Below are 60,948 nucleotides of genomic sequence, written 5' to 3'. Positions count from 1 at the left end.
TATTGTTCTTTTGCGCATGCGGGTCAGTTCGAAACCGCAAACAGTTCATACTGGAATCTGATATAGGCCACATTTTAAAAGGTAATGTGAACAGCCAAACAAAAAAATCTGATCTGAGCAAAAAAATCAGAATTAAGCATTAAGACTTGCGGTGTGAACGTAGCCTTATACCACCAAGAAAATACACATATTGATATAAATGGATTACGTGAACATTGATTTTTCCTTTATCGTTATTGCTAAGTATTTACTGGTGCAAAAATACAGTCAAAACTTGTCTGATACAGTGTTTCACAGATCACATAGATCATATGTAATATCTGTTTTACACTATTTGACCAATGGAAGCCTTGAAGAGAAATGTAGCCTTTTGCGAACCAATTTGCTGGAAAGCTCCAATGCTTCATGAGGCTTCATCTCGCCATCACTAGTAAAATGGGGCTTAATGTGGCTAAAAATATTATGTAATAATACGATTAATCTTTTAGTTTGGTTGATAGGGCATGTGTGGGAAGAGATGTGAGGATCAGCACTAAGGAGGCGGGTCTGACTCGTTAGGTCAGTGATGCAACACACCTGGGAGATGCCGGGAGAGCAACAGTAAAGTTGTTGACCCCATTTACGCCAGGTATTAATATGCAATATGTATAGGTATATGTGTTATCAGGACAAGGAAAAAAAAATCATTTTTAATACCAGATGTAAATGTAAGTGTGGCTGTTGAGTTTCACCATGCAGAGACAGAGTGAATTGTTTTGGACTGTGTAACAATTTAGGAACTTTGACACACAACTTCTTACAGTCCCGCAACTACAGCTGAGTCAAAGCAATACCCCCCCCCCAAAAAAAAACTGAGCACACTCACCATCTTCACCTGTGTCCTTAGGTGGCAGGTGGCATGGCAGGCCATGTAACCACATGTAAGGTTGAAGGGTAACCATTAAAGTGGTCAATGTCTGCAGGGAACTATCTCTAACTACTAACTTACTATCTTATCAACCAAACATTCCCATCAGTCTACATTTTATCAGATTGAATTTGCCTCATAACACAGCAGGAAATAGCCACTGAACTACATTTTTTTTCGATTATCTCATGTTCCACCCTTACAACGTTGTTCTGCAACACCCTGTCACACTCTAGTACAGTATAATGAGGCACTTTTTTGGCAAGGGCTGCCATCTTTTGTGCCCATTCATAAATTCATCACCAGCACAATAATCAGAGCTTTGTTCCCTCGTACAATAGCTTTACTCGAGTGGGAAATGTACCAACTCCCCGTTACTGGGTGAAATTTTAATTGGAAGTAGAGACTCGACCGTGCAGCCGGAATGTCAATAGCTGGCCTCCATCCAACTCATACACACACACACACACACACACACATGCTTGCCTCAGGTGTCTTGCTGTATGACGTGTATGACCTGCTTATGACCCCATTTGCAAGCAAAATGGAATTAAAATTGAGTAAAAAATGCAGGAAATTGCTCACAAGGTCTGTACATTTCAAATACAAAGAATGGATATTATAAGCATAACCTAAAAAAGAAGCAGGTGTGTCATTAATGTTCAACTGTTATTGCATGACAGTGTTTGACAAAGCAAACATATAGGCTCCTTGATTTAGCTATCCTTAAGGATGGAAATATAAAGTTTGTTATGGCATCATTAAAATTGAAGGTTGTATCCTCTGGGGAGCGTGAATTTCTTCAGCTATCTGAGAACTAGATGAACTATTTTGTGTGCAAAGATGACAGATTGTAGTCCAAAAAAGCTTACAGTGTCAGAATCTGTAATGGTTCATCTTCTGAGGAGCGTGAATCTGCTCAGTGAATTTTATGGCCACTGGAGTTGAATATTTCTTGTTGGTCTGATGGAGGAGCAAGAAAAAAAGGTCAAACGGTCACCAAAAACAAAAATATTAAAACATTATAAAAACCCTAGGATCAATCATCTTGACACCAAACGACTAAGCTAAGTTAGAAAATGTATGTGTTTAATTTGGAGGGTTTTTTTCTTCTAAGTTCTAAAGGGAACTTTTTTTCATTTACAAAGTCACACTTTTCTTCTTTTTGTCCTGCTTATCCTGCTCGCTTTAAATGAAATAGCATTTTTTTTTTTTGTTGGGGGGGTGGATGCTGTTCCAACTGGACACAGCCACCATCAGAGAGTAAAGTAATGGGCTCTGTGGAGTCTGATTGGCTGTTGGGGAACTGCCTATGGTGGGCTGATACAAAGGAGTGATCTGGGCTACAAGAGGCTTAAAGCAAACTCCAATCTGAGGTAGGACCCCCACTAGTGCGCACACACACACACACACACACACACACACACACACACACACACACACACACACACACACAGCTCGTTGCTGTCTCCACTCACTGATGAAGGAGCCCATTCATGCCCCCTGACAAATTACTACTGAAGCATGAGACTAAAGAGACCCCCCACCCCTCTGTCTCTGTCTCTCTCTCTCTCTCTCTCTCCATTATAGACTGTGTGAGACTTGGGTGTGAGAGAATATCACACGGGACACCGGAGTTATGAAAAGAGCATTATGTTAACAGTTCTGAGCAACAACAGAACAATGGCTTCATATTTTTCTTTTACTGTAAAATGTATCGTCCTGCAGCAAAACAGACAAAGTACAGTAAAGTTTACTGTGAATAATAAAAACGTTACAAAGAGCTTTACAATAATTTATTAAACTGGTGAATTATATAGATCAGAGTGAAATAAAATACTGTTTTATTGCATGCGAAACATTTTTATCCTTAATAGTAACAAACCTAATGGCCCTAATTTCTCAGAACTTCTCGATCTACCCTTTACAATATAGCCTACAAAGAGAACAGAATAAGCCCTTTCTTTGTCTTACTTAGATCATTTAATGAGATCAGCTGCACAGTGATTAGCAGGTTTTGCCCACATGATGCAGGGTGGCGAGGGGAGCGTGGCAGAGAGATTAGTGTTAAATGCAACAAGAATAAGTCTCAGTACCTTCACCGAAAGTCAAATTGATATTGTAATTGAAAATGTTGCGTGATACCTGTAGGCAGACCTACAGTAACTAGTCATCCATTTCAATCATCCTGATGCCGTTATATACAGTAGCGCGGAGATCTTCAACAGGGGTCCGGGACCCCTATGGGGTCCTCAGAGTTACTGCAAGGGGGCCACCAAATTATTCTTTTTTTTTTTAACGTGTTTTTCAAAATTTAAAATGTCTTAACATTTACTATTTGTGAGGAAAAAAAACACTGATAGGCTTACTGACCTATAGGTAAGGTAGTCACTAAGGTAGTCATCCACAGATACAGGTAATCCTAAGGATTCACTGTGCCATATGTAACATTAAAACATGATTTATAAAATCATGCCAACAATTATTATTTTAGTAGGTTAGTATTCTATGCATTAAAAAGGTATGTATAAAGGCTTTAGGCCACCCTACACATTATTGTAGATCCAGTTTAATATGCAACTTCATTTTATACAATATATTTAGTAGGGGGTCCCTGCTCCATCTCTCTTTTAGTTAAGGAGTCCTTGGCTTAAAAACGTTGTAGACCCCTGCAGTAGCGGCAATCCAATGACAATTACCATCCTGTTTTTTAAGTGAAAAGACCTACCTATGCTTTAAAATAAGGAATGACACAACATAGTGAAAGGCTACTTAATTTTTTAAACGCTGTTGAAACAATGGTAATCTCACTAATGGAATTTCCCCCATTGAGGGTTTAACAAAATGCTTCTTTAACTTTAACGGTGAGTCAGCACCAAACCGCACTAATCACTTTTAGTCCAATCCAGACCAGACGAGGGCTGTTTTAAACAAAAGGATTAGGCAGAGTCCAGAAGGAGGAGATCAACTGAGGTCACAGGCCACTGCCGACCCTGTGTGTGAGGTGAAAAGATCCTCAAAACATCTTGGTGTCTGCATTAATGCAACAAGCCCCAAGGCTTCATGTGCAGGGGTCTAAACTGTAGGGGAAATCAAGGCAACAATTTAGGTGGTAGATCATATAAAAAGTAGCAACCCTCTCATCATTAAGCCATGCAGTGCCTACATTTGGGCCCCTAAAGACATTAAGATGTGTTAAATCTGATTAAAGAGTAATATTACTATCGTTTCGACAGCATTTAAAGAACAGTAGCCTTTCACTACATTGTGTCATTCCTTATATTAAAGCTGTGGTGGGCAGTTTTCTTTTGGCGTCATTGGGCAAAATTCCATAATAATTTTTCAGAATATTGGTCTGGGAGAAAAGTAGACTTCTGCACCACCTCGGCTCCATTTTCAGGCTTTAGAAAATCTAGCCTGTGAGGGGAGACTTTGGCCAATCACAGGATATTTCAGAGAGAGGACGTTCCCATTGGCTGTTCTACAAACATGTAAATGTCCCTTCAGAAGGTGAAAGCCGGATAAGGTTGCTCTTCCAGCATTGGCAACAGCTGCCTACACTGCAAAGCAACACAAAAAAAGCAAGACAGACTTCACAAAAAGAGAGTCTGAGATAAACACAATAAAGCATGTCAATATGGACAAAATGTTTTAGAGAAAGAGAGAAAATGTTGCTAATAATTTAGCCTTCTGCTAACCTAAGCTAGGTTTAGCCTAGACATCTAGACATGTTTTGACCTGCAAACCACTAATTAATGCTCACTGGATCTAAAGTAGTAGTCCCTCCATCTAATTGACAAAAGTTCATGAGAGGTCTTAATAAGCTAGATCCCTTAAGCTTTAAAAAGGTTTCAAGAGAATCAGCTTTAATTGCAACGTTTACTCAGGATCAAGACCTTTGTGGTGTCTACTTCCTTTGGAGTGACCACATTTTTTTTTTTTTCAAGTCAAGTCAAGCTTTATTTGTCAATTTCTTCACATATACTAGACATGCAGAGGAATCGAAAGTTTGTTTCTCACCATCCCACGGTGAAGAAGAAAAATGCACAACAGATAAGACAAGACATTTCTACCACAAGAGTAACTCAACAGATATTAGATATTTTTCCTAACACTAAAACAATAAACGGCAACAATATCACAAGACAAGATCACAAGACAAAAACACAAGAATGTCACAAGCAGCAACATTTTTTATATGATGATATATATGGTGTGGTAGTGCAGAAAGATGTGCAAATATGCAACAGCATTCATTTGAAGACAGGGAGACGTTTCATTATATATATATATATATATATATATATATATATATATATATATATATATATATATATATATATATATATATATACATATATACACATATATACACATATATATATATATATATATATATATATATATATATATATATATATATATACATATATATATATATGTATATACATATATATATATATATATATATATATATATACATATATATATATTCATATTCTATCTCTCCCTTATTCCTTCTAGTGTGAAGTCATATATGCCACAGCGGGTTAGGGCTAAAGTATGACTCTAAAACTGCAGGAATTAAACCAATTAGATGGGAGATCACTGGCTATTAAAACTTAAAGAGAGGGACAGTGCTTAAATCTTGAAGATGTTAAAAGGGATTAGGTGAGCTGGAAGGCTGAAGGGTAATGGTACACACACACACACACACACACACACACACACACACAAACACACACACACACACACACAGATTCCAGCTCCCCAGGAGAGGGCAGTTGGATGGCTATACTGTCCTGACAGTAATCCTCAGATTAACTGGTTGTGGGGCACCGCCAGTCAGCCACCAGTCAGTCACCAGTCAGACAGCCAGCCGGCCAACTGGAACAAAAGCAGAAATGTATGCAAACCTGAACATGTGGGTCAGTCAGCCAAACAGAGAGCTGGCCAGACAGACAGTCATTAAAGAAGACAGACAGTCAACCAGCTTATAATAATGTTTTTAAAGGATCTCCTCTCTTTGACCCTTTGGCAACCGTCTCCTCAGTTTTTCAGCCACAACTTTTCATTTTGTTCCTCTAAATATCATTTAGTGCCATTTATACTTCACTTTTTTTCAGTGGGAAATGTGTGTACCTTGCTGCTAATACTTCCAAATTGAGTGTTACTTTTAATGGACTATTTTAATTTTGATAGTAAAGCTCCAACTCCAGTGTAACCTTCTGAAAGATAAACTTCAAGCAGGTTTCGGGAACATGATGCATTTAGATTTAATTTCCACCCAGATCCTGACACACTCGCAAAACTGCATCAACAAAGACATGGATCTTTCTCCAGCACGTTAAAAACCATGTCTTGAATAAAGGCAGAAAGATAAGTTCATCTGGCCACTCAGTCTAAATGTATTGAATTTCTCTTACAATTAGTAAATAATGTATTTTAAATACATGCATAATCATGTCAATTTAACAATTTTGACCATTATGCCAACTGCATATGTTCTTTGTACCTTATACTTCATACTGTGTACTTTTGCACATTCCTGCACAAACTGTACAGCTCTTCCACTTTAAAAACATATATATATATATATATATATATATATATATATATATTTATTTTTTTTTTTCTGTTTTTTTCCATGTTCTCTCTATTGTAAATTTTGTCTATTTTATATTATGTCTCTTGACTTTTGCATTCACTATGCACCAAAACGGCAAGACAAATTCCTGTGCAAACCAACTGGGCAATCGAACTGTTTCTTGTTTGTCAATCAATTCTATTCTGTTTACATTCTTGTCTTTTCATAGTCATAGTTAATATTTAATAATAAGCTATTGCACTGTTCAATCCCTGCACTGTTCACTTTTGCACTACCACCACTGCACACACTCTACCATAGCACCTTATCATTGTCATTGCATCACATGGTCAGTCCATACCAGACCTTTATAATCACTTCACAAATTGGTATCTCTTTTAATTTCTGTGAGTGATTTTTATGTATGTGAGATATATGTGTGTTTGTTTTGTTATGGTTGTCTAAGCTACTGGATGCCTTAAATTTCCCTCGGGATGAATAAAGTATCTATCTATCTAAGATGCTACAATCTGACTTTCAACCAGTTAAAACAACTGACTTACCAAAAGTTGACCCTTCCAGATACAGGTGTTTTTATATTACAATGAATTGAAACCTCTTGTCTGCACACAGGTGATGTCCATTCAACTAATCATGTGACTTCTTCTTTTATGTGACTATTTTGCAGTGGTGGAAGAAGTACTCAGATCTTTTACTAAAGATAATAGTAGCACTACATACTGTAGCCAAGTAAAAGTCCTGCATTCAAAACTTTATTGGGTAGCTTTCAAATTTCGCCCAAGGATCAATAGTCTTACCATACCTTATCTTATCTTCATCAGAATTGATTTGCTCATTACATTTTGTATTGTCTGTTTACATGTGTGTATGTGGATACATACAGTAAGTATAAGTACCACATCATTGTAAATACAGTACAGTACTTGAGTAAATGTACTTAGTTACTTTCCACCACCACTCCCTTTCAAAAACTGCATGGTCATTCAATCACTGCCGTGACAGCGTGTATATAAAAGTGCTTGCAACTTGAATGGAGTTTGGTTGAAAAGCTTGAAATAACTTGTTTTCATTATATTGTTTTCGTTAAATAATAGCTAACGGTGACCTCAGAGAAGGATTCGGAGCTTTACTGCTGTTGCCGTGGCGATGGAGTCCAGTCCATCGTCATGCTCACCACCGACTCTGTCTCCACGGTTACGTTCTGTCAGGCACCGAGAGGAGGGAGGCCAGGCTCAGTCGGGAATAATAATGGCAGCGGGGGCACATGAGGGGAAAGATTTGAACACACACACACACACACACACACACACACACACACACACACACACACACACACACACACACACACACACACACACACACACACACACACACACACACACACACACACACACACACACACACACACACACACACACACACACACACACACACACACACACACACACACACACACACACGGGTTTATGTTTTCTTTGGATCGGGTCAGGTTGTGACCACTTTAACAAAACCTAATTCTTCCCTCAAAGTTTGGTTTATTTGATTAACTTTTGAGGGGTCTAACGAAATAAAATGATCCAGTAATTCACAACAAATGCAGTAAAGACGCATGGAAATAGACTATATTCTACGGAAATGTGTTTTTCCTGCTTGCCCGGCCACCTCACAAACCCTAACATTTATACTGCAACACCTTGGTGGCTCCCTACCCCCTTTGGCCAACAGCTTCTATATGCCAAAATCTAATAGGCACAAAATATGGCAAGTCTATTTCTGTTGCAGCCCAACTTTTGGTGATTTGGGTGGATTTTTACACCAAAAAAAGGCTTTACAGTGGAGCTTTAAGGGAGGTGTGATCAACATTTGGGAAGGGAGGCACAGGGACAAAAGAGCTGGGAGGGTGGAGGGGGAGAGGAGGGGAGCGAATGCTTGGAGTGGTGGCTGAGAAACAAGTGGAGTTACTGGAAAGTTTGAACAGGAGAAGAATAAGATCAGGGGGCTGACGGTGGGAGGGAGTGAAATTGAAGTGCGAGGGTCAGATGAGGTTAGTCGCTGTTCCTTTGCCTCCCTTGCAGAGACGAGCTAGCCTGCACACGTTCTACTGTGACTTTCAAATTAGCAACTCTTACAGCCCTGCACTCATATTCAGACTAGGTGTTAGGTTTAGGAAAATGGCAGACCCAGAAATGCAGAGACAGCAGGGCAGTGGTGAGCTTAAGGAGTTTGTCGGTACACGATCTGTGCTGCCTGCACGATCCGTCCAGCGCGAGATGTTCGCGCATGCGCAGATGATAATCATGTTTTACCAAGGATACGAAACTGCACGATCTGTTCCACGCTAGCCTCCACCGGGAAGCTAACGTTAGTTTAGCTAACAGCTAATTCGGCTAACCGCTAGCTGACAGCTTGATTCAGTCTAAAATAACGTTAACTCAAACCAAACACTGGGAAAAGCAGGCTACAGCTAAATTAAGACTTTACGTAATAACAATAAAGACAAGTATTGATTGATTGTATTTTAAATGAGCACAAGTAAAGTAGAACTGACGTAACAGCTGTTATATATTTTAACGGTTATTTTCAGGTTTTATTTTGAGGGTCTTTTAAAGTTATTACATGCTGTCTCAGCTAGCGGTTAGCCGAATTAGCTGTTAGCTAAACTAACGTTAGCTTCCCGGTGGAGGCTAGCGTGGAACAGATCGTGCAGTTTCGTATCCTCGGTAAAACATGATTATCATCTGCGCATGCGCGAACATCTTGCGCATATGCAGGCAGCACAGATCGTGTAACGACAGATTTAATAAAATAAAAAGCATTACAACAAAAGGAGTCCTGAAGACAGCAGGCGAAAATAGTTCCAAAACGTTGAGGAAGCCAAAAGACCAGGAATAACAAAAAAAGCTGGAACACCGAGACAAAGGGGGTAGACTTACACACACTCACAATACAATACAATGATCTGACCACAGACAAAGACAACACAGACACTAAATACACAAGATAACGAGTCGGTGGCCCAGCATAAAACATATACAACCATGACAGTTTAGACACATTCTTTGAATAAAGATCTTTTATTTAGTAGAAAAATAAACTGCAAAATTAAAATCGATACACTCTCACTGTGATATGTAACATGATGTTTTCCATTTGTTTATTCTTTAGGGAGGGAAAAACTGGCCGTTTTTAGGATGTACCTACCTCTGCACTAAAGAAAACACGTTTTTTTTTCTGGTTACTCAGTACTCACTGACTGTGGAGTCTGTAGTACTTTATTGTGTTGACTGCTGTAGCGTGTTCATGTTAAATAAAAAGTATGTTCATTTAACTGCTTTGGGGTCAATTCTTCATGTCAACATTACTATTTTTAATCTGATCTGATTTAAATCCATGTTGTAATTTAACCCGCCGCACATACTGAAATATGTTATATTACAGAAGTTAAAGACCCTCCCACCACCATTTTACTGTGACTGAATACAGTAAAATACTGTTCAGTACTTATGATTAATCAACACCATCCGCTAGGGTTGGGCATCGTTAAGATTTTTTACAATTCTGATTCCAATTTCGATTCTTCCTTTAGATTCCCGTTCTTATCGATTCTTGATTCCGATTCTTTGTGGGGTGGAGTTAAAATGGGTCACATGCTTATTTCACAGATGTATTTTTTTATTTCAATGGTGATTTACAGTTTTTCCGAGCTTTTTCAACATAAAATAAAGCCACACTTTAGAGCGCCGCTTACTGTGCTCCGTGGCTGCGACACAAAAAGCGCCTGGAAGTACGGTGGCCGCAACGGAAACCAAAACTTGCGTGTGCTAAATATGGAATGGATGATCGAATTCAAAACGATTCCTAACGATTTCAATAAAGAAACAATTAAGATTGGGATCGTAATTTTTGAAACGATTCCAAGGTGGAACCGGTTCTCGATGCCCAATCCTAGCATCCGCTCAAGTGATGGTCGACATATGGCAGCAATTAGGTCATTCCAGAGATTAGGTTTAAACCATTGGTGCTGGGAAAACAGAGAATAATGGACTCAACTCAATCTGTGAACGGACTACACCTTAATCTGTTTTATGAAGCACACTGAGGAAGCGTATCCAGCTAAAAGCCATCACGCCCAATGATTTCCTTAATAAAGTCGACACTCTCAAAACTAACAAGCAGATGAGTTGGAGAAGAATTCTTTTTAACGCTTTGTGTCAGTGCATTTTCTCTATTTTCAATTACTTATTCATTGCTATGTGTATTCATTGGATTGCATCTGGATAGGTTTCCATACCAAAATGTAATATTTTAGATGGAATATCCTGTAATAGTAACATACAAGTTATTGTATTGCCTTTCAACCCAGGATAAATGGGAGCACTGTGTGCCGTTTCCATTGTCATGACTCTTTGTATTACTGAATGTTCCTAAAGTTAAACTGCAAATTTACTCTGAAATTGTGCGATTTATAGTCTGGATTGCATATGGATGACTTTTAATACCAAAAAGTAATAAATCTCAGATTGAATATCACCCAATGAAGAACCATCTTGGAGGGAAAGAGTCAAAGTTTAATTTATAATTGGGGGCGGCAGAAAGAGTGCATTGTATTTCCCTTTTTATGATTCCAGTATTCAAGTAAAAAATTAATCATTTTAAAAATTTAAAAAAGCTCAATGTGACTCCTGAGAGAAATATATCGAGAACACTCGAAAGGTGAGAGGCAGATGAGTTAGAGGACTTTTTATACTTTAAATGCTGCTACTCAATATAATTAAGATATTTATAAGACTTCTGTCAAGTGTATTGACTCTTTATGAAATTACTAGAGATGTTCCGATACCAGGACGGGATCAAATCTGGGTGGGGAAAGTGAAAGAGCAGCGCTTATCCCTCCTTCATTACCACCACTGAGGTGCCCTTGAGCAGGGCCCTTAACCCCAACCGCTCCAGTGGAGCTGCTCAGTGGCCAGCAGATCAGACTGTGGTTGTACCGGGCAGCTTCCTGCGATGAATGTGTAACTGTGTGAATGTGATCAGGGCAAAGGAGAAGTTTCCTCTCAGTGAACCTTCCCTGAATAAATAAAGGTTAAAAAAAAAAAAAATTGCCTAAAATGCTGGTATCGGAAAGAACTGGAGTTTAAGCACAAATTCCGATACCATGTAATTTAGCTCCGAAGAAAATCTACTTTGAAGTAGTTTATGTATGTTCTTTTTCCGTTACGACTGACTGTCAAACTGGAAAAAAAGACGGTTATGTGGCATTCATTGCTTGTGTTTGTTCCAGTCCAGCCAGTCCGTACAGCAAAGACAGAAATCATATCACATCCATACAGGGATGGTAGTATACAGCTGTTAAAACATAAGAAAATATATGACACACTGGTATCGGATCAGTACTCGGTATCGGCCTATACGCAAGTTCAGGTATTGGAATCGGTAAGCAAAAAATGGTATCAGACCATCTCTAGAAATTACTGATTCGCTGTGAAATTGTGCAATTTGTAATCTGGACTGCATGCGGATAACTTTCAATACCAGAAAGTAATATACAAGTTGAAGTTAAAATCGTAAAAGCAAAAAGGTAGATTTGGGAGCAGCAGAATGAATGCATGTAATTCCCCTTTTCATAACTCAAGCAGAGTCAAAAAATAAAAATGATTCTAAACATCATATACTAAATGTGACTCCTGAGACAAATCCCTCATTTTTGGTCCCTATCCCTGCTACCATTCTGCCTTTGCGACACATTTGGAGTAGGACAGTCGGTCCAGGCAGAGCACAGCACACACCTGGCTGAGCTTACAGTCGCCTTCGCAGGTGATGCTGCTGTTGTAGCTGACCATGAAGTGGCTGAAATACATGTCGAAGGCTTTGGTCTGCGGCAGCCTGAAGCTCAGGCCCAGCTGGAGCAAGCTTTGTGGCTGCAGGTCAGTCAGTCCAAAAGCCTCGGTCATGATATATTCAAGCCTCCAGTCAGATCTTTGTTTCTCGTTGGCTTCCGTCAGATTCAAATAGTACTGCCAGATATCCTTCAGAGATAGAGAAAAGCCCCGACAGAGGGGGAGAGAGAGAAAAAGTCTTTAGAGTCTTTTTTTGAATGCCAGAAACTGTTTTTGTGTGCTGATTGACACCGTGATTAATCACCAAGAGGGACTTCTTTCTTCGGCCTTTGATAAAAGTTTAAAGTATTCAAAGTGCTGCACATTTTGAGTTTGGCCTTGAATTTTATCAGAATGCTTTCAAACTCAATCATCTGTCTTCTGTATTTTTTCAAACTTTTTTTTTTTTTATTTGTTAAGGTTTCACTGGACAACAGAAATCAGGCATCTCACTAGAAGTTTTATTAATATACTATATGTGAGATTTGAGAGAGGAATTTATGATCTACTGTCTTGCTATATGTTGGGCTGCTCTGGCCCCTTAGTTCCAATATAAAATGTTTTCATGTTAAAGTGAGCTGGTTGTGCTGCAGCAGAGCTCCTTACCAGCAGTGCGTAGTCCTTGGTGTTGTACAAGTACATGCGGAAAGCCGGGTTGTTAGAGTAGGGCTCCAAAACATGTTTGATTGGTGTGACAGCCGGTGACACGAAAAGAGAATTCACTGGTTTACCTACAGAACAAAACAAAAAACACAAATACCGCATCATTCGGTTGCACAGAATACTGAATGCGCTCAGGTTGTAAGCATGTGTGTGTCTGGGATCTCTTTTCTACCTTGCTTCTTTTACAAAGTCTGTCAGCAGATCTATCTGTGTTCTTATTCATTCCTCGTAGACTGGATGGGTGCTATAGTTTCTAGAAGCTGTAGTCGTACCGGACGTTCACATCAGTTTCCAGTTTCCAGCCCGCTGTTCTGCATAAGCTAATCTATGTGCATGTAACCGACTACTAGTACAAAAACAGCTTGTTTCAGTCTGGTTTTTAAAGGTGCCCTGCCACACAAAACTGTTTTTACTTGTATTTTTTAAAATATGTTAGGTCCATATGTGTGTGTGTTATGTCGTGAATGTGAAAATGAACTGCTACCTCCTCTGTCAGCTCTAGCCACTGAAAAGAAATAAGCGGAGAAATGCGGCCAATTACAAAAGCTGGTCAGTCTGACATCATGTTGCCTGAGCTCATTACTTTTGCGCTGGGTAAAGGATGCTGATAGCCAGGCTCTCATTGGCTAGCAGTTAGCCAATCAGAGTCAAGCAGCTTAGCTCGTTGAATATTAATGAGAACTGGCACAAATCGAGCTGAGTCTTCCTGCAGGCTTTCTATACCACGCTAGAATGGCTTGAAACAAGGTAACCAAGGCATTTTTTCCACAAAAAAAATGTTACAGAGTCCATGGAAGAACTTCAGACATTGCCACAAAGTAATGAAATACGTGTGGCAGGGCACCTTTAAGAAATATATTTTACTGAAAATACTCGGACTCAAACACAATGGAGGTTGTAAATGATCTCAGAATCCGTTAGTGTACTCAAAACCTTAAGCACAGCTTGTTTCTGTTTTGCCCATCAGAACTACAACTTCTCTTGACTCAATCAAAAAGCTTTTTACGCTTATTAAGCTCAGAGATTTATAGATGGAAGATAAGATGAAGATCTTCATTCAAAATAATGTTTAAATCTGCGTCATTTTTTTAGTTTTGTTGCTTTTTGGCTTACATGCACTAACTACCTCAGCAATGCAAACTGCTTCTGCTGATTGAGTGTCTGTGTAGCTTGAAGGCAGAGCTGTGCATTGTGTTTTATACATAATGATCCTACTATTATCTTTATTTAATCTGTGACTCCATATCAAAGGGTTGGTGCTTTAAAGAAAGAGGTTTTTCTTCTCTTTATCAGAATGATACCTTTGTCTTTCTAACTTTCTGTTTAGGATGTACATCTGTCTTCATTTTCTATCTATCTACTTTTGGAAGTGTTGTGTCCAATTTGTGGTGGTAGGTCAAGCGCACATGATCAAAGTTAACTTTATTAACAGGAAATAAGTTGTACCCTGTTGGTCCAACAGCACCATGATGCTGTCACGGTGGGTGTGGCCATAGAAGTGTCCCGCGATGACATGACTGAACTCCCTGAAGATGGCGACCAGCCGCTCGTTGTGGCTCTCTCTTACAGCAGTGGTGTTTCTGGCATAGGGCAGGTACCCCACTGGCACATGAGCTATGATGTACACCTGGAGTAGGAACAAAGACACATTCAAATCCCAGGTCAGTGCAAACTGAACTAAAAGTGTCAGGATTGCTGGCAAATAAGGCTCAGCGATACGGAGAAAATCAAATATCACGATATTTTTCGAACGATATTGCGACGATATTGTAGGGTTGACTATTGGTGCTTTCACAAAATATTTAGACAATGAGACTTGTGATTAATAATCATCAGTAATGTGGATATAATGACTAAATTAAAGAACTCCAAGAACAGTCTGGAAAGTTCAAAAAATGACATCACTTTAATGCAGCCTGTAAAACCAGGAAACGTGTGTCATAATACGATATCTAAAATCTAAGACAAGCCTCATATCACGATATCGATTTATATTGTTATATTGCCCAGTCCTACTGGCAAACATAGGTTTTTTTCCTATACCGTTTGTACGATTGTTTAACTTTTTGATTCATGTGCGAAGAATAAGCTTTGGTTTCAATCATCAGTCCCTCCAGGATTTCGTGGCCTTTTTTGAGATTGTTGCAGCCTAAAATGCCTGATTTTGCGGGAGCTTTTGTAAAAAATTGCGATAAAAGTTGCAATGTCTATTGTATTTTTGTTGCAATGAAGTTGTGAGAGACAGTCAAAATTGCTTATATTTCTTTAAAAATAAAATAAAACTTGTTTTGGGGAGAATAAAACTACTCTGAGCTGAGTTTTCCTGGTAACCTTACCAAAAAGGCTCAGGATGCTGCAAATGTTGGTGTAATGTAAAAAATAGCTGGTGGATTTATAACAAAAAATTATAATTTATTAAGATTATTGAATTAATCAAATTTGAACATATGTGTCAGTGGCTTGTTGATCTTTACATTGTTAGATAATTTCCTATCCTGGGCTGGGACACACATTCATACGGTTTGATAAAGTACTTATTGGATTGGTATTGGGATTGGGATTGGTTGAAGACGTGGGAAACTCCGGTTATTGGTCAAATTTGCGGAAAAGTTGCATTGATTGGTCAAAATTGCGAGTCGCACCGAATTCACGGTGAGTGGTTGAATTCGCGTGAATTGTTGCGATCGCGACATCCTGGCAGGACTGAATCATGTCAAATGTACCAAGCTATAATAATTAATTTGACAATGATACTGTACACCGACTTTAAGGCAAGTCAAAGGTCAGGCTTCAAGATACAAAATGTTAGACCTTCTCCAGACTCTGAGCAGCTTTCTCCAGAGTTTTCTCCAGCCACTCAAACTGTCCAGCAGGGTCCGTCACGTTTCTTGTGACTTTATTGGGGCCGTAGTAGAGGATAGTGTTGAGACTAAGCACCCGCAAACCAGGCTTTACCAGCTGGGAGTAGAAACCACCTGCAGGAACCGGACAAAGACACTTACTTGAATAGAGCGCAATGGTTTCAAAGAAAATTAAAAGAAATATGAAGAACTTGCATTATAACTTAAACCCAATGAACATATTCTGCAGGCTTGAAATGCAATAATGTGACAGAAACACCTTCGCAGTGGCTGACCCACTAACATGTTACCTTGTGAGAGTGTGAGCAGAGCTTCGGTCTGCAGCCAGGGTTTCCACAGCTGGGCAGCAGCTTTGTAGATGGCGTTAGTGGAGCTCGGCATCTGGTCCTGAAACAACCATGCAACAACACTTAGCCTGGGCATGAATACACATTGTTATGCAGCAGCGCTTTACGTAACAGCATGTCATTACAAACATGAAATAAAGTCTCACATACAATGACAGTTATGATCAAATAAATCCCTAAAATCATTATTCTAAAAGGAACACACTGCATTCTATATATATATATATATATATACTGTATATGGCAATCATTTCAATAATTAAACAATCTAGTGCCAGATATTAGGGTTTTACTACTATTATTGGCGTCTCTTGAATGTCAGTTGGTATCATGCACAGGTCATTGTTGAGGCTAGAGCTGCACAGATTCATCGATTTGTTTTCAACTGTTAATCGCCAACTATTCTGACAATCGATCAATCGGGTCGAGTCGTTTTTTTTTTAAGATTCTCTGATTCCAGCTTCTTAAATGTTTCTTCACTCCTCTATGACGGTAAACCGAATATTTTTGAGTTATGTTAGTGGACAAAAAACAAGACATTTGAGGACATCATCTTGGACATACTGATCGACGTGTTTAACCATTTTCTGACATTGTACAGGCCAAACAACTAATCCATTAGTTGAGAAAATAATCGACAGATTAAAGGTGCCGTAGGTAGGATTGTGAAGATCCAGGACTTAGCCAAAAAATTTGAACATCAACAACTTCTCAGTCCCTCCCCCCTTTCCGCTAAAGCCCAAAACGGTCTCCTAAGCCCCTCCCCCCACAAGGGAGAACGAATGCGTGTGCATGAGCAGTGATTGACACGCAGTTAGACACCCCCCCTGGCCCTGATTGGTGCATCTGAACAGGGAGCTGTGGATTTTTGCAAATCACACTACAGGCTGTAGGTGGTACCAGAGGAAGTGGATTTTTTTTTAAATGACCTGCTTCATGTATTTCTACTGGAACATAGGGTCAGTTTCAGCAAATATGACAGAAAGTCTTACCTACTGCACCTTTAATCGACAATGAAAATTAACTTGAGTTGCGGCCCTACTTGAGGCTCAACAGAAATATCCTAAATACTAGCCTCTTAAATAAATGCTCAAATTAAAATATATTCATGAACACTGAAACAAAATGTCACGCCGGCCACTAAATGAGTCAAACTGATTTAGAATAAAAAAAATAAAATAAAAAAAAGCTTCCCTCTACTTCTGTGAAAGAGTGGTGGTTCGGAGTGAGAAGTGATGAGAAGGTTACACTTTCAGTTCCACTCTGATATGCTACACCCTACAATCATTTGTCCTGTGATCTAAAGTTACCTGTGGCCAGTAGTCATGGTTACCCAGAGCAGGATAGACTGTCAGGTTCGGGAAGTGTTGTCTGATGGTCTGGGTCATGTTACTGATCACCTGGATCACGGTGTCCGTAGAGAGCTCACCCGCGGGGACGTGAGGTGGACTGTCACTGGTGGAGGGGGGGGGGAACAAGAGCCACGGTCATTCACCCAGAACTGCTCATTTATTTTACTTGTGAAGAGCGTTGTAGGGAACCATCCACATTTTGGTTGAAAGAATCCCACATTTCTGATATAGAAACTTTTTGAAAATGGGTCAAATTTGACCCGAGGACAACAGGAGGGTTAAACTCTTGAAGTAATAAAGAACTATAATTTACCAAAAACACCTGGGTTTATGTTGCTTCCCTTTACCGTAACGAGCTGGGTCGTAACAAAAGCCACAAAAACGGGAACTTTTTTTTGTTGCTTTCAAGGTTTTCCTGACTTGATTTGAATTCATGACTTTTCTCAACCACCAAAATCATTGAGTTGACAAGAAAATATAAGGACAAATGTGTACAATGAGGATAGCGACTACTGGGTCTTATCTTTGTACTTTCTATAATGTTGTCAGACACTTAGAATATTAATCTGAGCCTATCAGTGGCAAAACGAGCACTTTTGTGAAGGTAAATACAAGCTGGACAATTGCCCTTTTACATTGTAGCACCTCTCTAATACTGAACAAATGCCAAAGATTGTTGTTCCAATCAGTCACTTAGACACAAAAATATAGGAAAATAGGGTTGAAAAACGGTAGTTACCCTTTAAGCATGACTTTAAATGTGAAGTGGTTGCAGTAAGTGAAGCAGTCAGCATAACAATTAGTAATCAAGGAAAACCCTGATTTCTCAACACTGCTGTACATTGTCTAGCTGTACTCAACTGTACAATATTGCAGACATAGCGGGAATTCCACTGTACAATGGATTTCCCCTTTAAGTAAACTCGTGCTACAAAGCCCAATAACAATAGAATAAAGCAAAAATCTGCTTGCACAGTAACTTAAACTTGGAAAAGACTCCCTGAGGGTGGAGGATTAAGTGGCAAGGCGTTCTCTTAAGCATGTTTAATAAGTCTATGAATTTCTGGCTAAGCTGCTGATTAATGGAAGGCTGTGTTGAGGCAATGCTGCTGTGATTGATGTTTACAGTTTTTCCTACGGCATTATCACAGTGTAGTGAACATTAGTTTTCAGTTTCCTCAAGGGAACGCAGAGCTGTAAAGCTGGCGGTAGGCAGTTTTCGTTTGGCGTCATTGGATAAAAATCCCATTATAAACTTTCAGCGTATTGTAATGCAAGAGGTCCAAGATAAAACTAGACGCTAGACTTGAGATATTTTGTTATTATAGACATCAGATGAATGAGAGTTGAGAGTTTGATGGGAATGTGATTAGTTGTGCAGGTATTTGGTAACAAACCATGACATTGAATACATTCAAATTTTTAACTGATGAAGCCGCTGTCAGAAAAGTCAGAGGTTTATTAAAAAGTGATTACAATGCATCCTGTGGGAAACTATGTCTGAACCATCTTGTCTCTGTTTTAAGACATGGCTAAAAAGAATTAGAAATGGGAAGTGAGGGCCATCTAAAGTCACTTTACTTCACAGAAACTTCCTCATTCCTCAAGTCTAAAACCTCAAAGTGGTTTCACATAGAAGTACAGACCGCACACTCACTTAGTAGTGAGAGAATAGGATATGAAACTACTGTAAAGCCACTTTATTGGTTCTATGAGCTTTTCTATGAGATGGCACCAGTTTCCCATAAAGGCAGAACAACAAAACCGTTATGTCTCAAAGAAAAAGAAAGCAGTATAATGCCAACATCCGTCATTATCACTCTCCCTTCATCGGTGTACTGACCCGGTCCATATGATGAAGTCCTGTGGTTGTGTGAGCGGCGCCATGTGAGCGAAGGCTGACTGGATGAGGCGGTACGGAGAGTCACACAGGAAGTCCCCGAACAGGCCGGCGTGAGTGGCGGGGGCTCCTTTGGAGGAGTAGCAAACCTTGGTGGGGTCCGGGGCCAGGTGGTAGGTGGGGTCCAGGTGGAGGTCCGTGATGTGCCAGAACCTGCCTGGATAGATGGAGTGACAGTGAGCAAGAAGAAAGGGTGAAGGAGACAAAGACGAAAGCCTAAAATATACTTCTTTTTAGAAATGACAACACATGCAATAAATTAGGGTTAATTTTGACCACAGACATGGAACTAAGGGTTAAAATGTGTCTCAATTTCATAATATATCTCTCTTTGTAGGCTTTGTATTATTATGTATTATGGGGGTGCTAAATTCACGTCATTTTACTTGTTGTGTCGTGAGGTAATAGCCTATTATGAGTTCTCCTTGGTTTAGTTTTGTGACTATTTGAGTCTTATTTTATGCTAGGTTATGAAACAAACTGCTAACCTGTTTTGCAACTGAAGTTAAAAAAAAAAAAAAAACATCAGTAGCCCCATTAAAAGTAGCCTATGTGAGGAGTGTGCGTTTCTGACCAAACTCCGTTTAAAAATCTGCCAATTAATATGTTTCTGACTACCTGCTAACAAAATGTTACATTCACAGCCACATTGAACACTTAACATAAATCCACAATTTCTTAGGGTCAATTCGGCGAGCATGGCATCCACCAAGCAGCACTAAACATAACAAAACATCGACATTTATTAGCTGAATCACAGAACTCCCAACCGCACACGTTTCATAATTGTTCAATCCACAGATAAACCACAAGTGTTGACTCACGCTGTGCATTTTAGCCCGTGTAGTTATGTGAATTGTGACAAGAGGCGGACATAAATAAATAACAGAAATAAACTGGCAGACTTCCATCCTGAAGTCCACTCACCTGTGGCGGCCGAGAGGTAGCTGCTCCCAGCGGGGGCCGCCGCAAGAGGAGCCGCGCCGCACAGCAGCAACACGAAACACAAACGTTGTACCATGTTTATCGTGTTAAAACACGACAGTATGGTGAATCATATGGACTACATATAAACTAAAGTAGCCGACGATTGTAAACAGGAAGTGCAGTGGTCATGTGACTTCCTCTGTTTTGGAGCTCAGGGGGAGGAACTTGTGATAACAGAAATGCAGTTTGAGCTGGACAGTTGATACCAGTCATATATACACTTTTACTTGATTCACATTTCCATAGCAGGACTTTTACTTTATGGATGTTTTTACAGTGTGATATTGCTACTTTTAATGTAGTAAATTATCTGAATACAAACTAATAATAAGCTGATAGGGTACCCTTCTTCATGACTGAACACCCACCCAACCTTTTTGGATTATGACCCCTTGATATCTAGGGTCGACATGTGGCCCCACGTCACAGGTTATAGATTAGTGTGGACATGAGCAGTTCTACCAAAGGGGGATTTTTACTTATTGGATTCTTTCATTTTAACCCTTGTGTTGTCCTCAGGTCAAAATTGACCCGTTTTAAAAGTGTCTATATGAAAAATACGGGTTTCTTTCAACTAAATTGCCCAAAAATAACATGGATAGTCCCATACTCGAAACAGGCTGTAGTTATGCCTCAACATACGTTCCTCTGATCTTAACTATTAGCTAAAATAATTCATAATATCAGGAGTTTGCAACTAAAAAATTAGACATAATTTAACACAAATTAGGTTTATTTACCATATACTCTAAAAAATAAATGTAAAACTAGCGGTGATGAGTTGGAATGAAATTGGCCAAGAAGATGTAACACAGAATTGGGTGATAATTTATACTTTATGTTTTATAAAACAGGCAAAACAGACCGGGTCGGGCGGCTGGGTAGTAGATACCAGGGATTTTGTTTCAGATATTTAGATATTTCTCTCTTCCACCCTATACATTGAAGGTGAATAATGATAACAATTTATAGTGCTCACAAAAACACTTTTTAAAAATTCAGCAGGAGCATCCCTTTCCAAAATCAGTGCCCCTTTTGCCCTGCATAACCGAGACAACGCTGTCAGCAGATTTAATAGCGACTATTTCTTTGGTAGAAATTAGTTTCAATAAAAAAAAATAAAAAATCTTGACAGCGAGGTCTGTGGCTTATTCATTATTCAAACCTAGGCAGGTTAAACCAAAGGATGGATACAAATACGTAGATGTGAGTGATACGATATTCTTAGGTAAACAGATCCTTCATTTACAGTAATCAAATACATGTACTGTCAAAGTATAACTCTCTAGCGAGGATTGAAGAGCCATTTGAGGCCTTAAAATCAGATATAATCACATCAGTCAGTAAGCTGACTGGTGAGTCCCAGCTGCACCCCACATTCCTGTATGCTAAACAACTACAGCGGATAGCTATGGCCATCTTAGAAGATAGCCTACACCCTTACACCATTTGAATAGGGAATTCCAGTATCTCCCCTCTGGACGGAGGCTAATCGTCCCTGGTTGTAGAACTACAAGATTTAAAAACAGTTTTGTCCCAGAGGCAATGACTCTGTTAAACAAACTGTAGAACCACTTGCACATGAGCACCTTGGTCATGTACTAGCTGTAGAATTTCTGCACATAACTGCACATGTCAATGTGGTCATGTACTGTTTTTTTTATCCATGTTCTACTGTCTGTTTTATATGTTTTGATGTTTTGTGTGTTGCATGTTATGTTTTAAGGATGCCCTGCCTCTTAGACTGTAAACCTAGTTTACCTATGGGTACCAATAAAGTAACCTAAACCTGAACCTGAACCTGATCAGAGACCAACTGTTCACTCTGAGGGGAATATTTGGCATATTGATGTAATTCCTCCAACTTGGTCCCAGAAAATAGTCTCACTAAGCTACCAGGTTTGAAGCTGGGGTGGGAAATTGTGTGGGATTTGTTTCGTAAATTGACATATAATACAGTGACACTTTACGGCCTCATGCAGAGAAAGTTTTTCAGTTCCCCTCCTAAAAGATAGAGATTCAGTGTCAGAAGGGTTTATTAAATTCTTTTGACCGAGGAATATTTATTCTCTCGTCGACCACATTGAAAGATGGAACCACTGCGACATAATATCAAAACAAAAGAGAAGAGACCAATATTTACTCTGTGTTTTTTTTTTTTATTTCATGTTTCACACAGGGTACCAAAAGACGATCCATCCATCACGACAGAAATGTTTTCATATATAAAAAAAAAAAAAATCTTACAAAACATGTGCAGCCTGCAGGCTGTGGACATGCGGAGGAGGATGAAGTGCAAAGAGAGGCATACAGTCAATAATAATTATAAAATCAACACTTCTTGGCCGGAGTGGGATGATGTCAGTCGGAGCACTCATGCCTTCTCATAGCTACGCACCGCATGGACATCTTCAAAGGTCAAATTCTGCAGGGGGAGAGAGACCACAGTTACCATGACAGCGAATTACATCTTCCCTAATCTAACATTTAACCAGCGGAAAACAAAGCGGTGCTTGAGTGGGGAATCTGGCGAAGCAGCTTTTGGCAGCTGCCCCGTTGGTAATTTACTTTGTTTAATACAAACAAGCTAATTTGACTATTATCGTGTGAAAAGGCATGCTCATTCATCACAACAAAACAAAAGATAAACGGATTCTTTGCTGCACTTTTAGAGCTTCAGAAAGACAATAAAAACTGTCTATAATGTGTGTTTTAGTACAATTTTTTTAATATTTAAAGACTACCTGCAGACGTTTTCCATGCACAAATTATTCCTGAATAATACCAAACAATGTGCATTGCCCTCACAACTTGAAGAAAGCAAAGTTAATTGCCCACTACACTATATTTTTTAATTTCAACAGCTGTTATAGAACCATTGCTTCCAGTGAAAGGATATTGATATCTGAGCTTCTGAAAAATCATGAATACTTCATAAAAAATTATATATATTATATTCCAGTAATGCACAACAAAATTGTATCTTTACGTACAGCTAACCAACTGGCATTTATTGCCACATGGCTACACAATCAGACTTTCATAGTTTAAGTGTCCGTTTCTATTTTGATATTAAATGTAATCCCTTTAAGGCATGTATGTAAGTTATGTACTGTATATTGCTGTCAAACAAGACAAGGATATGTGTGATCTGGGTGCATTTTTCTTACCATGACCATCTTGCCATCCTTGATTTCTCTGACAAGCTTGTTCTCCTTGCCGTCCCACTTCTGGACGTGGACCAACTTGTCTCCCTCCATCGTCACTATGGACTGTAAGACAAAAAGAGAAGAATGTTTTTAACAAGTGAGGCGGACAATCAGTTCGTTAAGATCCTGCCAAATGTTTATCTATAGCCAGACATCTCCAGATGTCAAGTCTCGTCACTGACCCACAAATTTTTGAAAAAAAGTTTGATCAGAACTGCATTTTGAAAGAAAATCTTTTTAACGTACTTACTATTCTGCACATGGGGAGATGCGACAGTGGCACAAATGAAACCTTGGATTAAATAAGATTCATGACTTTTATAATTAGGATTTCCTTAATTAAAGCCCAATTAAAACCACTTCTAATATTGCAGGACACTTCTTGGACACCATTCAAGCTCTCCTGGTGTCTGAGGGTGAGTGGTTTTAATGGGTTGTTCAGCATGATCTGGTTTCAATTACTCATATGTGTTTGATTATTTATTTTTTTGAGCAAGAATTATTATATATCAGCTTACTTTGCAGTTCCTGTCGTCAGCGGTGGCTTCGTCGAACTCCTCTCCCAGCTTGAAGGAGATCTCTGTGTTTTTGAAGGTGCTCTGGGTGCGAACCACCACCTTGTCACCCTCCTGGCTGATGATTATAGTCGGTTTGGTCACATTACCGACCTGCCGGGTGGCAAAGCCCACACCTGATCAGGGCACGGGGAGGGGGTGGAAATGTGGCTGTTAGTGGTCTAAACCTCTGAATATTTCAGTTATCATATAGGCACACAAAAGAAATCGGACAAGATACACAGTTATTGTTCAAGCTTGATCTAAAGCATCCATAAAAAGGGAAAAGAAACAGGCTGTTACTCACCGAGTGCTTTCATGTACTCATCAAAATTCTCACTGTCGACCAGTTTCCAAGTGGCACAGAAGGCGTCGACCATGGTGAAGGTTTTCAGAGAGGCAAAGTAATCTCCAAAGCAAACTGAGCAAGCTGCAGCTTTTGCAAGTTTCCCCGCTGGTGTTATTATTCTGCTTCTTATTATTATGCATGCAGGTGGGTGGCGCCAAGCGTCCCATTGGCTCAGGAGATTTTCTCTGAGTTGGGATTGGATATTTAAATTGGGTCACGGTCTCACAGACCCTTAGACCAAAAAAAAAAAAAAAAAAAGAAAAAAGAGAAGAGAAGCTAAATTAGCCCATTTGTATGCTTAATGATGTAATTACTCTCATTCATGGGTGTCAGTCGGGTTTGGTGAGATTAAGTGTGGTGCTGATACATCTCAGAAAGACATTTTAAAAGTAAGAGAGAGTAAAGACCAAAAACCTAGATATTCATTTGCATTTCACCAAAATAAAAGTTTGAATTAAAGGGAAACATTCAACACCAAAGTTCCCTCTGAACTTATAGTTTTCTGTTCGAAAATGGACTTCAGAGAGTTGGTGGTAAAAGACACAGTTAGTGTGCTTCAGGAGCTAATCCATATTAATGTTGAAATTAATTTCCTAATCTTAATCCGCTGCTAGCTTTGTGTTAAAGACAGGCCTTCTTGTGCCTGGAATGTGTCATGTTCTGCAGCAGCGCGCCAGTGGAGCAGAATCAGTTTGTTTGACAGCCCTTTGTCCTGAACTGCATTAACAACCCCCCCCCCCGACAAAAAAAACTGCAATTTCTTCATGCTCAACTCACACACTAATTATTGTCCATAAACCTTCATATATATATATATATGTGTGTGTGTGTGTGTGTGTGTGTGTGTGTGCGCGCGTGTGCGTGCATGCGTGCGTGTGTGTAGGTTCTGCTTTCTCAAACAATGGAAATGTATGTTACAATCATATCTGCTTTAAAGTCCGAAGGAAGTTTGTTTTTCTCGTTGGAAGCATGCTGACTTCCATTAGACAAGTTACAACTACGCTTTAATTATACTCTCAGCAATATCATCATGTTAAGGTGTCTCAAACATTTAAAGACGCTGTCTGGTTTCCTTTCTCCCCTCAAAGCCATGTTTCTAGGACAAACATCAGATGGATGGGATGTTTAAGGGAAATCTATGATCTAAGAATTTTTTATTCAATTTTTTTTGTCATACTTTTTTTTTGCAGAGGTGGAAATTGAAGTATTCTCAAATACTTTACTTTGTTACAAATGTACTTGTACTAACTGTGTTTTTCCATAACAAAGACATATTGTACTACTACTCTTTACTCTTTTTATGTATAGTTTCAGTACAGAGGTACACCCTGTGGTACAATGGGATTTAGTTCATTTGCCCTTTATTCATTCCCTCTTACCTTCCTCACCTTTAGCTGATACAAGCGAAAATATTCTCACCCAAGAGCAGGGGGTACTCTATATTCTTCACAGTCAACATTTAGATTGCAGGACTTGATTCGATAATGATTTGAGTACTCTGAGTTTAGTCTGCCTGGGCAGTTTCAGCAGCATACAGTTTTACACCCACGGTGTTTGGAATAAGATTTTTCAGCAATCACATATGAGTGTATGCAAGGGCCTAACTTTGGGTTCAACATCGGGGGGGTTCAGATCTCCACTTTTGGGCAAAATGGAAATTTTGAGCATATCAAACACTTCATTTCCTGCATTCTGGTAAATTTTTCTGCAACAATTTGTGTCTTTTCTGCATCAAATTGCGGGGCAAATGTTTTTATTTATGTAAAGGAAATTGTAATTAGATATTTGGGGGGGGGGGGTTGTTTGATTACAACCCCCCCATCCCCCCTGTAAACTACACATACTGTATGAGTGTATGTTTGGGTGTCTGTGCTGTGCAGCGCGAGTGGACAGTTAGTGAAAGGTCTCTGCTGCCGCTCTCTGGTGAGAAATAGAACAGTGTTGCGTTTGAAATAAAAGAGAGCTAAGCAAGACACTGTCCAACAGAATTTGACTTGCTTGAGATCATTTTTCTGCTCATAGATGAACAACTCAAAATGTGTTAACTATACAAAGACATACATCTGCAATCTTGTGGGATTAATCATTTATTCAGTAAAGCCCATAATCAGATTTACAGAACAATCAGCAATATTCACTTAACCCTTGTCTTGTCTTCCCATCGACAGTGTACTTGTCCTCCTGGATCAATATTAAAAATGAACACTTTAATACTTTTTTTTTGTTTTTGATGCTTTTGTTATTGTTACCGGCACCAGACCTTGGGGGAATCTGGACCGGCAGCAATGGCTACACAGGCTAGGAAGCACTGCGCAGCTTAAGGAAAACTGTGAATCAACAGAGAGCACGTTAGCGTGTTGCTCACGGCAAAACTTGTTTATTTCTGAAACAATTGCATACAGTTCCCATACATTCACTTCACATTCACTGGACTCGGACACCTACAGTCTTTGACATATAACCAATGCTATCCTGCTAACACAAATTCAACCGTAGCATAATACACACCCATACATACAACATTCTGACACATTATGTTCTCTCATACACGTGCACTTAATATTAGCACTTGACAAGATGGCGTCGCCATGTTACTGAATGACCGGGAATGTAAAACTAGCTTGAAACAGTATTTCTCATCACCATTTTCTCACTGATGGCTGGCTAATACTCTGAACAAAAGATAGAACATATTTTCTTATGTTACAGGACGCTAATATCAGTAACTTACACTTACAAACTACTATGAAAAACTACATTGTAAAACCGAAGTTCATACGAACTACTCAGCCTGCCGACACTGGTCGGAACAACTAGCTTCAAAGTTACGCTTTCTACTCCTAAAACAAACACCTCAAAATCAGCTCACAACATCACACAACGATTTCTGTAACATTTAGATAATCTGCTGATACAAGCAGTATGAGGATACAATACCATATGAAAAAGTGAGTTTTTCAGTACCTGTGAATCAACAGAGAGCACGTTAGCGTGTTGCTCACGGCAAAACTTGTTTATTTCTGAGCTGCGCATGAGCAGAGCTAAGAGCTACGGTCTCTAATGGATCCACAGCAGCGCCATAGCGCCATCTACTGACGTGGAAGCGTAATAGCTTCAATACGTCTGTAAGGATTAGTTACAATGGTTCAAATATTAAACAAAAATTGGGGGGTTGTCTGTTTAAACAAAAACTAAACATACAGCCTTTTCAACCTACTACATTATCCAACCACCAAACTCACACCAAGTTATTACTACACTTATTTTTGGAATTCATGGACAATAATCCTCATTTGTAGGAAATTATACCTCATTTTTTTATTAGAAAAGCAGAAATTATGAAATATTTAGACTAATATTAGAGGGACGTATGTGGATGGATAATCAGAGACTTCAAAGAGTCAAAGTTTAGTCAGAATACAGTTTTGAAACCATTTCAATTTTTTTTTTAAATGCTAAAACTTGAATAAAACATCCAAAATTCAATAAAAGTAGTGATCATGAATTGTACGTGTGAAAAGCATTGTATGGAATCCATCTATTTTTTGAGTAATTTTTATTAAAAAAAAATATATATTAAAAATAAACATATTTCTGATTTTGAAAACGGGTCAAATTGGACCCAAGGACAACATGAGGGTTAAATGATATAACAACACAATAATTAATTGTGAAAAACGTTGATTGTGCCCATGCAGGAACACAGTACTAAGAATACAGAATACATCCAAAATGTCTCCTTCCTTTTCTCACACTCTCCGCCTCTAGAGTCTCAATCTGTCAATGGCTTCATGTGTTATTGAGCTGGTTATTGTTAATTAAGCCAAGAAGAAAGGAACAGGGGTCATTATAGTAAACTAGAAAACCCTAACCCTAAAACTAAAATTAAAAAAAAAACAATGAAACATATATTTAGTAAACTGAACTAAACTGAATCTTTATTGCCAGGTTAACAAACAAATTAAAAAAAGAATGTTTTCTATAGGCTCAGTCTGCTAGCCTAGAAATCTAGACGCACCCTAGCGGCAGCAAATGTCATTTGCAGCCAGGGTCAGTCTAGCAACTCTAAAAACCAAACTCTAGTCAGGCCAATCACATCTTGATGTGGATCTGGCTTGTCAGTCTGCCACTTTAAAAAAAAATAAAAAAATCCAGTGCTGGTTTAATGGTATCAGTATTTTGGATAGTCACTATGGAAACATTAATCATGTGACAAGGGCTGGGAAGATTGGCAGAACAGGCAGCCAAGTGACAGGATGGTGCTGTGCCATAACTGCTTTAAATCAGACACTAAAGTAGCACAAAGACTAAACATTAAACATCATGGCTATTCTCCAATCATGTATTTTGCATGTACATGTTTACAGCTACAAACAAAACCAAATATATAAGGAATACTAAACCTTTCGGAAAAACTGAAGCTAAACTAAAACAAGCAAACACACTCTAAAAAATAGGTAACTAAACTGAAATGAAATCGAAAAGTCAAAACATTGAAAGGAACAACATGACCAACTATTAAGCTCAATCTTATTATAACTCTGCTTGCTTTGACCTTACATTTCTAAATCTACGATCCAAACAATCATCATTGTTATAAAAACACACACACACACACACACACACACACACATCTTATTTCTTTGGCCTGCCAGCGTAGGTAGGGTCGAGGTTTCTGGGATGAGCAGAGGCTCCAGCAGAAGAGGAGGAGGAGGCGTTCACAGTGCTGTAGGTCACTGCATCATCATTATCATCCTCACCGCGGCCCTGGAGGGAAACAGCACAACTCATGATTCACACACACATCATCTTAACGCAACTTCCTGATTTTGCTGCCGTGCAACAACTTAAATATTAACTTTGCTGCAGCTTTTATATGCTGATTAGATTAGTGAAAAACTCTGTGGGATTTTTTATTTTTTATTTTTTAATTTGATGTCACTGACTTTCTTATCAACAGGGGATTTGAGTGAGGTTAACAGTTGATACGTTCTTGATCAGCAATAGCACAGGAAGTTGAGCATGTGAAGATTGTTGGATAAGCTAAATGGTTGCGGTACTACATGTTTTCTTTAGATAGTGTTCATTAGAAAACAGACAGGAGTCATGGTGATGTTTGATTGTGAAATATCTTGTGAGTACAGCTGACATAATGGAAATGTGAGGGGGTGTTATCATGAATATTCACAGCAAACTTGTCTGTTTGGACCATAGAGGCTGACATCAGAATCCTAAATCCTAAATATTGAAGGATTCAAAAAGTGAAGTGACACTGGTAACACTATAATATATTAGACCAGGGGTCTTCAACATTTTTTCAAGCCAAGGACTCCTTATCTGAGAGAGAGATGGAGCAGGGACCCCCTACTACATATATTTTATAAAATTAAGTTGCATATTTAACTGGGCCTACAATAAAAGCCTAAAGCCTTTATACCTTTTTAGTGCATAGAAAACTAAGCTATACAAATAATTGTTGTGTGATTTGGTGGTGTGATTTTATAAATCATGTTATAATGGTCAAACATTTAGGATGAACTGTATCTGTGGATGGCCTACCTTAGTGACTACCTTACCTCGCCAGTAGGCCTATCATAAATGTGTTTTTTTTTTTTTCACAAATAGGCTGATTTTTATTTGCTAATAATATGTTGGATTCATGTCAAGACATTTTAATTTTTGAAAAAACTTTCAAAAGTTGCATAGAAACTCCATTCATTTTGCCAGTTAGACAGTGTGCGGGAGTTTCTCTGCATCCTTTGACCTACTTATCCCCCTCTGTAATTTTTTCTGTAATGAAAAAAATTAACAATAATTTGGTGGCCCCCCATGCAGTAACTCTGAGGACCCCCCTAGGGGCCCCGGACCCCCTGTTGAAGATCTCTGTATTAGACAGTTTACCTGGGCTCTCCTGTTGGTCTTCTTGGTGTAGCTGACGGAGGCGTAGGAAACACCACCTTCAGGATCAGCCTGCACAGAGGAGACGACATAAAGGCTGATCAGTAACATGTGGATTAATAGTTTTAATTAATTAATAATCAGACTCATAAATCATAAATATACATTGACTAGGATCATACAAAGAAACTAAAGCATACCTGGGCTCTGCTGTTGGTCTTGGGATTATTAAAGTATTTCTGATTCTGATTCTGATTCTTGAAGCTGACTGAGACGTAGGAAACGCCAGCTTCGGGATCAGCCTACACAGAGGAGAAGAAATAATGTTGATTAAACTCTGGTCATTTTGGAGCGCTGTTGTTTGCATCCTTTGACCTTTGCTGTTGTACAACCATTTACTTTCTGTACAATAAAGTCAACAATTGTTTTCTTATTTTCTCTCAGGTCTTTCAGGTGATTATTCAGTTTTAAAAACTCACCGCGTTGTCATCCGTCTGTGTTTTGTTCCCTGAAAAGAATAAAAAGGAAAGGTGGGTTTAGCTTCCTCACTGAATATATCCAGGTGTAACAAAACTTCTTGTTTGTAAGAGTTTCATCGGTGAATTACCTTTAGCTCTCTTCCATCTGAAGACACCCACTGGGATTATTACTACTAATCCCACAAACACAATGATGAGCAGCCACCACCAGCCTGGAGAGAGAAGTAAGGGATAAACATGATAAGAGGTGTTACACATTACGCCTGAATAGCTAGGGTTATGGTCGCCGTAGTGTCCTAGTAGCGAGATTTGCGTGGCAATGAAATGACACCATCATGCTATTCAAATCCACATAACGGTAGTGGATGGAAAAAATGCATTGATTCGCTTTTCTTTTGTTCGTCTTTCTGGAATTTGGTTAAAGTTCGCAATACATTTGGATGGAAACCTGGCTAGATAGAGAGAGAGAGAGAGAGAGAGAGAGAGAGAGAGGAAATGAATAAAGGGAGGGAGCAATGTTATTTTCTGATTGTTTCACAGTTGTTAAGTTTTGAAGCACAAATAAAAAACCTACACCTCTGCGGAAAGGTGCCACATTGCCGGATTGAGCTTCATCCTGTTGCTGCATGTGTGTGTGTGTGTGTGTGTGTGTGTGTGTGTATCAGTTAAACATACATACCGACCGAAAGCACACAGCAGAGGCAAAACACCAAACCACATAAAAACACAAATGTCAAATGCCGCTGCTTTGTATCATAATATGCTAAAGGTAAAGGTTGCCCCTTCGAGGGGTGTGACAAAGCTGAGGTATTTGGAATGAGAATTGGATGTACATCCTGCATGCTGTAAATGGCTGGGGGGTGGTGGGGGGGTTACACTAAGGCCCAAAGGCTCTTTGGTGATGCCCAGAAACGTCCCGCACGCAGAAAATAGGATAAGAAAAGAAAAGAGGAAATATATGGAAGTAAATCTGTTTCATCGGATTTTGATTATGATACATCGCATTTTGCATCTGAATTTGAGCATGTTGAAAATATATTAGTTGAATCTTTTACGTTGTATTTTGCATCTAAGTTTGGTATTTTGAATTTTTCAACGTTCAACATTTTTGATTCTACATTTGTGAACATTGAAAAAAATAAATGGGAAAATGAGTTGTTGAAAATCTGAAGAGTTAAATTCAGAGGCAAACAGTTCAGATACATATATTCAATGTATACCTATTCAGTGCTAGAAATGCAATGGCTTTTCAATTTCAAAATCCATTGAAACACATTTACTTCCATAGAAATACAGGCAGAGGGCAGGTTGTCTGCAGATACAGACACCACTACACACTATAAAGTCATAAGTATATATATATATATATATATATATATATATATATATATAAATGCTGCATATTATACCTTTAATGAATACAAGAACAAAATTAAACAAATTGTACAGTTACAAAAAACAGGACAGAATGAAATAATATTAAAACCTCAGATCCAAAGAAATATTTTGTGTAATTATCCACAAAGCCATTTTAAACAGTTCATCATATTCTCACCTGATTTCTCTCCTGAGGACTGAGGAGGGATGAAAGAAAACAGCTGCACGTTTCCAGTTAATGTGTGTATCACTTCACATTTCATCAACTGGTAATACGTCTGATAAAAGCCCGATGTTGTAAATGTCACAGTGGCTGAACAGGTACTTGGTGATGTCTTCATGTCTTTGAAATCCTTCTTATCACCCTCATACAGCCACTTCACTTTGAAGTGTCTGCATTGTTCAAATGCCGACATGGAGCAGTTGAACGTCACCGTATCATTGTTCTGCTGTTCGGTCGCTGGTGAAGACGGAGATATTTTGAAAGATTAACATATTTAATTAAAATGAACTTCATCACTGTAATCATAATTATTATAATACCTCAGCATATTGTTCTAACAAGATAGTTGGTAAACATTATGATGTAAATACTCACAGTTAATAAGAGACAGATCAACAGTGTCTCCAACCTGTTTCTCTCCTGATCTCGACTGTCTGCAGGTGTAACGACCAACATCCTCCTCTTTGACATTCTTTATAACCAGTGAACATTTCTCTGTAACACTCAGTCTGTCTGATTTAGCTTTGGCTTCTTCGTGAATCTGCCCGAGTTCAAACAGCGTCACCGTGTTTCCTGAAGCACTGAAGATCCAGTTAGTACAGTTACATTTATGCTGATCATCTATCACATTTTTACCAGGCAAAGTGACTTCATCTCCAACTCTGACTGTAAAGGAGAAATATACCCCAGCAGCTGCTGTTGAGAAAAAGAGATAGAAATGTGATAAATAAACTAAAACATGAATCTGTTATGTTCATAGTAAGTGTGACGACAGTTTTGGATAAGTCTTATTTTTGGTTTCCAAGAGTTCACTAAACTCACCGCGTTACATCAAAACTTTCTCTTACCTCTGAACTGAAACAGCAGCATCAGAAATGAAGACATCATAATCCATCTGAACTGAGCCATCGTGCTTCTCTCTCGGTCTCACGCTCTCGACTGTCAAATTCTCTTAAGTGCTGGCTCTGTATTTCCTGTGGTTACTTCCTTTAAATCAACTTAATCTCTCCTCTGTTTCCTGTTGAATTGATGGGTGATATTTGCTTATATTCTCTCTAAATGTCTTGTCGATATCAGAAGAGTGAAAAACCTTGTTCAATTTGTAATTTTTAAGTTTGATGCATTTCACTGACTTTCTTTCCTACAGTGATTTGTAAACGTGAGAGTAACAGTTGCAAGGTCTTGATCAGCAATTGCGCAGGAAGTTGAGCGTGTGAGGATTGGTAGTTAAAGGTGCTCTAAGCGATGTTGGGTGACGTCACTTCTTATTGAAGTTCGAAGTATTGTCAACCAAAACGGAGGCTAGCTCGTTCCGCCTAGCTACGCCCCCCCCCCCACTTGAAACCATCAGTTGCAAGTACCTCTGACCCCAAAGTCTATCAGTTTGTTTGTTTTTTTTGGTCCATATGCAGTTAATGACCTGCATATTCCGCAAAGTAGAGGAAGAGAATACCATTGCAGTATTGAATAATTGGAGCCCAGACGCAATTTTGTAATTTTCTAAATTTCTGATCCTCAGATAACAGAAAATTGGAAAAACAGGTTAAAGATCCAATTTTTTAATTTGTCAAGGTGGAAAAAAATGAAGAATTGGATATTTGAACCCATTTTTCCAAATGTCTGTTTGTGCTTAGAAAATTGAACTGATAAGCGTTACACTGACCTCTATGGTTGGCCTGTGGGCAGGGGCGCCCTATAGGGGGGAAAAGTTAGGACAATTCCAAGGGCCCATGACTGACAGGGGCCCCAAAAAATAGGTAAAAATTAATATAAAATTATTAAACCATCATCATTCAGTATATATATATATATATATATATTTCAAATATAATAATAAAATTAATGCTCTCTTTGTTTTTACTTGTTTTGGGCACGCCACGGCCCCCCGCTCATGCCACGCCCCCGGTGGCACGCAACTTTCGACTTTCAGATTGAATAAGGTACGACTAGTTGTTGCATATTGAGTCATGGCGGCAACAACTCCCGGGAAGCACCAGGTAAGCAACTGATAATAGCAATATGGACTTATTTAGCCCGTTACAGTTGGTTTAAAATTAATATTAGGCTACTATCTACAGCTATTGATTTCAGGTTGAAAGCTGTGTTAAAAGTATGCTAACGTTAGCTTAAGTTAGCTGATTTTCAGCACATGTATGCTAAGGTAGTGTGTGTTTGAGTGAGGTACTTCGCATGATGATATTTTTTATTAAATGAAAAATGACAGACTTTCAGAAACACTACAAAGTGACATAGTCACTTTAATGTAATTTGAGTTATTGAGAATTGGCTACAATCGAAAGTTAAAGCTTCTTTTATTAACATTGTGTTGAATATATCATTTCTTCCTCTTCAGTCTGTTCTGCCAGAGCACACTGAGCCTCAGTTGCTACTGACATCTGATTCACAATACAAGTGTCCCCTTTGTGAGAAGAAGGGAGACTTCTATAAGCTGGTCCCTCATTTACAGGGCCACAAGCGGAACACCGTTAAACATGCAGGTATTTTTATTTGGAAAACATACAATGTGATATTAAATATCATGTTTTATTGGAATAACTGACTAGAAATATATTTTGATATCGGCTCATGTGGTGAACAATGAATGAAATGTAAGTTAATACATGTATTCAAATTGAATAAGCAACTTTGAGTAATAATAATGTGTACATACTGTATACAGCAAACTATATTTGGACTATTGAAAGAGAGCTACAACACCACGGAATTAAAACAACATTTCAATTGACCTTTTTCACGGCAAACATGTTGACATGTCAAAGTAGGAACAGCACAGGAGTATTCAAAACCATTAATGATGGCTGCATTCTACTTAGGAGAGGCCCTGGTATTGTGCATGCTGACTCACTGAAATAGCTTACTGGGACACTTGATTGAGCCATCGTTAAGGTTATCAATTTCAGCTGTTCTTTTCCTACTATGACAGTAGTCAAAATGTCTGCTGTGAAAAAGGTCCATAAGCATTAGAGGAGCGTTGCATGGATGTAGGAAAATAAAGACGTGTTTAAAATTATTTAAGACCTAGAACACAATACCTAAAGCTCCATTGTGTAATTTTATGAGTTGTTTCGTAGCGAAAACCCCTTTGTTCTTTCACAAATATGTGCTTATTCATGTGCAATTACTTCCAACTAATCAAAGTATTCTTGTAAGCGTAGAATCTGACATTCAGAATACATACAAGTGAGTCACACAAATGTTTAAAATGCATCAGTCAAAGAGGGACAAACCTCCGCATTTTGTGCTTTTCAGTCAGTGGCACCGTGACGAATGCAAGGGGGGGAGAAGATTACTCAGCGACTACAGTCAAATTTGAAAGCCTGTTAAAAATGGAGGATCACGCCTATTCTCTAGGACATGTAACGGAGTCACAAAGGAAATTAAAAATAATTAAAACGACAACGCAACAAAACTCTGGGGGTACAATTTGGTTCTGGAGAATGCTAGAAGAAAAAATGCAAAGGAGAAAATGTTTTTAGTTAGGCACAAGGGTTAAAAGTAATTCAACGTTTTAAAAGTTTATCTAATCAACATATTTTATTGTTTTACAGGTTTTACTATATATAAGTGCAATGACGGCTGTATAGCCAGTGGACACTACCACTGCTGTCATTGTGCAAAATGCTATGTGAGGAGAGACAACTTTATTTTGCACCTCAAAGCATGTAAAGCAGTGACTAAAACCGCTGTGCCTCCTGCAGTGACTGAAACCGCTGTTTTGTATGTTAAAGAAATAGTTTGACATTTTAGGAAGTATGCTTTTTTGTTTCTTACTGAGAGTTGGAGGAGAAGATGAATACCTATCTGATGTCTGTGCAGTAAATATGAAGTTACAGCCAGCAGCTGGTTGACTTGGCTTAGCATAAAGACTGGAAGTAGGGGGGAAACAGCTAGTCTGTCTCTTTGTCCAAAGGTAGCAATCAGCAATTAGTACGTTAGATCTTTTTAATTCGTACAAAAAGTGAAAACATTGGGCACTCAGAGAGCGCAGACCTCTGCCAAGGCATGCCCTCACAATTTTCAGATTATTCTGACACCACCATGAATGCAGCACACATGCCCTATCTCACAATGTCAACGAAAGTGAAAACTAATTTGTGTATCCACCCTGTGATTCAGATCCGCTCCAAAATGTAACCGTTTCTTCCTTGGCCCATGCTACACCCTTCCACCATGTTTCATACAAATCAGGCCAGTAGTTTTTTTACAGACAGGCAGGCAAACAAACAATAAGCATATTTTCCAAAATATTATAATATAATATAAATTCTTTTAAGTTTGGATGTTTTTGCTAAATCTGTACGGAAAAGATTTCCCTCTCATAAGCGTACCAACAGCCAAACAGGCCAAATCTAGAGGGTCTCAGTTAGCAAAGATGGGATGCTTTTTTTTTCTGTTGAACCCCTACTTTGTAATTTTAAATACTGCTTTAATCATGTCACCATACAGGACATTCATATGCCCTTTGATCGAACAAGCCACAAAACTGTGCCAGACAACTTGTTACTTTACTGATTTTTGGTGCCAAAATCTCAGTTGTCAAGACACCCCATCTAAACTGTAATGTTGTTGTTAAACTTTCTGAATTGTTTCATTATTATCACAGTAACCCCCCACATCCTGACGCTAACAATCTCTCTTGTTTGAAACACGTCTTACTCACTGCTTGTACAAAATTGTTTTGCTTTTATTAAGCCTTTAATAAACTGCTGAAGGCCCCATTTCATGTTACCCACCATGTATTTATCAGTGCCACACGAATATTTGTCATTTTAAAAAGCGTGCAGAATATGTATTCTGAGTCTTAATTGCTGTGTTCATGTGATTATTCAGAGCCCTCAAATCAGTTATCCTGCTGTGTGTGTGTGTGTGTGTGTGTGTGTGTGTGTGTGTGTGTGTGTGTGTGTGTGTGTGGAGCTATGTCCTGACCTGTGACCAAAGCCAGTTCCAGTGTCTCCCACATAATTAGATTAAGTATTTGTTTCATCGTCATGTGTGTTTTGCTTACTTATAAATAAATATTTGAAGTTTTGTTGTTTGTAGTTCAATTGATTATACATTAGCAAAAACTAATCCAATCAAACATCAACTGTTTGTTTTTTTGAATGGCATTATGTAGTTGCACCCCGAACTATAGAGAACGGGCATTTATTTAGAAAAACACAATTAGACAATTTTTTTAGAACTTTAGAAACCGGGCTTTTATTTTGTAGGCAAATAAAACAAGGGGCTTGGCGTGAGCGATCACCTATCTATAGAGAATGTGCATTTATTTAGAAAAATACAATGACAATTTTTTTTTTTTTGCAAAGAACTTTAGAAACCAGGCTTAAATGACATTTTTTTTAATTTTTATTTTTTTGCAAAGAACTTAAGAAACCAGGCTTTTATTTATTTTTTGCAAAGAACTTAAGAAACCAGGCTTTTATTTTGAAGGCAAATAAAACAAGGGGCGTGGCGTGAGCGGGGGGCGTGGCGTGAGCGGTGAGCCGGGGGGGGGGGGGGGAAACGGCGTGGCGTGAGCGGCCGCAAGCCGCAGCTGGACCATATTGCTCAGTGAAAGCCGTTCCACTCCCTATTTAGCCCCATTGTACCTACTTTGGTTGCAGTTCCACCAGAGTTCCACTGGGGGTGATCACGGTCCAGTGCAAAATGAATGGGACCCTATGGAGCTAGACGGCTAAATTTGTCTCTTTTGCCTGATTGTCGATGAGAAATCTCAGATTTGATTGTAGTTTTTGCAAATTCAACATGGATTATAGGTCGAAAGTTGAATGAACGAGTACCTATGCCCTTTCGATTTGTTACAGGTTGAGTCGTTGTTGCCCATAACACGCTAGCATTCTGCTAATGAATGCTGATTGGTCAGTGAAGAACTGATTATGATCGGAGATCCCGCTTGACGGCATCCGAAGCAGAACCAGAATGCCAGAGTGAATATTTCGGCGTGGTCTTTAAAACATTAGCAAACCTCTTTCTAGCACGTGTATTGACAGGGAGAGTCTAACCTGTCAGCTGTGTTGTCGATGCCTCGAGAGAAAAAAGGAAGCGACTCAAAGCTTGCCGTAAAGCAGAATCTCTGGCCGTATATGTGTATGACGTCATTGACATTTTAAAAGGCTTTTTAGAACAAAAAAGCCACTTTAAAAAAATCTAACACCCAGCAGTGTGTATTTTCTTAGCCTCCCCTTTCAAATGCAACATTCAAATTACTAGACAAAAAATTATATCCTGAGAAAAGTGGATTTTGAGGGGTATAGCTCCATAGAGTCCCATTCATTCTGCACTCGCCTGTGAGCGCCCCCTATATGGAACTCTGGTGGAACTGCAACCAGTTCAGAAGCCGGAAGTAACGAGAGAGTGGAACTTCTTCCCTTATTAGAAATTCTTTGGTTGAAGTCAGTAGATGCGCCAGAACTACAGTGACCACAATGTTGCCAAGTAACGTTAAATCAAAATCTGGTTTTCAAAAAAGGAAAGAGAGAAAAGAGAGAGAGGAAAGACAAAGAAAAGGGTGTCAAACTGTAACCCAGTTTTTCACCAAGAAAGGTGGGTAGCCTATAGTCTGTGAGTGGTATTAACCTGTTGGCTTAATGTCCATAGTGAAATAAGCTAGCTAGCTACAGACTAGCGTTAGCCTACATTTAATCACCATTTAATCAGTGCAGGGAAACGTTTAGCAAGATATTCATATTAAATCATTGTCCCTGCCCCTTTTAGCAGACTTAACAACAGATGAGTCAGCAGCACCCCAGTCTCCCCCTAACTGTGCCCCTCCCTGTCCCAGTGAAGAAGGTGAGCAACATTGTGTTCAATGACATGTTCTTTGAGAGAAAAGTTTGGGTTTCCAGGAGTCCTTTGTTCTTATTCATTCCTTTTAATTTGATGTCACTGGTACTGTTGGTTTGTTATGACCATATTCCAAACCTCAAAACCTTTAGATTTAGTGATCACTTGATCTGTTTTGTAGCACTATAATAACCCTGGTGTGGAAATTCCATTTGACATGTCCACTTTATTTTCTTGTTGGCATACATGTGCAGCTAAGTTAAAAAAAATCTGCTGTTTTCATTGTTTTGAGAGGATGATGTTAATTTATTTTGATTGAAAAGTTTTTTATCTTTCATTAATAATTATAATAATAATTAATAATAATAATTTTGTTAAGAGAATTTTCCATTTTGTCAAATTTTACAATAAAAATACATTGAGACTGTAAAAAATGGCCTTCAGCACATTTTTTTATGGTTGCTTTTAATCTTGCATCAAATAGTGAACTGCATACTAGACTTGCATGCTTGTACAAATCACCAGCAGTAAATATTGTGCTAGTACTAGTATTGAACTACAAGAAGCAAGACAGTTGCAAGCCTTTAATTAGAGTTATGTAAAGCTTTTGATGGGACAGTTAGGTCCTAGAGATGTGGTGACAACAGCTGTGCAGAGGGGGCCCAATTTGATTTTTTGTCATGGGGCCCAAATTTCACGGCGGCGCCCCTGCCTGTGGGAATTTGAAGTTGGTTCAAATAAACAACTATTACATTGCCTATGAGTCATGCATTTGGAGTCCATTCCCTCAGTGTGTGCAAACCTGACACTTATGTAAAATATGATGAGATTATACTCTATGTAACAGCAGTGGACACTGTGGTGAGTCGATGTTGTTGATCAGTGGAGTCAGACAGAGGCAGACTGTTTAGAGGCAGGCCGCTAAACAGGGAGGGACCCATCTGCTAGCGATAAGGGCCGAGACTGAGAGAGCTACATGGAGCTATATGGATAAATATGCACCAAACAAGCCACTTTGAAATGTTGCTGCTCCCATCAACAAAGAATAACGAGACATGACCCTCCCCTATTTTCCTCCGGTGGTCCATTCCATAAATACCGAACGGTCCCTTATTTAGACAAATGTTAGAGCCCAGCGGAAAAAGAGGTGTTCAACCCAACAGAGGTCAGCTGAGCACAGGCAAGCTTGTACTGTGGTCTGTGTTGTGAAGAGAGATAGAAATACAAAACACTTGTAAACCTGAATGGTTTATATGCAGTTTTTATTATTAGCCACATAAAAGGCAAGATTGTTACAGATTCCATTTAAGCTCAATGAAACCAAACACAAAGTCCAATATTATCACAATGTCTGCCTCAGTTGTGTGTATTCCTCATTCTGCCTCTCTGTTGCCCTCTTCAGCCACATTTCAACTTTTCACAAGAGCCTTTAGAATTATTCTTTACCTGTCCACCAGATGCCCTCATACTTCTTGTACTTGCTACATATTAAGGACCACAACAACTTTTTACCCAACAGAGTGAGGCAATTTTTTGAAAAGTGAGTGCATTTTGCAATTGTGTGGGACTAATCATTTATTCAATAAAGCAAAGCATAAAACAATAAGATTTACAGAACAAAAGCAATATTCACTTTAATGGTATAACAATACAGATAATAATTACTTGTACAAAACCTTCGTTGTGCCCATGCAGGGTCACAGTTCTAAGAATACAGAATATATGTCTGCCTCTTTGTCTCACCCTCTCCACCTCTAGAGGGAGTCTCTACTCTCTCACTGGCTACATGTGTTATAGAGCTGGTGCTGGATTCTCACTTTGCTGCAATTAAGCCAAGAAAAGAAACAGTGTGACCAACTTTTAGGATCAATCTTATAATAACTCTGCTTGCTTTGACCTTACATTTCTAAATCTATGATCCAAACAACCATCATCGTTATAAAAACACATCTTATTTTTTTGGTTTGTTGACGTTAGCGTAGAGGTTGCTGGGATCAGCACAGGCTGCAGCAGAAGAGGAGGAGGTTTTCACAGTGCTGTAGGTCACTGCATCATCATCATCATCATCATCAACATGGGTCTGGATGGAAACGTACATCTCATAAATGACCTCTTAACACAACTTCCTGATTTTGCTGCAATGTAACAACTGAAATATTCACTTTGCTGCAGCTTTAATCTGCGGATTAGATTATGGAATATCTTGTGTGTGAAGTTGACATGTTGGTCTGATTGTTGCGCTGCTGTATTAAAAGGGCGGAGGGGGGGGGGGCACCGACAAAACGCCGCTATTCATCATGTGGTGATCTTAAATATTCACATCAAACTTGTCTTGAAAAGTTTGGAACACAGAGGAATCATAAATATCTGCTTGAAGGATTAAAAAGATTACTAATCCATTAACACCAACACTATGATATATTAGACAGTTTACCTGGGCTCTCCTGTTGGTCTTCTTGGTGTAGCTGACGGAGGCGTAGGAAACATCACCTTCAGGATCAGCCTGCACAGAGGAGACGACATAAAGGCTGATCAGTAACATGTAGATTAATACTTATTAACTTGTCTATTTCATTTCCTTTGATTCTAGTTTCTGTGTAGCTTTCATGAGCTGCCAAACATCATCATTATCCGTACAATGTAATCCAATACAACAGTCCCACAACACATACAGCCAATATAAGATGAGTTGATTCAACTCTGTGGGCATTGTGGAGGCTGTTTGTTGTTTGTGTTGCTCACTTTTCTTTTTCCCCCTCACAATGCATCCTTTGACCTTTGCACAACCTCTGACGTTCTGTACAATAGAGTCAACAATGCATATTTTTTTGGGCTTTCAGGTGTACATCTAACTCCGGATTTCCACTGAATGCAGAACGTCTGCGGACCGGCTCCGCTGCGGAACGGCTGTGTGCTACGCCGTCCGTCAATACCCACTAGGTCCGGATTTGTTGCAGCACGGCTGCGGCCATGACTGAAAGCTGTAGTCACGAGGACCCACAAGATCGCGCAAATTCACGTAGAATAGAACCACAAAACCAACAACAGTTTGTTTCCATCCAGAGGAGTAGAGGGGAAACGACTCTGTGCTGTGTTTTCAAGGTGTAATGCAGGGAAATATGATCCGCCGTGAGCATGGTGTATTTCATTTTGAAAATTAACCAGATTTTTATTTTGTTTCTGTGCTCGACTTCCTGTCCCGCGCTATCTGCCGTGTGCTGAATTGCTGCGGAGCTCTCCGGCGTCCGGCAAAAATAGAAGCTCTGCTGTATTTGCTCCGGAGGGCTGCGGACCGCCGGAGCTGGGACGGAGTCGGAACGCAGCCGTTCCGCTGTCAGTGGAAATACACACATTAACTTTATTGGAAACCTAATGACTCTGCCGACGTTCCGGAGCGGATCCGCAGCCGTTACGCATCCAGTGGAAATTGCCGGTGACTAATATAAATTCACGATTGTAATAAAGTTTGATTATTCAGTTTTACTCACCATGTCGTCATCCGTCTGTGTTGTTTCCCCTGAAAGGAATAAAAAAGCAAGTTGAGTTCAACCTTCCTCAGTGAAAATCCAGGTTTATAGAAATTTCTTGTTTACAAAAGTTTAATCTGTGAATGTCTTCACCTTTAGCTCTCCTCCATCTGAAGACAGCCACAGTGATTATTAAGAGAGCTGCAACAGCCACAGACACAACGATCAGCAGCCACCACCACCAGCCTGAAACAGGAAGTTAGAAGTGTTAAATATAGTCAGAGGTGTTATGATGATGAGCTACTTGTTAGCATGTTCTTGTGCTGTCTTTATATCTCTGAGATCTGAATGAACAAAGAGTCTTTTGCCTGCATGTCTTTTCTGACTGTAAATGTAGTTCTGTTCTGTTCAGACACTACATTCTGGTTTTCTTCCATCATCATTTTCAGATGTTTAGTTGTTTGTCTCTTCTCTTCAGTTTTTATGCTCCACATATCTGGAACAAACTCCCAGAAAACTGCAGATCCGCAGCAACTCTCAGTTCTTTTAAATCAAAGCTAAAGACCTATCTTTTTGATGTTGCTTTTCTTTAAATAACTGCTCATTTGTCATACTGACGTTGCATTGATGACACTGTATGGCATTCTATAACTGCTCTTTAATGTTTAATTTCTTATACTTCACTGTAACTTTTATTCACGTATTTCATCTCTCAGTTTCTGATTGAAATCATTGAGATGAATACTGACAGTGGGAATTGAGTTATTTGAAATGTTTCAGGGTTTTTTTTTAGTTTTTTTTTTTATTTGGCTTTATTTTCAGTTTCTGGTTGAACAAAATATATTTGAATTGTGATTATTTTGATAGCAAAAGGTAAAGGCCATATTTCCCCGAAAATCATCTCTCCAAAACGGGTCAGACAGTAGTCTTATTATCCAAAACAAAGACTAGTGTGTGAACTAGTCAGATTTAGTCTGTGAACTAGGTCAAAAAGGCAAGTCTGTGAACTTGTCAGATAGGTCTGGGAACTTATCAGAGACAGTCTGTGAACTGCCCCGGATTTAGTAAGGTTTGCCGAAATTTAAGCTTTGTACGCGACGGCTACATCGTAGGGAAAAGTAGTACTGCTGAGATTTTGTTATGGGTAATGAAAATACTAAGTCACTTGAGCCAGAGGGCCCCGTAGTCGGAGAAATGAAAGGAAAATATGGACTCGACTGTGTAAAATGTCTTCCATACTGGTCCAAAAATGTTGGTTTCCCAGAAAATGGATCATTTAGTACAAGCAAATTAAAGATGTTAAAACTGGATTTAGAAGAAGAAGAGAAAAAAACTGAAGGAGAAGTTTAATTTCTTATACTGCACTGCCAATTTTATTCTTGTCTTTTATCTAGTGGTATTTTTGAACAGATAACGGACATGTTTCTTTCTTTTTTTTATAATTTTTATCCGCTCTTTAATGTTTTAATTTTTGTATTATTATTATTACTTTTTTTATCGTTTTCTAACTGCTCTTTAATGTTTTATGAAAAGCACTTCGAATTGCCCTGTTGCTGAAATGTGCTATACAAATAAAGCTACCTTGCCTTCTGATGTCCATTTATTTCCTGTTGTTGATTGTGGTTTCATTGTTTCTGGAAATATTGTAGTTGTTGTTTCTGTTGTTGTTCCTGCATCATCATCTTAACCGATACATTAACAAAACTGTACAGTATATCATGACCAGGAATGATGAAATACAAAAAGCTTAAATTTAAACATATTCAGTGTAATTATCATATCATCATATTCTCACCTGGTTTCTCTCCTGAGGACTGAGGAGGGATGAAGGGAAACAGCTGCACTTCTTTACTGTAACTATCTGTCACTTCACACTTCAATAACTCGTAATACTTTGACTTCTGATTAAGGTGAGATGTTGTAAATGTCGCAGTAGCTGAACAGGAATGCTGTATTTTCTTCACGTCAGTCTTATCACTCTTATACAGCCACTTCACTGAGTGTCTACACGCTCTGTGTTGGGAATAATATCCCAACACAGAGCAGTTCAAGGTGACCGTATCATTGTTCTTCTGTTCAGTAACTGGTGAAGATGGAGATATTGTGAGAGAAAGACAACAAGAGTAAAATTAACTTCATCACTGTAATCATAATTATTATAATACTTCAGTATATTGTTCCAGAAGGACAATTTGAAAACATGATGATGTAAATACTCACTGGTAACAACAGACACATCAATAGTGTCGCTACTCTTCTTTCCTGATCTGTACTGTATGCAGGTGTAACGACCAGCATCCTCCTCTGTGAAATTCTTTATAACCAGAGAACAGTTATCTGTAACACTTAGTCTGTCTGATTTAGCTTTGGCTTCTTTGTTTATTTTCCCATGTTTAAACAGCTTCACTGTGTTTCTTAAACCACCGAAGGTCCAGGTAGTACTGCCACACTTATCCTGATCATCTATCACATGTTCACAAGACAAAGTGACTTCATCTCCAGCTCTGACAGTGGAGTTGGAATATTTCCCAGCTGTTTCTGTTTAGAAAGAGAGAGATAAATGCGATAAACTGACATATTAATATGAATGTTATGTTTAGTTAGTGTAATAATAATTTTAGTTTGCAAATGTGTCGTTTTCTAAGAGCTCACTAAACTCACCGCGTTACATCAAAACTTTCTCTTACCTCTGAACTGAAACAGCAGCATCAGAAATGAAGACATTATAATCCATCTGAACTGAGCCATCGTGCTTCTCTCTCGGTCTCACGCTCTCAACTGTAAAATTCTCTTAAGTGCTGCTTCTGTACTTCCTGTGGTCACTTCCTTTAAATCAACTTAATCTCTCCTCTGTTTCCTGTTGAATTGATGTGTGATATTTGCTTATATTCTCTCTAAATGTCTTGTCGATATCTGAAGAGTGAAAAACATTGTTCAATGTGTAATTTTTAAATTTGATGCATTTCACTGACTTTCTTTCCTACAGTGATTTGTAAACGTGAGAGTAACAGTTGCAAGGTCTTGATCACCAATAGCACAGGAAATTGAGCGTGTGAAGATTGTTAGTTAGGATAAATGTTTGCAGTCATACAACTTGTTTTCTTCAGATGGTGTTTATTAGAAACCAGACAGGATTCATGGTGATGTTTGACAGCACAGATGAACACACAGGTGAAGAGTCAAACTCCTCGCCCAGCAGGATTTCACTCTTGATGTCCGTTGGGTTGGCCTCTATGGTTGGCCTGTGGGAATTTGAAGTTGGTTCAAATAAACAACTTTTACATTGCCTATGAGTCATGCATTTGGAGTCCATTCCCTCAGTGTGTGCAAACCTGACACTTAAGTAAAATATGATGAGATTATATGTAAAAGCAGTGGACACTGTGATGAGTTGATGTTGTTGATCAGTGGAGTCAGACAGAGGCAGAAGGCTCTGCATTGTTTTCATAGTTCACCGTACCTTCATCTTCATCATTATGCTCCTGTGAAAATTAAACAAATAAAGCATTTCAGCCAGGCATGGATTGGCCATCGGGAGTACCGGGAGATTTCCCGGTGGGCTGCTATATTTGCGTGGGCTGAATGGGCTGCAATTTCTTTTTTTTTTATCGTCCCATAAAGAGAAGAGAGGTCACATGATTGGCCCACTTGTGTGTCTTTTAATGTGAACACTGTCCATTCACATCCTACTATGGCTGTGTTTCAAATAAAAGAAAGCTGAGCAAGAAAATGTCCAGAGTTTAATTTGATTGAGACAATTTTTCTGCCCATAGACAGAAAAGTTCATCTCACTAAAAATGCATTAAACCATACAAATAAATACATTTCCAATCTTGTGGGGCAAATAATTTAGCAAAATGCAATAATAACAATCCGATTTACCTAAAGAAAGCAATATTCACTTAAATGATATAACAAAACAAACAAGACTACATTTTACCAAACCATCATGCCCCTGCAGGGTCACAGTACTATAGTCTCACATTGCCAGACCTTCCTCCACAGTGCCACGGAGGAGGTTATGGCTAGTCCACACAGCATTCCGGGATTGGAGAAAAACGGTGCTCTGGTTTATTGGCAATTCTTTAAACCAATCACAATCGTCTTGGGTGGTGCGAAGCACTGGACAGAGCCAGAGTGCCTCTGCAAAATAGCCTCGGAAAGGAACTTGTTTTGGTGGATTATGTTCAAAAGTTGTTTTAGTCGTTCAACAGAAAACTCAGATTGGACAGATAGTCTAGCTAGCTGTTTGGATTCAGAGATCTGAAGAGCAGTTAACCATAGTCCTCATAAATCCACCGGAGTTTAAAATGCCAACACAAAGGAAGCCCAAGGTAACGGATTTCCAGCCTAAATGAGTGACATCCGGCGGAATTTCCGGCAACGGAGAAATCCTGGAAGTCGAACGTTGTGGATATAGACTACAGTACTAAGAATACAGAATATATCCATTATGTCTGCTTCTTTTGTCACACTGTCCTCTCTCAATCGTTACATGTGTTACAGAGCTGGTGTTGGATTCTCAATTTGCTGTAATTAAGCCAAGAAAAGGAAGGAAGAACAACATGACCAACTTTTAGGATCAATCTTATTATTGCTCTGCTTGCTTTGACCTTATATTTGTAATGATGAACATAATAATGAGTGTCTTGCTGAACTGTCTTTATTACTTGAAGGTAGAGCAGCAAGTTGCCACAATCCCACTTCTGAACACATGTAGCAGCAGGTTTGTTCATGTTGTTTTGAAATGGTTTGGAAGACTAAGGAAGAGGCTGTTTTAGCCGAGTGTGTGTGACGTCACCACTTCAGGGTTTTTCATGCTCTGCACACAGTCCTTTAATGTTAATATAATAACTCAATGAGTCATTTTACAGCTCCAGGGAAGAGGACATTTGCATGAACACTTTCGGGCATTTTCTTGTCACGTTACATGCATTTATTTGTTAGGGACTGTTCGTTATTTATTTCAGGGGCCACCAGAGGAGTTTTGGGATCTTCAGTCAAAAGAGACCTGACCCTCCCTTCACCAGCAATATATTTTGAATGACCCTCCAAGATGATATGGAAAAAAGGGATGACCCTCCCCAACAACGTATTGATGCCTTCTATACTGGCTTGTGCTTGCCAAAGACGTAAAGATAGCTATTGTTCTTTTAGGGACCGTTCGGTATTTATGGAATGGACCACCGGAGGAAAATAGGGGAGGGTCATGTCTTTTTATACTTTGTTGAGGGGAGGGTCACCCAACATTTTTTAGTCTAGGAGGGGGGGGGGGTCACACAACTTTTGTATTCATGAAACAGTCAAATTTCAAAGTGGCTTGTTTGGTGCATATTTTTCCATGTAGCTCTCAGTCTCGGCTCCCGCTACCAGATGGGTCTGACCCATGAATTTGTAATGATGAACATAATAATGAGTGTGGAAGACCAAGGAAGAGGCTGTTTTATCCGAGTGTGTGTGACGTTACCACTTCAGGGTTTTTCATGCTCTGCACACAGTCCTTTAATGTTAATATAATAACTCAGAGTCATATTAAAGCTCCAGTGAAGAGGTCATTTGCATGAACACTTTTGGGCATTTTCTTGTCACGTTACATGCATTTATGTTATTTAGACAAATGTTAGAGCCCAGCGCAAAAAGAGGTGTTCAACCCAACAGAGGTCAGCTGAGCACAGGCAAGCTTGTACTGTGGTCTGTGTTGTGAAGAGAGATAGAAATACAAAACACTTGTAAACCTGAATGGTTTATTTGCAATTTATATTATTATCAGCCACATAAAAGGCAAGATTGTTACAGATTCCATTTAAGCTCAATGAAGCCAAACACAATGTTTAATATTATCACAATGTCTGCCTCAGTTGTGTGTATTCCTCATTCTGCCTCTCTGTCGCCCTCTTCAGCCACATTTCAACTTTTCACAAGAGCCTTCAGAATTATTCTTTACCTGTCCACCAGATGCCCTCATACTTCTTGTACTTGCTACATATTAAGGACCACAACAACTTTTTACCCAACAGTGAGGCAATTTTTTGAAAAGTGAGTGCATTTTGCAATTGTGTGGGACTAATCATTTATTCAATAAAGCAAAGCATAAAACAATAAGATGTACAGAACAAAAGCAATATTCACTTTAATGGTATAACAATACAGATAATAATTACTTGTACAAAACCTTCATTGTGCCCATGCAGGGTCACAGTACTAAGAATACAGAATATATGTCTGCCTCTTTGTCTCACCCTCTCCACCTCTAGAGGGAGTCTCTACTCTCTCACTGGCTACATGTGTTATAGAGCTGGTGCTGGATTCTCACTTTGCTGCAATTAAGCCAAGAAAAGAAACAATGTGACCAACTTTTAGGATCAATCTTATTATAACTCTGCTTGCTTTGACCTTACATTTCTAAATCTATGATCCAAACAACCATCATCGTTATAAAAACACAACATCTTATTTTTTTGTTTTGTTGGCGGTAGCGTAGACGTCGCTGGGATTAGCACAGGCTGCAGCAGAAGAGGAGGAGGCTTTCACAGCGCTGTAGGTCACTGCATCATCATCATCATCATCATCATCATCATCAACATGGGTCTGGAGGGAAAGTACAACTCATAAATGACATGATCGTCCTAACAACTTCCTGATTTTGCTGCAATGTAACAATTGAAATATTCACTTTGCTGCAGCTTTAATCTGCGGATTAGATTATGGAATATCTTGCGTGTGAAGTTGACATGTTGGTCTGATTGTGGCGCTGCTTATCAAAAGGGCGGGGGGGCACCGACAAAATGCCGCTATTCATCATGTGGTGATCTTAAATATTCACATCAAACTTGTCTTGAAAAGAGTGGAACACAGAGGAATCATAAATATCTGCTTTAAGGATTAAAAATATTACTAATCCATTAACACCAACACTATAATATATTAGACAGTTTACCTGGGCTCTCCTGTTGGTCTTCTTGGTGTAGCTGACGGAGGCGTAGGAAACATCACCTTCAGGATCAGCCTGCACAGAGGAGACGACATAAAGGCTGCTCAGTAACATGTAGATTAATACTTATTAACTTGTCTATTTGATTCCCTTCAATTATAGTTGTATTGTATTGTAATTATAGTAACAGTCGCACAACAAATACTGCCAATATAAGATGAGTTGATTCAACTCTGTGGGCATTGTGGAGGCTGTTTGTTGTTTGTGTTGCTCACTTTTCTTTTTTCCCATCACAATGCATCCTTTGACCTTTCGACAATGTAGTCGACAATGTAAATATTTTTTTCTCTTTCAGGTCTAGAACTATACAATATAAAGTCACGATTTTATCTTTTTTTTTTTTTTCTTTTTTTAACTTTGAGTATTCAGTATTAAAACTCACCATGTCGTTATTTGTGATTAGTTTTTTCCCTGGAAAGAAAAAAAAGAGAGTTTGGTTTAGCTTCCTCAGTGAAAATCCAGGTTTATCGAAATCTCTTCTTTACAAAAGTTTCATCTGTGAATCAGTGTTGGAATTATACCGTGAGCTTCGGGGGGTACAGCTAATTCCACTGGTGACGTCACTCTCCATTTTATATAGGCTTACACACATGTCCCGGTGGGCTGCTCTATTTGCGTGGGCTGAATGGGCTGCAAATTTTTTTTTTTTATCGGCCCATAGAGAGAAGAGAGGTCACATAATTGGCCCACTTGTGTGTCTTTTAATGTGAACACTGGCCAATCACATCCTACTATGGCCCACTTCCATCCTACCATAGAGAGAGTGCATTTAGGTCCCGCCCACACCGGCGGTGGAAAAACTCCACAAAGTGCCGGTAGCTAGCTAAAAACACGAGATTTAAGCATGTCAAAAGATGATTTTAGCACCCTCGTCTACCAGAGAGGACAAGTTAGCTGTTAGTAAGCTAATGCTAGTTATGTATTAGCAAGCTATGGCACTTACAAATATAGTACTATAGATTTTTGATTTATTAACATTTCAAAATAACACAAGTGTTACATACTGTGAACAAAATGCAGCTTTAGCTTAATATACAGAATGATCACTTGTTAACTAACATTATACAAGACATCTTGATGACAGCCGTGCTCTACCCTCAACCTTTAGCCATCTAACCATCATGATCCAGGCAGCGTTTTGGACTCAGTGAGTACATTATCATACTCTCCTACTTACCACTCAGCTAAGTGAGAGTATTAGGGGCTGGTATGCAGGGTTCAACATTAACTTTCTGTCCACCAGCTAAATGGTTAGTGAATGTTAATGTACTATTCTTTGGGCTAGTGAGTCAAGAAAACCTACCAGCCACTTACTTATTTTGTCAGCATTTGGCTAGTAGATGGTGCTAATTTTGAAACCTGCTCGTATGTTCATGTGTTGAAGGGGACTGTAAGGACGGTTGGTGTCCGTCCGATTGTGGTGGTCTGTGTCTCAAAAGTCCAGGGCTGATTTTTTTACCCCAGTCCAGCCATGATTTCAGCAGCATACTGTATTACACCCATGGGTTGGGAAAAAGAAGGTCAACAATCACATATGAGTATGTGCGTCCACATGTTGTGAAGGGTCTCTGCTGCCGCTCTCTGGTGAGAAACAGAAATGTTGTGTTTCAAATAAAAGAAAGCTGAGCAAGAAAATGTCCAGAGTGAGTCCGGAGTTAAATGATATAACAAAACAAACAAGACTACATTTTACCAAACCATCATGCCCCTGCAGGGTCACAGTACTATAGTCTCGCATTGCCAGACCTTCCTCCACAGTGCCACGGAGGAGGTTATGGCTAGTCCACACAGCATTCCGGGACTGGAGAAAAATGGTGCTCTGGTTTATTGGCAATTCTTTAAACCAATCACAATCGTCTTGGGTGGTGCGAAGCACTGGACAGAGCCAGAGTGCCTCTGCAAAATAGCCTCGGGAAGGAACTTGTTTTAGTGGAACATGTGTACATTCAAAAGTTGTTTTAGTCGTTCAACAAATAACTCATATTGGACAGATAGTCTAGCTAGCTGTCTGGATTCAGAGATCTGAGGAGCAGTTAACCATAGTCCTCATAAATCCACTGGAGTTTAAAATGCCAACACAAAGAAAGCCCAAGGTAACGGATATTCGGCCTAAATGAGTGACATCCGGCGGAATTTCCGGCAACGGAGAAATCCTGGAAGTCGAACGTTGTGGATATAGACTACAGTACTAAGAATACAGAATATATCCATTATGTCTGCTTCTTTTGTCACACTGTCCTCTCTCAATCGCTACATATGTTATAGAGCTGGTGTTGGATTCTCAATTTGCTGTAATTAAGCCAAGAAAATGAAGGAGGAACAACATGACCAACTTTTAGGATCAATCTTATTATTACTCTGCTTGCTTTGTCCTTACATTTGTAATGATGAACATAATAATGAGTGTGGAAGACTAAGAAAGAGGCTGTTTTAACTGAGTGTGTGTGACGTTACCACTTCAGGGTTTTTCATGCTCTGCACACAGTCCTTTAATGTTAATATAATAACTCAGAGTCATATTAAAGCTCCAGGGAAGAGATCATTTGCATGAACACTTTTGGGCATTTTCTTGTCACGTTACATGCATTTATTCGTTATTTAGACAAATGTTAGAGCCCAGCGCAAAAAGAGGTGTTCAACCCAACAGAGGTCAGCTGAGCACAGGCAAGCTTGTACTGTGGTCTGTGTTGTGAAGAGAGATAGAAATACAAAACACTTGTAAACCTGAATGTTTTTTTTTCAATTTATATTATATATCAGCCACATAAAAGGCAAGATTGTTACAGATTACATTTAAGCTCAATGAAGCCAAACACAATGTGTAATATTATCACGATGTCTGCCTCAGTTGTGTGTATTCCTGCTCATTCTGCCTCTCTGTCGCCCTCTTCAGCCACATTTCTACTTTTCACAAGAGCCTTCAGAATCATTCTTTACCGGTCCACCAGATGCCCTCACACTTTTCTCCTTTCATCCCACCTGCACCTCATTTACTCATCACAGCAGCAAATGATAGAGAGGCACTACACTGCAGGAACTGTGTGTGTGTGTGTGTGTGTGTGTGTGTGTGTGTGTGTGTGTGTGTGTGTGTGTGTGTGTGTCTTCTTGTACTTGCTACATATTAAGGACCACAACAACTTTTTACCCAACAGAGTGAGGCAATTTTTTGAAAAGTGAGTGCATTTTGCAATTGTGTGGGACTAATAATTTATTCAATGAAGCAAAGCATAAAACAATAAGATTTACAGAACAAAAGCAATATTCACTTTAATGGTATAACAATACAGATAATAATTACTTGTACAAAACCTTCGTTGTGCCCATGCAGGGTCACAGTACTAAGAATACAGTTCTTATTTTTTTGGTTTGTTGACGGTAGCGTAGACGTCGCTGGGATCAGCGGATGCTGCAGCAGAAGAGGAGGAGGCTTTCACAGCGCTGTAGGTCACTGCATCATCATCATCATCATCATCATCATCATCATCATCATCATCAACATGGGTCTGGAGGGAAAGTACAACTCATAAATGACATGATCGTCCTAACAACTTCCTGATTTTGCTGCAATGTAACAATTGAAATATTCACTTTGCTGCAGCTTTGATCTGCGGATTAGATTATGAAATATCTTGTGTGTGAAGTTGACATGTTGGTCTGATTGTTGCACTGCTGTATCAAGGGGGGGGGGGGCACCGACAAAACAGTACAAATATTATAACAAATATTCACATCAAACTTGTCTTGAAAAGTTTGGAACACAGAGGAATCATTAATATCTGCTTTAAGGATTAAAAAGATTAGTAATCCATTAAAATCAACACTATAATATATTAGATAGTTTACCTGGGCTCTCCTGTTGGTCTTCTTGGTGTAGCTGATGGAGGCGTAGGAAACATCACCTTCAGGATCAGCCTGCATAGAAGAGACAACATAAAGGCTGCTCAGTAATATGGATTAATACTGATTAAATTGTCTTGTTGTTATTAAATTAACTTGTCTATTTGATTCCCTTCAATTCTAGTTGCTGTGTGGCTTTTATGAGCTGCCAAACAATGTAATCCAATACAACAGTCCCACAACACATAGTGTCAATATAAGATGAGTTGATTCAACTCTGTAGGCATTGTGGAGGCTGTTTGTTGTTTGTGTTGCTCACTTTTCTTTTTTCCCCTCACAATGCATCCTTTGACCTTTGCTGCTGAACAATTTTAATTTCTGTACAAAAGAGTCGACAATGTATATATTTTTTTCTCTTGGTGTAGAACTATACGATATAGTCACGATTTTATCAAACTTCGAGTATTCAGTATTAAAACTCACCATGTCGTTATTTGTGATTAGTTTTTTCCCTGGAAAGAAAAGAAAGAGAGTTTGGTTTAGCTTCCTCAGTGAAAATCCAGATTTATCAATTTCTTGTTTACAAAAGTTTCATCTGTGAATCAGTGTTGGAATTATACCGTGAGCTTCGGGGGGTACAGCTAATTCCACTGGTGACGTCACTCTCCATTTTATATAGGCTTACACACATGGGAACCACTAATCTATATGCAAAATTCCCTGAATATTAGTGCAGATTCCCTCTTGTTAAGACATGCAATCAAGAATGAAATTGCACTAAATGATAAATCGCCTCATTAAACCTCTCCCTGTGTCAGTATATCTATGGAACTCCTGCTACGGCGTGTGATTGTAGGCCTAATGATTTTAAGCTAAGTAGCAGCGATGGTCGTGGCTGCTGAGTGGAGGGAGAGCTCCAGTTAAACCATAGCGATCTTACTACTCAATGTTTTTCAAAGGTTGGCTATCACTATGTTACAGAGGCAGTGAAATATTAGACAAATGTATGGCCACCGCTTGTAAACCCATTCGTATATCAAGCATTTGCAGCCTGAACTGTGCATTTGTTTTAGTTCATCAGTATTTCCACCATATTTGTGTATTGATGATATACATGGCAGTCAAAACCATAAGCAGAAATTAAAGTTGATTCAGCCACTTACTCATAATTTCGCTGACACACCAGATGCATGCGCCCGTACCTGGTACGTACGTTTTGACAGCTAGTGAAGTGATATCAAAGAACCTTAGCAAAGAACACAAGGCTGAACGTACCAGAGAAATGGTACAGCCCAATGGGGAGTGAGAGTTTGAAAATCGTATTTCATTAGACTATTTCCTGAATTGTTGGTATGTGATGGTAATACTGCATTTAAATGCATACAATGTTGGATAGGCTAACATTATATTTTATTAAAATGTTTTCAGTACCCCCCCAAACTATTATTTTCATCCCTTTTGGGAGGGTCCAAGTCTCATCTAGGGGGGGTCGGACCCCTCCAGTACCCCCTGTAATTCGAACAGTGCTGTGAATGTCTTCACCTTTGGCTCTCCTCCATCTGAAGACAGCCACAGTGATTATTAAGAGAGCTGCAACAGCCACAGACACAACGATCAGCAGCCACCACCACCAGTCTGTAACAGGAAGTTAGAAGTGTTACATATAGTCAGAGGTGTTATGATGATGAGCTACTTGTTAGCGTGTTCTTGTGCTGTCTTTATATCTCTATATCTGAATGAACAAAGAGTCTTTTGCCTGCATGTCTTTTCTAACTGTAAATGTAGTTCTGTTCTGTTCAGTCACTACATTCTGGTTTCTGTTTTGTTTGATTGTTGTTTTCAGATGTTGAGTTGTTTGTTTCTTCTGATGTCCATTTATTTCCTGTTGTTGATTGTGGTTTCATTGTTGCTGGAAATATTGTGAAATATGAAATATTGTGTTGTTGTTACTGCATCATCATCTTAACGGATACATTAACAAAACTGTACAGTATATCATGACCAGGAATGATGAAATACAAAAATCTTAAATTTAAACATATTCAGTGTAATTATCATATCATCATATTCTCACCTGGTTTCTCTCCTGAGGACTGAGGAGGGATGAAGGGAAACAGCTTCACTTCTCTGCTGTACTCCTCTGTTACTTCACACTTCAATAACTCGTTATACTTTGACTTCTGATTAAGGTGAGATGTTGTAAATGTCGCAGTGGCTGAACAGGAATGCTGTGTTGTCTTCACGTCAGTCTTATAACCCTCATACAGCCACTTCACTGAGTGTCTACACCCTGAATAATATCCTAACACAGAGCAGTTCAAAGTGACCGTATCATCGTTCTTCTGCTCAGTAACTGGTGAAGATGGAGATATTGTGAGAGAAAGACAAGAGTAAAATTAACTTCATCACGGCAATCATAATTATTATAATACTTCAGTATATTGTTCTAACAAGACTATTTGAAAACATTATGTAAATACTCACTGGTAACAACAGACAGATGAACAGCCTTTTGTTCTCCTGATCTGTTCTGTCTGCAGGTGTAACTACCAGCATCATCCTCTGTGACCTTCTTTATAACCAGAGAACATTTCTCTGTAACACTCAGTCTGTCTGATTTATCTTCGGCTTCTTTGCTTATTTCCCCGCGTTCCAACAGCATCACTGTTCCTCTTAAACCACCGAAGGTCCAGGAAGTACTGTCACACTTATCTTGATCATCTATCACATGTTCACAAGACAAAGTGACTTCATCTCCAGCTCTGACAGTGGAGGTGGAATATTTCCCAGCTGTTTCTGTTTAGAAAGAGAGAGATACATGTGATAAACTGAAATATTAATATGACTGTTATGTTTATAGTTGGTGTAATAATAATTTTAGTTTGCAAATGTGTCTCATTTTAGGTTTCCAAGAGTTCACTAAACTCACCACGTTACAACAAAACAACAAAACTCCAAAACTTCTCTTACCTGTAAAGTGAAACAGCAGCATCAGAAATGAAGACATTATAATCCATCTGAACTGAGACATCGTGCTTCTCTCTCGGTCTCACGCTCTTGACTGTCAAAGTCTCTGACGTGCTGCTTCTTAAAAACTGAATACAGCATCTACTTCCTGCAGTCACTTCCTTATATTGACTTCTATACTCTGTCTGTTGAATGTATATGTATAATATTAGCATTTATTCCCTTGTGGACATCAAAAGATAATAGAACTTTGTAGAATTTGTAGAACTTTTTGTTTTTAAATTTAATGCATTTGGCTTTCATATAGAGGGATTTTGATTGAAGGTAACAGTTGCAAGGTATTAATCAGCAACAGAAAAGAGGAAGATGAGCGTGAATCAATTGTTAGTAGACAATTTGATCCATTTGAACTCTTCCATCGTGCTTCTCTGTGTCTCTGCTTCTTCTCTCTCTCGTTGTTGTTAATTAGGATGATGTCACTTCCTCATAATGACTTTTAGGGTTAGGTGTGTTTGATTATCTTATAGACGCCAAACAGCCAAAAAGGTTTTTACAGTTTTCACTTTTCCATTTTCAATACGTAGTTTTCTCTCTGAGGAAAGTTAAATGTTTCTGCATTCATTGATCCAATCTAATGCTGCAACAAACAAACTGTATTAATCTCATGTTGAGTCTGGTGTTCAAACTGTGTCCAGTCCCAGGGTGCATTTGTGACAATATGGTGATACTGTAGCAGCTGAAAGAACACACATAAGATGAGGTTTTAGTAGTGAGAGACATTTTGGTTTGTGGTTGTTGTTTTACTGTCTGAGACCTGTTGGTTCCTCATTCTGTCTTTAAAGTTATTTTTTGTTCTTTCTTTGAACTGAAGAGGGAAGTCTTTTGCTGAGATGTGGTTAACAACAGCAGCAGAGCTCTGCATGTTTTACTGCCACAATTATGACCAGATAATCATCAGAAACATGAATGATGAACATTTATGGAATAATTTCAAAAAATGTATATGTATATGTGAAAACATATGTAATATTTGAGTTACATAAAAGCTTTTTATTTGTTTTCTTCCTAATTGTCTTTGAAATAGTGGTCAAGAACCCCCCCCCACCCCCAACACAAAAATGGTTTGGCCACTGATCAACATTTGATGTTGTCATTTGATTTGAAGTTCAGTACGCTCAAAATGTCAGCACAAGTCCGGTGCTCAGAAAAGGAAAGAAAAGAGAAGAAGAGAAGAAGAAAATAGAGGCCCAAGGGATTTTCTAAACAAATATTTAAAAAAGGTGGTGACGGTGAAGCTGGAACTAGTAAAGTCAACGTAGAGCAAGGTAAGAAACAGCGCATCCAACGTTTACGAGCCTTGTAACGTAACCTAACAGGCCAGCTCTAATGTTAACGTCCATTAGCTTGTATAAAAGCCTGACACAACACGTTATCTTTGACAGAACCAGTTGATTTTGGTAGCTCCGTCAGAGAGGATGAGACAGAGAGGAGAGAGATCCAGCTGTAGTCAGGTGACAGAGAGAGTGATGCGGGAGGGGCCCGCTGCCCCACAACGGAGGGACAGAGTCAGGCTACCGGTGAGAGTGAGTGAATTCTCACCGGTGAGAGTGAAACGTGAATTATACTAGCCGCATCCAAGGTGGCGCGCGCCATCGTGACGTCAAAATGACGTAATATCGTGCCGGCGCGCCCGATTTATAGTGCTCGAGCAGAGGTCGCGCACCACTATTTATTTTTCAGCGGCGTGCGACAAAGCGGAAACAGGAAGATGGAGATGTTGGTAAAGAGGATGCCCAATGCTGGAAAATCTGGAAGAACCTCCGCGACCGATTTGTAAAGGCAAAAAAGAGGTCGCAAGCAGCTGCAAGAAGCGGTGCAGCAGGAGGACACAGACCTGCACCAATCCTGGAGGAACTTTCATGGTTGAACAATTTAGTAAAACACAGGCCGACAGATTCAGATCAGTTCAGGCAACCTCTACGGATGACTGTTTCCTGCCAGGGAACAAGTCCTTGCTGTGTCAGAAAGAATGTCGAGGTCCTCCCTCACTGCACTTGAGCATGGGATGCACGTGCGGTAGACATTCTTGCTACAGGTCTCAGGTTAGTGTCCTCTTCAACAACCCTCCTCCATTCACCTGGCTGTAGATCACCTGATGGTGATGCAGAATCTGCGTAGTTAGGCGGGATGTATCTGCAAGTTGGAGCTTGTGCAGCATCTGTGTGTAAGCATGTTGTGAAGTGCAACACATGCCTTCACAACATCTACAACTTTGTCTGGGGAGAACTCCATGGGCTTCTGGAAAATCCTCCACCGTGCAGCCAAGATGCCACAGCTGTTTTTAATGACTCTGCGGGCCCTTGAGTGGCAGTAGTTGTATATTTTCCTAGCATCATCCAGATTGACACCTGCAGAAGTTTCAATGACAGTGAACTGAACCCAAATACCAATGTGTTAAATCAATTAAATGATTATTACATGTAAACAGTATGTTTCAGTTAAATACCTGGATATGGCCGCATCAAGTTCACATTTAGAGGGAAAGCAGCATCTCCCAGGAACACATGGGGCAGGTTGGTGTTGGTCCCTGGCAAGTGTGCAAACAGTGCCAAACTCGCTGCTTTGGAAAATCCCCCCGTCACTCTCACGGCCGAAAGCACCGATATCCACCATGGTGAAACGATATCTTGCGTCACACACTGCCATAAGCACAATGGAATTGGCACCTTTGTAGTTAAAGTAGTCACTTCTAGCGTTCGCTGGGGCTTTGATTGTGACATGCTTTCCATCAACACACCCTAAACAGTTGGGAAAATTCCACATTCTCCAAAAATCTCGAGAAAACTCTTTCCATTCAGCCCCTTGAGGAAATGGTACGAAGTCATCTCTCAACCCCCGCCAGATTGCTGCACACAGTAGTTTGTAAGAAATTGCAACTGCATTCTGGCTGGTACCGGATGGCAGGACTCTCAGAGTGACTGCAAGTCTCTCTTGTAAACTTACTGGGTTAAGATGAGTTCTTTTATGGTGAAAGAAAGGCTTGATCCGGCGAGGTACATCATTGAATCGTTGCGCAGACATTCTGAAGTATTCTGAAGTGTTTCTCTTCGTCTATCATCCTCATAGGTTTCACGAGGATATTGAATTCACCATATTTATGTCTGGCATTATTCAAATGACGAACATTCCACCTTCTTTTTCTTCGTTTCTGTGAAAGCAGGCTCAAAAGCAGCTGTTCTTCCTCATCCAGTGAATCCAATATCATCTTAGTCGCTGTGGACAACAACGTCAATGCTGCTGCCAGTTCTGCCATTGTTTACCTTTATCTTCTTCTTCTAGTCCGTAGAAATAGCAAAGTCAGTAGCCTTTTCCTCAGTTGCGACACCTCTGTTCAGGAGAAGACTGCAACTAGTGTCGCGAGCACTAGCGCGGGTATAAATAATCACGCCGATCCCATGAACTCACATTTGCGTGCGCCAGCTGGGTTGCATCTAGTATATAAGAGCCTTGACGGTACAGATCCATTTGACCGTGCGACGGTTCTGTCGTGCAACGCTCCAATCTATTCCAATGGGTGACGGCAAGAGACTTCAACGTGCACGCAAAGCATTCCGGGAAGGTGGCGCTGCATTTGAAAAAATGCTGCGCGTCAAAAAGCTGGCCAATGGCCATCTTTATGCAAATGAATCCGTTGAACGCAACACGACTATCCAGTAGAAGTAGACAGAATTTTTTTCAGAAACACGTTTCGGTGAACTATTTTTGTAAAATACTAGATCGTATTCTCAACGAGCCGCCATGACACTCTGTTGAAATTCTCGAGAAGCCAGACCCACGTCAGGTGGGTCTGGCTTCGTCCAATCAGCTGCCGGTCAAGGGCGTGGAGCATCAACCATAGATGTATTACGTCGCGACACCACGCTTCAGTTGTGTCGGACAAATGGATCTGTACCAAGAGAGAGAGTGAGTCACAGTGATGCAGGAGGAGCCCACTGACCCGTCGGAGAGTCTGAGCAGGATGGATCAGAGACTGATCACAAACTTAATTTCAGTGAGAGATGTGAGGAGAGGAGAGGAGAGGAGAGGAAGAGCAGAGGAGAGGAAAGGAAGGGCAGAGGAGATGAGAGGAGAGGAACAGGAGAGGAAGAGCAGAGGAGAGGAAAGGAAGGGTAGAGGAGATGAGAAGAGAGGAACAGGAGAGGAAGAGCAGAGGAGAGGAAGAGCAAAGGAAAAGGAGAGATCTGGGCGCAGGGGGGCCCATCTAAGATTATCTCGTCCCAGGCCCA

The 60,948-nt window shown here is 39.4% G+C and overlaps 4 protein-coding genes and 3 long non-coding RNA genes across 8 annotated transcripts; all 7 read right to left on the bottom strand.

Annotated features, from left to right (window-relative positions):
- Nucleotides 1-11,699: 11,699 nt before the first annotated feature.
- Nucleotides 11,700-20,645, bottom strand: smpdl3a (sphingomyelin phosphodiesterase acid like 3A). The gene is made up of 8 exons (XM_031316231.2): nt 20,445-20,645; nt 19,461-19,674; nt 17,576-17,720; nt 16,209-16,305; nt 15,869-16,032; nt 14,504-14,684; nt 13,001-13,125; nt 11,700-12,544 (listed from the first exon to the last, which is right to left on the bottom strand). The coding sequence occupies exons 1-8, from the start codon at nt 20,536-20,538 to the stop codon at nt 12,239-12,241; spliced, it is 1,326 nt and encodes a 441-aa protein (XP_031172091.1). The 5' UTR covers nt 20,539-20,645; the 3' UTR covers nt 11,700-12,238.
- A 1,997-nt stretch (nt 20,646-22,642) lies between these two features.
- On the bottom strand, nt 22,643-24,813 carry LOC116061863 (fatty acid-binding protein, brain). The gene is made up of 4 exons (XM_031316233.2): nt 24,575-24,813; nt 24,232-24,404; nt 23,675-23,776; nt 22,643-22,929 (listed from the first exon to the last, which is right to left on the bottom strand). The coding sequence occupies exons 1-4, from the start codon at nt 24,645-24,647 to the stop codon at nt 22,879-22,881; spliced, it is 399 nt and encodes a 132-aa protein (XP_031172093.1). The 5' UTR covers nt 24,648-24,813; the 3' UTR covers nt 22,643-22,878.
- A 3,939-nt stretch (nt 24,814-28,752) lies between these two features.
- On the bottom strand, nt 28,753-33,696 carry LOC116061853. 2 transcript variants are annotated; one of them, XM_035995623.1, is made up of 9 exons: nt 33,442-33,696; nt 32,969-33,289; nt 32,549-32,830; nt 31,122-31,205; nt 30,994-31,022; nt 30,772-30,816; nt 30,715-30,735; nt 30,518-30,586; nt 28,753-29,383 (listed from the first exon to the last, which is right to left on the bottom strand). In XM_035995623.1, exons 1-9 carry the CDS (start codon nt 33,500-33,502, stop codon nt 29,252-29,254), a joined length of 1,044 nt encoding a protein of 347 aa, XP_035851516.1. In that variant the 5' UTR covers nt 33,503-33,696; the 3' UTR covers nt 28,753-29,251. The 2 variants fall into 2 exon arrangements, with proteins under 2 accessions (XP_035851516.1, XP_031172086.1); XM_031316226.2 differs by having other exon boundaries at nt 30,715-30,816.
- A 7,667-nt stretch (nt 33,697-41,363) lies between these two features.
- Nucleotides 41,364-43,109, bottom strand: LOC116061857. Its single transcript, XR_004107823.1, has 4 exons — nt 43,021-43,109; nt 42,889-42,917; nt 41,835-41,903; nt 41,364-41,480 (listed from the first exon to the last, which is right to left on the bottom strand). It is a non-coding gene; the product is annotated as an uncharacterized LOC116061857 (long non-coding RNA).
- A 7,158-nt stretch (nt 43,110-50,267) lies between these two features.
- Nucleotides 50,268-52,472, bottom strand: LOC118493884. Its single transcript, XR_004895938.1, has 2 exons — nt 52,435-52,472; nt 50,268-50,354 (listed from the first exon to the last, which is right to left on the bottom strand). It is a non-coding gene; the product is annotated as an uncharacterized LOC118493884 (long non-coding RNA).
- A 756-nt stretch (nt 52,473-53,228) lies between these two features.
- LOC116061858 lies at nt 53,229-54,215 on the bottom strand. The gene is made up of 3 exons (XR_004107824.2): nt 54,179-54,215; nt 53,702-53,770; nt 53,229-53,361 (listed from the first exon to the last, which is right to left on the bottom strand). It is a non-coding gene; the product is annotated as an uncharacterized LOC116061858 (long non-coding RNA).
- A 1,429-nt stretch (nt 54,216-55,644) lies between these two features.
- LOC116061856 lies at nt 55,645-56,943 on the bottom strand. The gene is made up of 3 exons (XM_035995624.1): nt 56,666-56,943; nt 56,180-56,485; nt 55,645-56,048 (listed from the first exon to the last, which is right to left on the bottom strand). The coding sequence occupies exons 1-3, from the start codon at nt 56,724-56,726 to the stop codon at nt 55,750-55,752; spliced, it is 666 nt and encodes a 221-aa protein (XP_035851517.1). The 5' UTR covers nt 56,727-56,943; the 3' UTR covers nt 55,645-55,749.
- Between the last annotated feature and the right edge of the window lie 4,005 nt (nt 56,944-60,948).

This window comes from Sander lucioperca, chromosome 19 (assembly GCF_008315115.2).
Source record: "Sander lucioperca isolate FBNREF2018 chromosome 19, SLUC_FBN_1.2, whole genome shotgun sequence".
Taxonomy (NCBI): Eukaryota; Metazoa; Chordata; class Actinopteri; order Perciformes; family Percidae; genus Sander; species Sander lucioperca.
The sequence above is the reverse complement of the archived record's forward strand: the minus strand, read 5'-3'. Positions and strand labels throughout refer to the sequence as shown.

What these genes read in the sequence shown, in the direction of transcription:
- smpdl3a (XM_031316231.2), bottom strand. Translation starts at nt 20,538, where the DNA reads ATGGTACAACGTTTGTGTTTCGTGTTGCTGCTGTGCGGCGCGGCTCCT. An exon ending in ACCATGACTACTGGCCACAG is followed by an intron (nt 16,306 to 17,575) that starts GTAACTTTAGAT and finishes TGGTTGTTTCAG; the next exon opens with GACCAGATGCCGAGCTCCAC. An exon ending in TCTGCTCACACTCTCACAAG is followed by an intron (nt 16,033 to 16,208) that starts GTAACATGTTAG and finishes CGGTTCCTGCAG; the next exon opens with GTGGTTTCTACTCCCAGCTG.
- LOC116061863 (XM_031316233.2), bottom strand. Translation starts at nt 24,647, where the DNA reads ATGGTCGACGCCTTCTGTGCCACTTGGAAACTGGTCGACAGTGAGAAT. An exon ending in TGAGTACATGAAAGCACTCG is followed by an intron (nt 24,405 to 24,574) that starts GTGAGTAACAGC and finishes TGCCCTGATCAG; the next exon opens with GTGTGGGCTTTGCCACCCGG. An exon ending in AGGATGGCAAGATGGTCATG is followed by an intron (nt 22,930 to 23,674) that starts GTAAGAAAAATG and finishes CTCCCCCTGCAG; the next exon opens with AATTTGACCTTTGAAGATGT.
- LOC116061853 (XM_031316226.2), bottom strand. Translation starts at nt 33,502, where the DNA reads ATGGCTCAGTTCAGATGGATTATGATGTCTTCATTTCTGATGCTGCTG. An exon ending in CACAGACGGATGACAACGCG is followed by an intron (nt 30,817 to 30,993) that starts GTGAGTTTTTAA and finishes TCCTCTGTGTAG; the next exon opens with GCTGATCCCGAAGCTGGCGT. An exon ending in AGACCAACAGGAGAGCCCAG is followed by an intron (nt 29,384 to 30,517) that starts GTAAACTGTCTA and finishes GTTTCCCTCCAG; the next exon opens with GGCCGCGGTGAGGATGATAA.
- LOC116061856 (XM_035995624.1), bottom strand. Translation starts at nt 56,726, where the DNA reads ATGTCTCAGTTCAGATGGATTATAATGTCTTCATTTCTGATGCTGCTG. An exon ending in GCTGCTGTTTCACTTTACAG is followed by an intron (nt 56,486 to 56,665) that starts GTAAGAGAAGTT and finishes AAACAGAAACAG; the next exon opens with CTGGGAAATATTCCACCTCC. An exon ending in TCATCTGTCTGTTGTTACCA is followed by an intron (nt 56,049 to 56,179) that starts GTGAGTATTTAC and finishes CATCTTCACCAG; the next exon opens with TTACTGAGCAGAAGAACGAT.